This window comes from Mobula hypostoma, chromosome 1, assembly GCF_963921235.1.
Source record: "Mobula hypostoma chromosome 1, sMobHyp1.1, whole genome shotgun sequence".
Taxonomy (NCBI): Eukaryota; Metazoa; Chordata; class Chondrichthyes; order Myliobatiformes; family Myliobatidae; genus Mobula; species Mobula hypostoma.
In genome coordinates this window covers 210,400,906-210,459,434 of record NC_086097.1, presented here as the reverse complement: position 1 = coordinate 210,459,434, position 58,529 = coordinate 210,400,906, and the positions used below count along the sequence as shown (strand labels likewise).

General features: G+C 40.0%; 1 protein-coding gene across 2 annotated transcripts; it reads left to right on the top strand.

The window, feature by feature from the left end:
* The first annotated feature begins 18,331 nt into the window (after window positions 1-18,331).
* Window positions 18,332-50,180, top strand: sdr16c5b (short chain dehydrogenase/reductase family 16C, member 5b). 2 transcript variants are annotated; one of them, XM_063063835.1, is made up of 6 exons: window positions 18,332-18,951; window positions 33,248-33,379; window positions 41,896-41,995; window positions 45,886-46,030; window positions 47,814-47,939; window positions 49,526-50,180. In XM_063063835.1, the coding sequence occupies exons 1-6, from the start codon at window positions 18,541-18,543 to the stop codon at window positions 49,617-49,619; spliced, it is 1,008 nt and encodes a 335-aa protein (XP_062919905.1). In that variant the 5' UTR covers window positions 18,332-18,540; the 3' UTR covers window positions 49,620-50,180. The 2 variants fall into 2 exon arrangements, with proteins under 2 accessions (XP_062919905.1, XP_062919913.1); XM_063063843.1 differs by having other exon boundaries at window positions 18,337-18,861.
* Window positions 50,181-58,529: the final 8,349 nt, after the last annotated feature.

Here is a 58,529-nt window from a genome sequence, read left to right as displayed (position 1 = left end):
AAAACTTTCATCCCAGCACTGGTAAAAATGGGGGAACTGGGATATCTGCTGCACATTCCAACCATGTAGACCTGAGACAGGGTGGGGTATTTTGTGGTTTCACTTTGGATCATCTCCACCATAACAGAGAGACTTTCAATTTGCATTAGGGAGAATACATCAAGAGGAATTACCTCTTTTGTAAGTTTTTCAGGTATTTCCTTTTCCACGGAAAAAGAAAACAGGCCAATACATCAGCCTTTCCATAATTATTTGTCCTCTTGAATTCAATCTTGTAATTGTGTCCTCCAAGAAGCATAGCACATCTCTGTATTTGTGCTGCTAATGGAACACTCCTCTGCAGATGGAAAATGGGCATTAGTGGTTGATAATTAGTAATAAGAGTAAACTCTCACCCAAGTACTGACTGAAATATCTTACACCCCAAACCAGACTCAAGATCTGTCAGTCTGTAAGTCAGGGAAAACAATGCAAAAGGTTTGGGGTGTTCACTTCCATCACTCATCTCATGTGATATGACTGCTTCCAAGTCATAAGGCAAGGCTTCACAGGGAAGTTTCACTGGAAGATGTGGATCATAACGTGTGAGTATAGTGTCTGATGTCATCATTTTCTTTGTCTTTTGGAAAGCCACCTCATATTGCTTTGTCCATTGCCATTTTTTCCTAATCTGTAGTGATGAGTTCAAGAGGTGGAGCACAGTAGCTGAGCTTGGTAGGAATCTGATATAGTAATTGACAAATCCTAAAAAAGACTGCAACTGTAACATATTCTTTCATCTTGGGACATCTACCACTGGTTAAATTTTCTCAGCACATTTGTGTAATCCTTGTGCATCAATGGTGTGACCACAGTAAATGATCCCTGGTTTAAAGAATTCACACTTGTTGCATTATGCTCTCAGCCATAATCTTCTAATTTTTTTAAACAATGTCTTGAGATTTTGGAGATTTTCCTTGTAATCCACACTGGTAATAGTGATGTCATCCAGGTAACACTGAATGCCCAGGTAGCCTTGTAGCACCTGGTACACAGCTTTCAGCCAGAATGCGGGTGCAGATGCTACTCCAAAAATGAGCCTATAATAGTAACACAGCTCTTTGTGAATGTTTATAGTGGGAGAGACTTTGGACTCTTCTTCCTTTTCCATTTGTAGGAAGTGTTTTCCTCCTGAAAGATTTTCAAAATATCCTCTATTCTGGGCAGAGGGTATTAATCTACTTTCAACACTGAGTTGATGGTGACTTAAAATCACCACAGATCCTGACAGACCCTTCCTTCTTGACTACTGGGACCACTGGTATTGCACATGGGCTTCACTCAATCTTGGAAAGAATTCCTTCAGCCTCCATGCGATTCAGCTCACTAGATACTTTATCATGGATAGTATAAGGAAATGGACAGGTTTCGTAAAACTTCGCTGTGTCATTTTCATTTAACACAATTTTACCCTTGGTATGTTTGAACATTACTGTGGTATCATCCACTACATTTCTTACTTCACTTTCAGTTGATCCTATAGCAGGGAAGTGGCATGCAAATGGTAGATGAATCTTCATTCAGGTTGTAGTTGTCTCAGGCAATCATGACCCCACATGCTAGCCCTCCTGTTTTTACCACGTACCAGCCCAATGTAACTTGCTGGCTGTTGTATTTCATTGTTATGAAAATGTCTGTGGGAATAACTATCTCTTCTCCAGTATAAGTTCTTAGTTGGATATCTGCAGGCTTCAGTGCCGTTGAAGTACCTTCCAAACTCGTTTTGTGGAATAACAGAAACAGCTGAGCCAGTGTCCAATTCCATTTTAATTAATTTGCCATTCACTTCTGGTGTAAGACATATTGCTTGTCTCCTGTTAGTTTTCACATTGTATATCTCAAGGCTACGCGGTCCTTTATCACTCTCCTCATTATCAGATTTTTCATCAACAGCATGCACATTAGTGCTCTTCTTGAAACTACAACTTGACTTTTTATCTTTATCTCTTCCATGTGCAGTCCATTTATTTTTGTGTTGGGCCAGGCAGCTTTCTGTTTCAACATTGCAATTTTGTTCATGTTCAATTTCATTCCAGACTGCAACTCAGTTGTATCTCTGGCTGCTATTTCCATGGTAATTCCAACTGCTATTCTAAATGTGAGTTGTGCCTCAGTTTGGAGCCATTTTTAAATACTTGTAAGAATCCACAAACTAAATGATATCTCAGTACATCATTCATCCCATTACCGAACTGACAACGAACCAGGCCAGCTCCCTGAGCACTTTCCATCCGTGCTGGGTTGAGCATTGAGCTAACAACTCACCCTCATAAAAAAACAGACAAAAATGCTACAGAAACAGCAAAGTTGCCACCCAATGCACCACAAGATGCGGAAAGGAACAATGCATGAACTGACAATGTTCAGACAATTTCTTCAGTTCAGCCATATAAGCTGAAATGGACTCCCCTTTGGATTCCGCTTAAACTCAAGCTGTAATCAATAATGTTTTGTTTCTAAATGTTCCTGTATTACATTCAAGATATCAGCAAAGCTCACTTTGGCTAGTTGGTTGGAGCAGTTAAGCTTCTAAGCAAACTGTATGCATTTCCACCTATTGCACACAGCAACACTTGCACTCATTTCTCATTAGCCATTTCATTTGCTTCAAACTACTGCTCAATTCATTCAGCATACATCATCCAGTTATCTATTGTGCAATTAATTTTACTATCTTTCCAATGTAGCCAGATATTTCTTTGTTTTAATTTATTATTATTATCGCTCGGTACTCACTGCTTATCTTCCCATGAATTTCGTCTGTTTTCTACCTTTTCTTTAGCTTGAATGTCATTCTCCCCTTCCGAAGAAACACATTTGAGTTAAAAAAAACATAGCATGTCTCTCTTTCTCCTCTTCTGAAGAAAAAAATATGCTGCGCTTCAACAGGTAGGTAATTGCCTTGGGTTCATTTTAAAACTATTGTTTTGTAACTCCAGAAAATAATCAAAATAAAAACACAAGTGCTGGGAATGTATGCATAATTATTTTTTATTTTAGTGAGGCATGCACATATAACGTGGTGGCATAATAACATATACCATTCACCTACTTCCTATATATAACCCGCAGTGAATTATGTAAGCAACCAAAGAGTGCTTAATCAAACAATATATTGACAATATTATATAAGGCTACCGTTAGTCTTGCAAGACCATGGACCTGCGCCTGGAAAGTCGTCATTCTCTGGGGCGCAGGCCTGGGCAAGGTTGTATGGAAGACCGGCAGTTGCCCATGCTGCAAGTCTCCCCTCTCCACGACACCGATGTTGTCCAAGGGAAGGACAAGGGCCAATACAGCTTGGCACCAGTGTCATCGCAGAGCACCTTGCTCAAGGACACAACACGCCGCCTCGGCTGGGGCTCGAACTCACGACCTTCAGGTCGCTAGTTGAATGCCTTAACCATTTGGCCACGTGCCCACATATTTACAATATTAGTCAACTATTAAATACACTACAGCTAGGCATTAAACATCTGACCAAACTATACAATAATTACAACACAGAGACTATTCAACCCAATATCTACATCATCTCCTGGTAAAGCAGTACCATCAGTACCACTGCCCTACCAATTATACTGTTTAAGCACTAATTCAACTCCTTTATGTAGGCCCTCTTGATTTTCTCTACCATCCTTAATGATATTGAATTTCAGATCATGACAGCTCTGTTCAGAAATGATTTTTGTCACAACCTGCTTGTACCATTTTTCCCAAATAAAATCATGTCTCCTGGTCCTAGATGCATTCACTGACAGAATAGCTCACCTCTGCTTACTTAAACCAATCATGATCATGTACACCTCTCCATCTTCTTTGTTCCATGGAGAACTATGTCAGTTTTTTAATGTAATGTGATGGCTAAAATCCTGGGAACTCATGTAGAAAAACTTTTCTCATGTCCATTTTGGGAACTTTCACATCCTTCCTAAATCTAGGTAACCAGAAGTGGATGCAGTACTCCTGTATGGCTGTAGCAGTGATTTATGCATTTCTTCAGCAGTAACCAGCATTGGTTCAGTGTTGCGAAGAACTGCTTCACACTAGCCAGATGCCTCCAGGGAATGGGGAATGATAATTTGAAAGACTTTCACCATCTCGATAATCTCAAACAGGGCCCTTTCACACATATTCACATTCTTCCATCAGACCACTGTAAAATGATAATTGTTTTGGAGAACAGTGGCAGAATAGTTAAGACACTGGACCAGGACACAGAACCCTGAACAGTGTTCTGCTGTCATAATTCTGAATTGTCATAAAATCCTATCGGCTCCATTAGTTTTCTTCAGGGACTAAAATCTGCCATTTTAGCCTTGTCCACTCCATATGTGATACCAGTTCTAAGGCTATGAAATTTACTTTTAAATGTTACCTGAATATCCTTGCAAGTTCAGAGACCATTAAGAATGCACAGTAAGTGTTAACCTGGATACATTCTATTGATTTTCAACCTCTCACTGCTACGGTCGAAAGTTCCCACTTGCTTCAAAAATGCAACAATTATACCAGTGACTAAGAAGAATAACATGAGCTGCATTGATGACTATCACCCGGTAGCACTCACATCTACAGTGATGAAATGCTTTGAGAGGTTGGTCATCACTAGACTAAACTCCTGCCTCGGCAAGGACCTGGAGCCATTGTAATTTGCCTATTGTCACAATAGGTCAATGGCAGACGCAATCTCAATGGCTCTCCAAGTGGCTTTAGACCACTTGGACAACACAAACACCTATGCCAGGATGCTGTTCATTGACTATAGCTCAGCATTTAGTACCATCATTCCCACAATCCTGATTGAGAAGCTGCAGAGCCTGGGCCTCTGTACCTCCCTCTGCAACTGAATCCTCGACTTTCTAACCAGAAGACCACAATCTGATAACGTCTCCTCCTCGTTGCCGATCAACACTGGTGCACCTCAGGGGTGTGTGCTTAGCCCACTGCTCTACTCTCTGTATACACATGACTGTGTGGCTAGGCATAGCTCAAATACCATCTATAAATTTGCTGACGATACAACCATTGTTGGTGAAATCTCAGGTGGTGACGAGAGGGCGTACAGGAGCAAGATATGCCAACAAGTGGAGTGGTGCAGCAGTAACAACCTTACACTCAACGTCAGTAAGACGAAAGAGCTGATTGTGGATTTCCGGAAGGGTAAGACAAAGGAACACATACCAATTCTCATAGAGGGATCAGAAGTGGAGAGAGTGAGTAGTTTCAAGTTCCTGGGTGTCAAGATCTCTGAGGATCTAACCTGGTTCCAATATATTGATGCAGTTATAAAGAAGGCAAGACAGTGGCGATACTTTATTAGGAGTTTGAAGAGATTTGACATCTCAACAAATACACTCAAAAACTTCTATAGTTGTACCGTGGAGAGCATTCTGACAGGCTGCATCGCTGTCTGGTATGGAGGGGCTACTACACAGGACCGAAAGAAGCTGCAGAAGGTTGTAAATCTAGTCACTTCCATCTTGAGTACTAACTTACAAAGTACCCAGGACTTCTTCAGGGAGTGGTGTCTCAGAAAGACACATCCTCCAGCACCCAGGGCATGCCCTTTTCTCACTGTTACCACCAAGTAGGAGATACAAAAGCCTGAAGGCACACACTCAGAGATTCAGGAACAGCTTCTTCCCCTCTGCCATCCAATTCCTAAATGGACATTGAACCCTTGGACACTACCTCACTTTTTTTTAACATATTGTATTTCAGTTTTTGCATGATTTTTAATCTATTCAATATACATGTACTGTATAAAGTATACCGAATATGATTTATTTATTTATTTATTTATTTATTATTTGTTATGGTCCGGTCCTTGAAGTTCGCATTCCGGTTCACGGTCCGGTCCGTGGACTCAGGTCTCCAGGTCTTCCAGCTGTCCCTTGTTTGAGTTAATCATAAGCACCTGATTCCCATCTTGGGGCTTGTAATATAAGTAGCCTTGGGGATGAGTGTGGGTGGCTGGTTTGTCTTGTCAGTTCCCCTTGGAGCAACCTGCTGATGGAAGGCTAGTGAAACCATTTGTGACCTCTAGGCCTGGTTGGAGGACCAACACTTTATGGAGCCTTGTTGCCACTCGTTGGAGTAGTCTTTGTGGTATGGATTTGGCTGTTTCCCAGGCCAGCTGAGTGGCTGTTAGCCACTCTGAGCTAAGTAGGGATCTGGCTGTTTCTGTAGCCAGTGAAGGTTGCTGGCTGTAACTGTGACTTGGAGCAACCCCGAAGCAGAAATGGAACTGTCTGTTGTTCTTTGGTGTTTGTCTCTTCTTGTCCTCACCTCTGTGGGGTAAGCCAGGCCGTTTTGCTGTTGCCCTGCAGAGGGTCCTGTCTTGTCTTGTCCTTGCCTCTGTGGGGTGAGTCAGGCTGTTTTGCTGTTGCCCTGCAGGGGGACCTGTCTTGTTTTGTCCTTGCCTCTGTTGGGTAAGTATGGCTGTTCTGCTGTTACCTGATGGAGAGATCCGTCCCACCTTGGTGTGGAGATGAAGATGAGTCCTGGCTTGTTGAAGGATAAGTCCTGGCTGTATATTGATGTTCGGTTCCCAGTCTGTCTCTGAGCTCCAGGAACCCAAGCCTTGAGAACCCTGCGGCCAAGCTCCAGGAACCCAAGCCTTGAGAACCCTGCGGCCAAGCTCCAGGAACCCAAGCGTTGAGGACCCCGTGGCCAAGCTCCAGGAACCCAAGCCTCGAGGATCCCACAGCCTGCAGCCAAGCCCTAGACCCAAGACCCCAGTCTGCACCCAAGCCATGTCCTTGCCTAGTTTTGGGGTCCGAGCCCGAGGCAAGACCCAGGTTCTGGGTCATTGTCCAGTCTCGGGCTCGGAGTCGAAGCCTTGTCTCCTAGTCCATGGTTTCTAGTCCTGGTCTGCTTTCCTTAGCCCAAGTCTGCATTCTTGTCCCTGCTCCTGGTCTGAATCCTGTCACGTCCCTACTCTAGTCAGGTCCCATCCCTTGTACTTCAGTGTCTGTATCTTGCATTTGGGTCTGTTCCCAGCACCCCATTGTGACATTATTTTTTTTCTTCTATATTATGTATTTCATTGAACTACTGCTACTAAGTTAATAGAACATAGAAAAGTACAGCACAGTACAGGCCCTTCGGCCCACAATGTTGTGCTGACCCTCCAACCCTGCCTCCTATATAAGCACCCACCTTAAATTCCTCCATATACCTGTCCAGTAGTCTCTTAAACTTCACTAGTGTATCTGCCTCCACCACTGACTCAGGCAGTGCATTCCACGCACCAACCACTGAGTTTATAAAAAAAAACCTTCCTCTAATATCCCGCTTCAACTTCCCACCCCTTACTTTAAAGCCATGTCCTCTTGTTGTCATGGTCCAGATCGGGGTCCCTTTAAATTTACCTTGTTTATGTTATGATCCGGACCGTTGATTCTCTGTTTTCCCGTGTCCCTCAACTTTGGTGATTAGAGGCAATTAACACTCAGCTGAACCAGTAGCTTATAGTCTCCGGCTTTCAGCTGTTTGGCGCGGGAGCATCTGCAAAGTCATCTAAGGTACGGTGTGCCGATGTCATCTGGCCAGACCAAGCCCAGTCTCTGCCGAAGCGAGTGCCGGTAATTCGCCCTTCATCACCGGAGCAACCCTGTCCAGTTACCTCACCAAAGCGAGCCTGCAAAGTTTCCTCACTGAGGTGGGTCCATCAGTTAACCCGCTGGAGGGAATCAAGAACCGCTGTCTACTGTTCCTGGGCCGAGTCGAGAGCTCGCCACTACCCAGAGGCTCCAAGTCAAGTCCTGGCCCTAGTGGCATTCAAGCACCAAGTCAAGTCCTAGCCCTGGCAGCTTCCCAGTTCTGAGTCAAGTCCTGGCCCTGGCGGTCTGTGATTCCTGTCCTACCCCCTTGTCTGAATCCCTTCTCTGCCTCTCTTGCCTCTAGCCCTCATCTGCAGCCCCCGCCTGCACTTCAGTCTAGTTCCATCACCGGAGATAGATAGGTACTGTCTGGTGTTCATTCATGTTGGTCTTGTCTTGTCCTTGCCTCCGTGGGGTAAGTCAGGCCGTCTTGCCGTTGCCCTGCAGAGGGTCGTGAATCCCGGCCCTATGTCCTGTACCCAAGGAGGGGTCCCGGCTCTCTGTTCTATGTGCGAGTTCCGGCCCTATGTCCTGTACCCAAGGAGGGGTCCCGGCTCTCTGTTCGGTGTGTGAGTCCAGGTCCTATGTCCTGTACTCAAGGAGGGGTCCCGATTCTGTGTATGTGTCCATGGTTCCATGTACCTGCTCCCCGAGACTGAGGCTCTGTGTTCCCATGTTCTGCCTCTGCCTAACCCATGTCATGTCCTTGCCTGGTTCTGGGGTCCAAGCCTGAGGCAAGACCCAGGTACTGGGTCCTTGCCCAGTCTCTGGCTCAGAGTCCATACCCTAGCGTCTTCATGCCTCCTCTACTTTTGGGAGCCGATTCAGAGTCCAAGCCCAGACCCTTGGTCCCTGCCTAGTCATAGTCCTGAGTCCTTATTCAGTTCGCTATTTCCTGCTCGTGCCTTGCTCTCCTGGTATCGAACAATAAAAAAAAATCTAAGTAACCTCACGAGATGTGTCTTGCATTTGGGTCCACCTTTGCTCCCAATGCCCAGCCATTGTGACACTTGTATTGAGCAGTGGTGCCCTGGGGAAGAGGCGCTGGCTATCCACTCTATCTATTCCTCTTATTATCTTGTACACCTCTATCATGTCTCCTCTCATTCTCCTTCTCTCCAAAGAGTAAAGCCCTAGCTCCCTTAATCTCTGATCATAATGCATACTCTCTAAACCAGGCAGCATCCTGGTAAATCTCCTCTGTACCCTTTCCAATGCTTCCACATCCTTCCTATAGTGAGGTGACCAGAACTGGACACAGTACTCCAAGTGTGGCCTAACCAGAGTTTTATAGAGTTGCATCATTACATTGCAACTCTTAAACTCTATCCCTTGACTTATGAAAGCTAACACCCCATAAGCTTTCTTAACTACCCTATCCACCTGTGAGGCAACTTTCAGGGATCTGTGGACATGTACCCTGAGATCCCTCTGCTCCTCCACACTACCAAGTATCCTGCCATTTACTTTGTACTCTGCCTTGGAGTTTGTCCTTCCAAAGTGTACCACCTCACACTTCTCTGGGCTGAACTCCATCTGCTACTTCTCAGCCCACTTCTGCATCCTATCAATGTCTCTCTGCAGTCTTTGACAATCCTCTACACTATCTACACCACCACCAACCTTTGTGGCGTCTGCAAACTTGCCAACCCACCCTTCTACCCCCACATCTAGGTCATTAATAAAAATCACGAAAAGTAGAGGTCTCAGAACTGATCCTTGTGGGACACCACTAGTCACAATCCTCCAATCTGAATGTACTCCCTCTACCACGACCCTCTGCCTTCTGCAGGCAAGCCAATTCTGAATCCACCTGGCCAAACTTCCCTGGATCCCATGCCTTCTGACTTTCTGAATAAGCCTACCATGTGGAACCTTGTCAAATGCCTTACTAAAATCCATATAGATCACATCCACTGCCCTACCCTCATCTATATGCCTGGTCACCTCAAAGAACTCTATCAGGCTTGTTAGACACGATCTGCCCTTCACAAAGCCATGCTGACTGTCCCTGATCAGACCATGATTCTCTAAATGCCCATAGATCCTATCTCTAAGAATCTTTTCCAACAGCTTTCCCACCACAGACGTAAGGCTCACTGGTCTATAATTACCTGGACTATCCCTACTACCTTTTTTGAACAAGGGGACAACATTCGCCTCCCTCCAATCCTCCGGTACCATCCCCGTGGACAATGAGGTCATAAAGATCCTAGCCAGAGGCTCAGCAATCTCTTCCCTCGCCTCGTGGAGCAGCCTGGGGAATATTCCATCAGGCCCCGGGGACTTATCCGTCCTAATGTATTTTAACAACTCCAACACCTCCTCTCCCTTAATATCAACATGCTCCAGAACATCAACCTCACTCATATTGTCCTCATAATCAAGTTCCCTCTCATTGGTGAATACCGAAGAGAAGTATTCATTGAGGACTTCGCTCACTTCCAAAGCCTCCAGGCACATCTTCCCACCTTTATCTCTAATCGGTCCTACCTTCACTGCTGTCATCCTTTTTTTCTTCACATAATTGAAGAATGCCTTGGGATTTTCCTTTACCCTACTCGCCAAGGCCTTCTCATGCCACCTTCTTGCTCTTCTCAGCCCCTTCTTTAGTTCCTTTCTTGCTTCCCTATATTCCTCAATAGACCCATCTGATCCTTGCTTCCTAAACCTCATGTATGCTGCCTTCTTCCACCTGAATAAATTTTCCACCTCACTTGTCACCCACGGTTCCTTCACCCTACCATTCTTTATCTTCCTCACCAGGACAAATTTATCCCTAACGTCCTGTTAAGACATTTCACGTCACATGCTGGTGATAATAAACCTGATTCTGATTTTGATTAATATTTTTAAAGGAAAGTTCAATGTTAATTTATTACTGAAGTACATATATATTACCTGATGGACCTACCAGGATTGTGAACCAAATAGATAATGCCATATCGTGGCCTAGTCTCACTCAGAATAAACAAAATTACAGGTCTATGTTGTTATCTTCCCCTTGAACAAAAAAAAATGTGAAAAAGACTGTCAAGGATGAACTACTAAAACATCACTGCAGATCAATGCAATGCTGTAAAATAAATGTTATCTCCTAAATTATAAGATTTTTCACTTACTGTGACATCTAATTTGGGCTTGAATAAGAGAATTTAGCATGAAGGTCAGCATGCTGAGTAACAGCTTGTCCTGAGTTCCCATCGGTTAATATCAATGTCTGTAACAGCAAGAGCAGGTTTAAAGTTGGCACACTGCCTCTTGCATCAGATTTTCTAATCTAAACTTTCAGTAAGACTGTTTCTATTTCAGAGAAGATGAATAACAATAATGCTACTGATGCCTCTTGGGAGTGGTAGTGAGAAAAAGGAAGTAGGTAAGTAGGGAAATCGTGCTCTGAGTTGTAAGCTAAGAGACCATCCTCAGACTCATCAGCTGCAAAAGCTGTTATAGAGTCACACAGCACGTAAACACACCCTGCAGCCCAACTGACCCATGCGGTCTAATCAAGCCCTAGTTACCAGTGTTTGGCTCAAACATTTCTAATTCATGTACCTGTCCAATAGACTTTTAAAAATTATTATAGTACCTGCTTCAATCACTTTAGCTGATTCCACATAGATACCACTTTTGTGTGGAAAAAAAATATCATCCCTCAAGTTTCTCTTAAATGTTTTTCTTCTTACCTTAAACCTGTGCTCTCTAATTCTTGATTTTCCAACTCCAGGAAAGATTCTGAATGCATTCACTCTATCTATGCCCCAAATGGCTTTATACACATCTATAAGGTCACTTCTTAGTGTCCTGCACTCAAATAGGACATAGAACACAGAACAGAACCGCACAAGAACAGGACCTCTTCCCCCTTTCTACCTATACTATTGGTGTCAATGTGCAACAGAACCCGTCGCTGCTCACCCTCCCCCCTTGACAATATTCAACAGTCGCTCTGAGACATCCTGCACCTGAGCACCTGGCTTCACTTCCCCAGCCAGAGAATTTTCTGTCTGTTCTCCTAACTATTAAGTTCTCCTCACTATCACTCTGCCTGTTGTTAACCTCCCTTGATGAGCCTCAGATCTGGCCACAGTGCCAATGGCCTGGCCACTGCTGCTGCACCCCCCCACCACCCCGCCTGCAGTATCCAAAGGATAATGACCACAGGGGAAGCTTGCACTGACTGCTTATTCCCCTTACTCTTCCTATTGATCACTCAACTACTATCTAAAGCCCCAAAGTCTTTGGTGATTTAAAGTCCCAGACTCCACATTCAAAGTAAATTTATTACCAAATTACCTATATGTCACCAAATGCCCACCTGAGATTCATCTTCTTTCAGGAATATGCAGTAAAACAAAGAAATACAATGGAATCAACGAAAAACTACATATAAAGACGACAAAGTAGCCAATATGCAAAAGAAGACAAACTGCAAATACAAAATAATAAATAATGCCAAGAACATGAGTTTGCAGAGTCCTTGAAAGTGAATCCATAGGTTGACTTCAGAGATTAGTTCTATGTTGTGGTGCATGAAGTTGTCAACCCTGGTTCAGGAGTCTGATTATTGAAGGGTAATAGCTGCATTATTGGGACCTAAGGCTCCTGTACCTTCCTGATGATAGCAGCGAAAATGGAGCATGGCCTGGATGGTGGGATCTTTGATGATGGATGTTGCTTTCTTGTGATAGTACTCTTTATAGATGTGCTCAACAGTAGGGAGAGCTTTTCTTGTGATGAACTGGGCTGTATCCATCACTTTTTGTAGGCTTTTCTTGGCCAATAGTATTTCCATACCAGCCATGACACAACCAGCCAGGATACTCTCCTCTATACAACTATAGAAGTTTGTCAGAGTTTTAGGTGATATGCCAATCTGTGCAAGCTTCTTAGAAAGTAGAGGTGTCGGCGTGCCTTCTTTGAAATGGACTTATGTGCTGATCCCAGGACAGATTCTTCTGATATGATAACACCCAGGAATTTAAAGTTGAAGTTAACCCTCTCCACTTCCAATCCCCAAATCAACACTGACTCATGGACTTCAAAATTCTTCCTCCTGTAATGAACAATCAGCTCTTTGGTTGATGTTGAGTGAGAGGTCATTGTTGTGGCACCACTCAACCAGGTTTCCTGTCCAATTTCCTCCTATAATTCAGTTCCTCAAGTCTGGTGGCAACATCCTTGTAAATCTTTTCTGCACTCTTTTCAGTTTACTAACGTCTTTCCTATAGAGAGGTGAACAAAGCTGAACACAGCACTCCAAGTGTGGCCTCACCAGCATCCTGTATAACCACACCATGACCTCTCAACTATTAAACTCAATGTCCTGACTTAGGAAGGCCAGCATGCCGATAGCCCTCTACACTATCCTGTCTACCTGGGACTCCAGTTTTTCTGAACCATGTGCTTCTACTCCAAGGTCTATCTCTTCTACAATACAGCCCAGTGCTCTGCCCTTTACTAACATAGTCCTACCTGGATTTGACCTTCCAAAATGCAACACCTCATGCTTATCTGAATTAAACATCATTTCCCTCATCCCACCTACCCAGCTGATCAAAGTTCAAAATAAATTTATTATCAAAGTACATAAATGTCACCATATACAACCCTGAGATTTGTTTATTTGTGGGCATACACAGTAAATCCAAGAAACAGAATAAAATCAATGAAAGACTGCACCCAACAGGACAGATAGACAACTCATGTGCAAAGGACAATGAACTATGCAAATACAAAAGAGAGAAAAAAAGCAATAAATATCAAGAACATAAAATGAAATGCCCTTGAAAATGATCCATAGGTAGTGAAAACAGTTCAGCAATGGGGTGAGTGAAGTTATCCCCTCTGCTTTAAGAGCCTGATGGTTGAGGTATAATTGTTCCTGAAACTAGTCAAGAACAAGATTGTAATATTTGATAATATCCTTCATTGTTCATGATACTACAGTTTTAGAGTCATCTACTAAACTTACTAACCATGCCTTGTATTTCTTAAATAGATTATTGATACAGATGAGAAACAACAGTTTGATCCAGCGATCACCTGTGATGCTACCGGTTGTGGTTCTCCAGTCCAAGAAACAACAATCTTCCACCGCCCCCTTTGGTTTTTATCATGTTGTTTACACTGAATGTCAGTCATTGACTTTGGTACCCATGTACAAAAATTATTGGCAACAAAAAAAATTAAAGTTATTTAGAAGTTTTTTTAATATTAGAACACTAAAACATCTACACATGCTTAAAAACAATGACATTATTTAAATTATTCAAATTAAACTAAATTTTAAAAAAAATGTTTATTTTACCATTTACTCCACAGCCGTTCTATCTCTTCAATGTCAATAGGCCTACAAGACTTACAACGTAATCAATCTGGTAAATGTTCAGCAACAAAGGTAGGGAACCTTTGAGGATCATTGCCTTTCCTCACTGGTCACTAGGGCAGCACAGGTGCTCTAACATCAGCATTGGGCTGTAAGGAATGTTGGACTTACACTTGCACTCAGGAATCTTGAGCCTCTGCCATCTAAGACCACAAGACATAGGAGCAGATTTAGGCCATTCGACCCATCGAGCCTGCTCCACCATTCCATTATGGTTAACTAACCCTCTCAACCCATTTTCCAGCCTTCTCTCATTATCTTTGACACCCTGACTAATCAAAAACCTGTCACAGTTGACCTCCACAACTGTCTGTGGCAATGAATTCCAGATTCAATACCCTTTGGCTAAAGAAATTCTTCCTCATCCCTGTTCTAAATGTATATCATTTTATTCTGCAGTTGTGCCCTCTGGTCCTAGAGACCACCACTATAGGAAAAATCTTCTCCACATCCACTTTATCTAGGCCTTTCAATATTTGATAGGTGAATTCAGTAAGTGGGTCATAGTTGTCAGAACTGAATGGTCTTTAAATAGAGGTTGATAAAAATGAGAACTGTTTATGTCAAAAGAATATTCTAAAACATGGAATATTATTTCTTAAAATTGAATAAATGCCTTTAGGCATTTTCAGCACTTTCTATAAAGCAGCAGTAACGAATACGGTATTGTAGTAAGATGCAGATAACAGAAAGATCTTTAGAATCAGTTTAGAATAGAGATACTATACATTCTACATAGTCTATCAAAAATTTGTGACACATGCAGCGACATTGTTAAAAAACTTTGGTCTAGTAATGGTTAATGTTGTGAACAGCATGTGACAGGAAGTTGTTTAATCATGTGTATAAAATATTTTAATGGAGAGAACTTCTCTGGGGCAGAGTTGGATGTGGTGCTAAGAACTATAAAAACAGAGAATACACACCTATATTTGCGGTTACCAGAGAGTTGAAACAGGAGTTAGGATGTGAAAGCATTGTTTCATTCTTCTTTGAGAACAGTTTCCTGGACTGATTGGACAGACTTTGCCTTCAAACTGTAGTTGTAACTCAGTAGTGTCAAGGGCTACTGGTGACTCTTATATCAGCTGTTGCCAAGAATAGCAGAAAGGTTGTAAAATCAGTTTTGTTGGATGGTATTAACTACAATAAAACAATTTCCTTGTATAATGACTGGAATCATACAGTATTAAACCAGTGTTATGCCACGAATATATAGGATTCAAATCACAAACAGGAGATATATATACACAAACAAGTATAAAAGATCGCTTTATTCTTGCAGAACAACTTCTGATGTATACTTGGGTTTCTGTGCAGAAGAGATATTGAGAATCAGGTAACATTGCTGCCCAGAAGCTGGAGATTTTTTATGTGCTCTGGAATTTAGAACATAGGACCTTTGGCCCATGACATCATGCTGACTTTTTAATCCACTCTAAAATCCATTTAACCCTTCCCACCTACATAGCCTTCCATTTTTCTATTATCCCTGTGCCTTCTAAGAGTTTCTTAAATGTTCCTAATGCATTTGCCTCTACCACCACCCCTGGCAGGGCATTCCACCACCCTGTGTAAAAAAAACTTATCCTTAATATGCACCCTAATACTTTCCTCCAATCATCTTAAAATTATGCCCCTTTGTATTAGCCATTTCTGCCTTGGAAAAATCCACTCGATACATGCCTTTTATCATCTTTTGCACCTCCTTGGTATATCACTAAACTAGTTTTTTTCTCTCTTGGATATATTTTTCCAACTCAAATAAATTATAAAATTGTAACACACTGTAAGGTTTCACTGCTAATGTAATGGTTTCTCTGTAGCAGCAATATTTGGGTTATGACTAGAGATAACGGGGCTTTGGAATGTCTATCCAATGAGAGGGATGTTGTTCTTTCTTGTGGGTCTGGGAGCAGGGATTTTGCAGTCTTTTGCCAGGGAGAGATGAAGAGAGAAGATGTGAATAGAGAGAGTTGGTAGACCGCTGGATAGAGTGGACTTGCAGCCAGGGTCAGCTACGCTCAGAGGAGCTCAACGGGGAACTAGTGGACTGAACTGTGAGCTCCAACGTTGCGCATCAGACTGTTTCATAAGAATGGGCCCTTTTCTTTTTTTTGTTCCTTTACTAACCATATAGTCAAATTAAGAATTATAAAGCTCAATCGTTTAATCGCATATTGTGTACTGTTTGTTATTTCGTGGTACTGGTTTGTTACAGGGGACACATCGCGCAGCATCCACCCAAACAAGGTTTTTTAAGTTTGGCTGGGCCGAGGGCTGTCTTTCCCTAGATTAAGCCGCTAGCCCAACCGAGAGTTACAAAAGCAATGAGCTGAAGCATAACTTTCCTGATCTTATATTCAGTCCTCTGATTAATGAAGGCCACTATCCTATTTGTCTCCTTAATAACCTTATCTATCAGCTGCCACATTCATGGATCTTTGGACTTATTCTCTCCAGCCTCTGAACTGAATTTTCTGCACTTTTAAGCAAGCTTATTTCATCAGTTCTCCAGCTCTGACAATGGATCACTCATCTAAGATGTTAACTCTTTTTCATCTGGCTGCTGTCTGCCCTGAGTAATCCCAACAATTACCTTTTTATCTCAGTTTTCAAGCATCTGCGGCTTATTGCTCTTCAAACAGAATCATAACGTTTCTCATATTTTCTTAAGACTTAGAAAATGGTCATTCAGCATGTTCAGACTACAATGACTCTTAGTGCCATGCCTCCACTTGTTCTCTGTAACCTATTATGTGTGCCCATCAATTCCCTGCTGATTACCTGTCACCCACCTACACCAAAACAATTACAATAATCAAATAATCTACTAACACGTCTTTATGGTGTCACAGGAAGCATCTACAAGCTCAATACAGATTCTAAACACAGGATCAACTTAGGCTATAAGGTAAAAGCACAACCAGTTGCAATACTATTCTAGCCAATTAAATTATCAAAGGAATGGACTTGTGGCAACTTTGAAATCTGAAATAAAAACAGGAAAGGTTGCCAATCCTGCTTGTTTGGGTTTGTTGAGTTTTGTATTGAGTATGGGACACATAAGTGTCTCATTTGGAAGAAGTGGTTCATAAATGTTTAATTTTGCCAGAATCTCTGATTATACAACACTTTTACTAAGAGGTAATTAAAGAGGTAATGCAGCAGTTCTAGTGGATGTCTTGAAATACTGAGAAATTCAAGATTCACCAGGATTGCTCACAATTAAAAATAAGAGCAAATCTGCAGGGCTGGAGACAAAGTTACACATACAAAATGCTGGAAGAACTCAGCGGGCCTGGCAGCATCTATAGAAACAAGTAAACAGTCGACATTTTGGGCCGAGGCCTTTCATCGGGGCTGGAATGAAGCCAAAATAAAAAGGTAGGAGGAAGGCAAGGAGTATAAACTAGCATTGGATAGATGAAACCAGATGAAATGGAAGATGGGTGGCTGGGGAAGAGGGGATGAAGCGAGAAGCTAGGAGGTGATGGGTGGAAGAGGTAAAAGACTAAAGAAGAAGGAATCCGATTATTTATTTAGAGATACAACATGGAGTAGGCCCTTGAAGCCTCACTGCCCCAGCAACCCTACAACTCCAATAAACCCTGACCTAATCAAGAGACAATTTACAATGACCAATTAACCTACCTGGTAGGTCCCTGGGCTGTGGGAGGAAACCAGAGCACCCACGGGAAACCCACACACTCCATGAGACTCCCTACAGAACAGTTCTGCAATGAACTCCAAATTATGGAACGCTAAGCCACTGTGGCACCCTGATAAGAGAGTGGACCATGGGAGAAAGGGAAGGGGCGGGCTAGAAGGAGATGGCGAGCAGAGAAGTAGTAACAGGAGAGCCACTATGGGGAGTGGAGTAGAGGAGGGGGAGAAACTTCCAGATGTTAAAGAACTCGATATCATGCCCTCAGGTTGGAGGCTACCCAGATATAACGTAGGTGTTGCTTCTCCAACCTGCCAATGGGCAGACACATAAGTAGACGTTCAGCTGCGATTTTTGTGTAGGTCCTTTGAATTCTGTGTCCTGCTTTACAACTCATACCAAAGAAAAGGCATTTTGATTTGAGTCCATGTTAAAAAAAAATTGGCAAAGTCACTTTATCGCTTATAAAGTAAAGAAATGATCATGCAACTAGCTCCACAGATGCAATTTTGAAAGCTAACGTAAGAGTTCTCTTTTCACGACAGCAGCATGAAGCAGCAAACTGCATCTCCGAAACCTGTAGATGGCATTACAGTACTTGATTACTGAGAGGGGAAATATATACAGTATACAAGCAAGAACTGTAATCGCAGGTTCCAGAAACAGAAGCGCAACAAGCAGTGGCTTGCAAAACCGGAAATGCATTTGAAGCGCATATAATTGCTAAGTGCTTACCTGTTTTGGTCAAAGGTCGCTTGTTTTCTAACAACAAGCCCGGTCAGGGTATTCGGTGTGGAGAAGTCAGGACTGAATTAATTGTGTGTCTACGACTGAGCAGAATGAACATCTTCTTGGAGACCCTCTGTACGCTAGTGCTCTGGCTGTATTTCAGTCTAGAAGCTCTGGTGAAGCTTGTCTTGCCGGCACGGAAGAAGAATGTGAGCGGGGAGATTGTGCTGATCACGGGCGCGGGCAGCGGTATCGGACGCCTTGTGGCCCTCCAGTTCGCCCGGCTGCAAACTGTGCTCGTCCTCTGGGACATCGACGCGGAGGGCAACCAGGAAACGGCGCGGTTGGCCCGAGAGCAAGGCGCCTCCAGGGTCCATACCTATCTGTGTGACTGCAGCAAGAGGACATCCGTGTACGATGTAGCTGCCAAGGTCGGGAAAATGCATCCCCTCCGAGAACCAAGAATGAACAGTTGTCTTGTTTCCCGGAGTGTGTTTTTTTTTTGTGCATTGGTAGAGAAGGTAATGTAAGTTAGGCCTTTCACACAATGAATCTCTGAAGAAAATTGACACTGGGTAGGTGGGGTGGTAATATGAATAAATGTTTACTGAACAACAAAGAAAATGTTGGAAACAATTAGCATGTCGGTTAGAGTATGTAATTAGAGAAAACGGTGTTTAATGTTTCAACTCTGTATGAAAATCCGACTGGACAGTCCTGGGCCTGGAAGATTATTGCTTCTCTTTCTGCAAAATTTTCAGTCAGTGTTGTCACGTTTGACATGAAGAAGGGACAGCTTCTGTCTATTGCGAAGATGGTGAAGCTAATGCCTTGTTTCTTTTTTCTTTTTAAAAAATGCCATGCATAACAATAGTTTATTTTAGAGAGTATTTGAAAAATGGATAAGTTATGGTAGGCTTGTAATGAACCCTTGCTAGGCTTTTGTGGTTTGTGTTTTATAAACCGGAGAGGTACTGGACAAGATACAGTACACAAGAAACATAAAATAAATACAAAATACTGGAAATATTCAACAAGTCAGTCAATGTGTGTGGAAAGAGACATAGTTAATGTTCCAGGTCGAACATCCTTAATGCGAACTGGAAAAGTGAGAAAACAAATTCATTTTCTGTTGTGGATGGGTGGGGGTGTGACAAATAGAATTAGAAAAATTTCTCTGAGAGAGTGATGCCAGGGTTGCTGTGGATTAGATTATGAGGACACGCAGTCCTCTTTTATTGTCGTTTAGTAATGCATGCATTAAGAAATGATACAATGTTTCTCCAGTATGATATCACAGAAACACAAGACAGACCAAGACTGAGAAACTGATAAAAACCACATAATTATAACACATAGTTACCACAGTGCAAAGCAATACCGTAATTTGATAAAGGACAGACCATGGGCACAGTAAAAAAAAAAGTCTCAAAGTCTCTCGAAAGTCCCATCATCTCACGCAGACGGTAGAAGGAAGAAAATTCTACCTGCCATGAACCTCCAGCGCCGCAAACTTGCCAATGCAGCACCCGACCACAGTCCGGTCTGAGTCTGTCCGAAAACTTCGAGCCTTCGACCAGCCCTCCGACACCGAGCACCATCTCTGCCGAGCACTTTGACCCCAGCCCCAGCTGCCAAGCAATAGGCAAAGCCAAGAACAATAATAACTTATTTATAGAGCACTTTACATACAAACAATGGAGTTCAAAGTGTTTTACAAGAGGATAAAGTAGAAACATTAAAAAGTGACAAAACGATGTTAGTTAAAAGCAAGGTTAAGTAAATAGGTTTTGAGCTGGTGTTTGTAAGTGTCAACTGAGTCTGCATCCCTTGTTTATTAAGTTCCACAGTTTAGGAGTGTAGTTTTTTTTAGAAACAAAGCTGACCTGCCAGTCTTCAATTAAGGAAGATTGTTTAAATTTAAGATACAGGTGGAAGAAGACCTGAGAGCTTGAGTAGAATCATAAAACAAAAGCGATTCTGTTATATATTCTGGACCCAGACTATACAGAGCTTTAAAAACAAGTAAAAGTCAATTCTGAAGGATACAGGAAGCCATTGCAGAGTAGCTGTGATGTGAGTGATATGCTCCCTCATCCTGGATTTTGTTAAAAATCTAACCATGGCATTCTGAATAAGTTGTCAATAGATTGCTTTGGAAGGCCAGTTACAGAGTGCATTGCAGTAATCTAGTCTATTTGATATAAAGACATGAATTAGTTTTTCAGCATCATTATGTGACAGAAATAGATATACCTTTGCAATATTTCTTAAGTGTAGAAATGCTGCTGTGATCACTTTATGTGGAATTTACAATTCAAATCTGAATCAAATTTCACACCCAGGCTTGTACTATGATTTTCGCAAGGGCAGCCAAGTTCTCAAGTTTTATCAAGAATTTGGTCTTTTGGCTTGGGGTCCAAGTAAAAGTATTTCAGTTTTATTTTAATTTAATTTTACAAAATTATTGCTCATCCATTTGTTTATTACAGCAATACCAGAAGTTGGAGGAGATAGGACGGTATCATCGTTAGGCTCAACCAAGACGTATAGTTATGTGTCATAACTGGAAATCAAGTTGATGCTCTCTAATGATGTCTCCTAAGGGTAGCATGTACATAGAATGGTACAGCACAGTACAGGCCCTTCAGCCCACAATGTTGTGCCAACCGTTAAACCTTGCCTCCCATATACATAGAACATGTGTAAGGAGAAGAGTAGGAGACCAAGACAGCTTTCTTGAGCAACGCAAAAGGTACATCATATCTCTAAGAAAAAATTATCTCCATGACAGACAAAAAAAAAATTTCTTTCTGAGATATGAGCGAAATCAACTAAGGACACTACTACAGAGACCAACCCAGTTCTCATGGCGATCTAGGAGAATATGTGTCAATTGTGTTAAAGGAAGAATTTTGATCTTGGAAAGTTAGAGCTGAGGCCCTATTGGCATCCGTGCTGAGCCTGGGGTCACTGACAATTTTGGTAAGGGCTGTCTCCATGCTGTCTGTAGTTTGCTCTAAAACCTGACTGCAAATTTTCAAGAATATTGTTCTCTTTCAGAAAGTTGTTGAGTTGCTACATTCAATAGAGAAATCAAGCAAAAAGAGATATGTTAATTTAGTGAAATGTATTACCAATTAAAATGGAAGACAGAGAGGAGTTGATCTAATATAGGATTTCAAAATTTTGGAAGAGTAAACACGGGTCACTTGTGAGTATGGGCAACTCAACATTGAATGATATCGAGAGCAATGTTTTCGCCTGTCGAATTCATGGGTACCTGAGAAATGGTCAGGATTTCAGCTCAGTCAGTTTAATTCAATACTATTGGTTTTTTTTTCGGTTTTCTAGATTTTAAGTTACTCTGCACAATGAATATGCTTTTCCAGAACAATCCTACATTAGATTTATAGAGTTGTAAATAAGTCTTCAAACCCATCACATCCATGCTGACCACTGCACTAATCCCATTTGCCCGCTAGGACCATGTCCTTCCATGAAGTGAAGTGCTTGTTTAATTTTTTTTAAATATACTGTATATACAGATTGATTCTGCCACCTCTTCTGTCAGTGAGTTCCAGATAATAACCACTCTACATGTAAAAACAGGAAAAAAAACATATACACATAACATTTATTATAATATATACAGGTGTCCCCCGCTTTTCAAACGTTCGCTTTATGAAACCTCACTGTTACGAAAGACCTACATTAGTTCCCTGTTTTTGCTAACAGAAGGTGTTTTCACTGTTACGAAAAAAATCAGCGCGCGATAAAAGGCAGCGCGGACCCCAAGCAGCCGCTCTCCCCTGGATTCGGGACGGCATTCTCGCCAGCATTGCTTAAACACGTGCCTGTGAGCAGCCGTTAGCAAGATGAGTTCTACGGTATCGGAAAAGCCTAAAAGAGCTCGTAAGGGTGTTACACTTAGCGTAAAACTAGACATAATTAAGCGTTTCGATCGTGGTGAACGAAGTAAGGACAAAGTGAGTTTGGCTTGTGGAAGTTGACGAAGATGATGTTGAAGAGGTTTTGGCATCCCATGACCAAGAACTGATAGATGAAGAGCTGATGCAATTGCAAGAGGAAAGGATAACAATCAAAACCAAATGCAGTAGTGAAAGTGAAGTCGACCAGGAACTGAACATGAAGCAACTACATGAGATTTTCGCTGCAGTGATAAAGTACAACTTTAATTCTAATGCATTTTTACGTTAGGAGCTTGAGGATAACCAAGGAAAGAGTAGAGTCCATAAGAGATTAAAGAGCAATCTCTTTGTACAACCAAGGGGTTTAGGTGAGGTTCTAAACAAGTAATTTTCATCTCTAAGAAGAAGGATATTGTAAATGGGGAATTTGGGAATGGGGATGTTACCTGTAAAAGGAAGGAAACAGTAAATGCCTTGATGGATTTAGAGTGGGTACATCTCCAGACACGTGTAAGAGAGTAGGAAGGTAAGAAATAAAAGCAGGAGTCAGCTTTCTGGCCCATTGAGCCTGCTATTCCATTCAAAAAGCTCCACCTATCTGCCTTTTCCCTATAACTATTAATTCTCCTACTATACAAACATTTATCTAACTGTGTTTTAAACATATTTGAGGTAGACTGTACTGCTTCCTTGAGCAGAGAATTCCACAGACACACTAGTTTCTGGGAAAAGCAGTTACATCTCATCTCTGTCTTAAATCTAGGGGCTATGACCTAGTTCTACTCACTTACCCGTGGAACTAGCTCTCCTGCCTCTATCTTACTTATTCCTTTCATAATTTTCTAAGTTTCTATCAGATCCCCTCTTATCCTTCTGAATTACAGTGAGTATAGACCTAATTGACTAAGATGCATAAAAATGGAGGGCATAAGTTTAGGAAAGGGATAAGAGACTTGGAAAGATCTGATGAAAAATTTTCTTGCCTACAGGGTGATTGGAATTTGGAACACATTGCCCGAGAAGGCAGGCACTTTGACAACATTTCAATTTTCTTTAGGCGAGCCCTTGAGTTTCAAGGCATATAAAGCTATTACCAAGTGCTAGAAAATAAGATTATTACTCTGGTCAGTGTGAACTTGTTGGCCATTTTCTATGCTGTATGATTCAATGACCATGACTCAATTGGAAAATATCAGCTTAAAAATAAAGTATCATTGAAATCTGAACTTTCAAAAATCTAGCTAAGAGCTTGATAATCCATACACAATTGATGTTTGGTAACTAGGGAGGTGTAAAGCAATAAATGTGGATTAGTAACCCACTGAAAATTCATTGCAGGTCAAAGGCTCTTCAGGGCTCCCAAATAGCAAGAATCGTAAATGCATTGGGAAAGTGTTGATCTCTGAAGATTATATAGCCATAGTCATACTTTATTTATCCCGGGGGGAATTGGTTTTCATTACAGTTGCACCATAAATAATTAAATAGTAATAAAACCATAAATAGTTAAACAGTAATATGTAAATTATGCCAGGAAATAAGTCCAGGACCAGCCGATTGGCTCAGGGTGTCTGACCCTCCAAGGGAGGAGTTGTAAAGTTTGATGGCCACAGGCAGGAATGACTTCCTATGACGCTCCGTGTTGCATCTCGATGTAATGAGTCTCTGGCTGAATGTACTCCTGTATCCAAACAGTTCATTATGTAGTGGATGGGAGATATTGTCCAAGATGGCATGCAACTTGGACAGCATCCTCTTTTCAGACACCACCGTCAGAGAGTCCAGTTCCATCCCCACAACATCACTGGCCTTACGAATGAGTTTGTTGATCCTGTTGGTGTCTGCTACCCCTGCATACAACAGCAAACATGATCGCACTGGCCACCACAGACTCGTAGAACATCCTCAGCGTCGTCCGACAGATGTTAAAGGACCTCAGTCTCCTGAGGAAATAGAGATGGCTCTGACCCTTCTTGTAGACAGCCTCAGTGTTCTTTGACCAGTCCAGTTTATTGTCAATTCGTATCCCCAGGTATTTGTAATCCTCCACCATGTCCACACTGACCCCCTGGATGGAAACGGGGGTCACCGGTGCCTTAGCTCTCCTCAGGTCTACCACCAGCTCCTTAGTCTTTTTCACATTAAGCTGCAGATAATTCTGCTCACACCATGTGACAAAGTTTCCTACCTGGAGTAGGTTGCAAAATGCTACTTTTCTTGGAGCAAGAGGGGTCTTCGACAGCAATTTCCAGGTTTTCATAGGAGCAGTACAGTGCAAAACAATAAGATTATAAAATAAATAATGCAAAAAAAAAAGGCGTAATGGGGTAGCATTCATGGACCTTCCAGAAATCTGATGATGAAGGCCAAGAGGTTATTCCTGAATTGTTGAATGTAGGTCTTCTCTTTCCTATACCTCCTCTCTGAAAGTAGTAACAAGAAGAGGGTTTGTCCAGAATGGTGAGACTCCATAATGATGCATGCCGTTGTCTTGAGACACCATCTGTCTTTGATGGTGGGAAAGATGGTGCCTGAGATAGAGCTAGCTGAGTCTACAACCCTTTGCAGCCTTTTGTAATCCTGTGTATTGGAGTTTCCATACCAGTCAGAATGCTCTGCATCATACATCTGTAGAAATTAACAAATTACCAAATCTCCTTAAACTCCTAGCAATGTAGGGCTGCCCATGTACCATCAATATGTTGAGCTCAGGAGAGATCCTTGATGACGTTACCCAGCAGGAACTTAAAGCTGCTCACGGTCTCCACCCTGACCTCTCAATGAGGACTAGTGCTTGTTCTCCTGACTTTCCCTTTCCTGAAGTCCACAATCAAATCTTTAGTGTTGCTGACATTGCAAGGTTTTTGTGTCTCATTCATGTATACTGTCTCGTTGCCATCTGAGATTTTGAGATTCTTGGCAGTTGCATTCAATCAAAAAGTACTATTTTTGCTACATTCATACTGGAAAATCTCATTTCACAAATACTGTCAATTCTAAATGTTGTGACACTTTGCCTCATGTTTGCTTCCCTACTTGCCATTTTTAATCAGATTGGACTAGAAGATGCCATACTCGTTACAAGTAGTGAGTGAGAGAGCAACATCTTGCAGGGTGGGAGCCATTTGTAAACTCAAGTCTCATAAAATAATTCAGTTGTATGTTGGAGTGACCAGGCTTAGGCATAGGCGAAAGGTGCTGAGTCTTTTGGAGTCACTTAGTTGATTGTAGAACTTGAGCTTAAGAAGTTAAAGTGAAAGGTATAACAAATGTAGGCAGGATGGTAGCTAAGGCAATGGAATGCTTCTCTAAGATATAGGATTGTAGGGTACCTAACAATCTCCCTGATGATGATATCTGCAGGAAGTGCACAAACTTCAGCTCCTGACTGACAATGCCAAGGAACTGGAGCTGGATGTACTCAGGACCATCCGAGAAACTGAAAACTTCATAGATGAGAATTATACTGAGGTGGTCACATGCAGAGTGCAGGCTTCAAGTAATAGATGGGTGACCACCAGGAGAGGTAAGTGAAGTAAGCAGTTAGTGCAGAGTTCTTAGGCCATTCTCCTCAGCATCAAGTTTACCCCTTTGGGTACTGCTGGGGCTGGTGCATGGAAGTGTAAAGTCAGGTGCTGTGGTAATGATCATCATCATCATCAGGTGCCATGCCCAGGTTGAGCTTTGACTGCCATGGCCCACACACTCTTGTTTCGGGTCAAGTGGATCAATTCATTGGTATTCATTTCCAGTTCTCTAGCTGCTGCCTCCATCATCATTTGTCTTTGCCTTCCTCTTGCTTTCTTCCCTTCAATCTTTCCCATAATTACCGTGCAGTCTAGCAACTCTTTGCTAATCACATGTCCAATGAAGTTACATTGCCTTTTTATGATCTCATACATTATTTCTCTTTTTGTGCTTGCTGTGTTCATGACATCCTCGTTAGATATTTGTTTCGTCCATAATATTCTTTGCATCCTCCTCAAAAACCTCATCTCTGCTGCTTCAATTCGTTTCCTCATGTTACTAGATATTGTCCAACATTCTGAGCCATATAACATAACTGGATAAACGTAACATTTCAGTACTCTGAGGCGGATTGTCATGCTCAGTTTAGTATTGGTCAGTATACTCTTCATTCTCATAAAGGTGTGTTTTGCCATCCCTATTCTTCTTTTGATGTCCATGTCGCACCTGCCATCTGATGTCACCCAGCTTCCTAAGTAGCAAAAGTTCTGTACTTGTTTTATGTCATCCCCATTTGTTCTCAGCCTGCAGATAGGACTCTCCTTCTTTTTGGATATCACCATACATTCTGTCTTTTTGCATTTGATATAGAACCATTTTTGCACTTTCTTCAACGATTATATAAATTAAGTTTTGTAGTTCTTCCTCCATACTTGCAATTAACACAGTGTCATCTGCATATCTGAAATTCTTGATGTTTTCACTGCCAACTTTGACTCCCAAGGTGTCTCTTATATTTTATAATATTGTTTCACTGTACATATTAAATAAATCGGGAGAAAACACACCCTTGTCTAACGCCTCTCTTGATTTTCGTAAACTGACTCACTTCTCCATCTATCCTTACAGCGGCGGTTTGTTCCCAGTACAGATTTCTGATTAGGCGGAGGTCTTCCGAAACTAGATCTAGAGTTTTCTGTAATATTTCAAAATAACTTACTGTGCTTCACTTTATCAAATGCTTTTGTGTTGTTGATAAAACAAACAAATCTTTTTGCACTTTAATAGCTCCTTCTGATAGTATCCTTAACATCAATATTGCGTTTCTTTAACCTTTGTCTTTCACAAAACCACATTGTTCGTTACCTATTTCAGCTTGTATCTTACTTTTAGTTCTTGTCATAAAAATTCTTAGAAGTATCTTGGTGATATGACTTATTAAACTTATGGTCCTATGTAATTCACATTCTATTGCTCCAGGTTTCTTAGGAAGAGTGATAAATACTGATTTTTTTTTCATCTCTTCTGGTATTATTCCAGTCTCATAAATGTCATTGATAATGATAGGAGATTCAATAGTTAAGGAAACAGACAACAGATTCTGTGGCCACAGAAAAGACACCAGGGTGTTGCTTCTCAGGTGCTAGAGTAAAGGATGTCTCAGAGTGGCTGCAAGATATTCTCGAGAGGGTGAGCAGCCAGAGGTAATGGTGCACATCGGTACCAATGGCAGGACTAGAGATGGGGAACAGCTCCTGCGCAGTGAGTTTAGGAAGTTGGGGAAGAGGCTGACGAGCAAGACCTCCACATTTCTGGATCACTGGGGTCGGTATGACCTGTACAAAACGGATGGGTTACACCTGAACCTAAAGGAACCAATCTTCTTGCAGGCAGGTGTGCTAGAGCTGTTCGGATTTGGAAAGGATTTAAAATAATTCGTTGGGGGGATGGGAACTAGAGTGATAGGGCTGAAGATGGGCACTTTGTGTACATGTGCAGTGAGACTGAGGAAGGATAGGAAGGTGATGAGGCAAAATTGCAGTCAGTGGGATGAGGCAAAAGTGAAAAGGGTTATGAATATAGGACTAAAGGTTTTGTATTTGAATGCAGGCAGTATGTGGAATAAGATAGATGATCTTGTAGCGCAGTTAGAGATTTGCAGGTATTACATTGTGGGCATCACTGAGTCATGTCTGAGACACTCACAGGAATGATGGCAGAGCAGCAGTGGCTGGAGTTTCTGGGGCCGATTCAGAAGCTACAGGATGGATACACCCCAAAGTTGAAGAAATATTCTACAGGGAGGATGAGGCAACCGTGGCTGACAAATTAAGTCAAAGATGGCATAAAAGGAAAAAAGAGGGCAGAAATGTAGAAAAGATTAATGGAAAGTTAGAGTTGGGAAGCTTTTAAAAATCAACAGAAGGCAACTTAAAATAAAAAAGCAAAAAGCAGAGAAAAGATTGAAACATGAAATTAAGTTAGACAATAACATAAAAAAGATACCAAATATTTCTTCAGGTGCATAAGAAGTAAAAGAGGGATGAAAGTGGATATCAGACTGCTGGCAAATGACGCTGAAGAGGTAGTTATGGGGAACAAAGAAATAGTGGACAAATTAATAAGCATTTTGTGACAGTTTTCACTGAGGAAGACTAACATTATGCTAGAAATTTGAGAAAGTCAGGGAGCAGAAGTGAGTGCCAATGCTATTACTAAGGAGAAGGTGCTTGGGAAGCTGAAAGGTCTGAAGGTTGATAAGTTACCTGGACCAGGTGGACTATAGCTGAAGAGATTGTGGAGGCATTAGGGATGATCTTTCAAGAATCAGTAGAACATTACAAATGTCACTCCATTCTTTAAGAAGGGAGGGAAGCAGAAAAAAAGTAAGCTATAGCCAGTTAGCCAGACCTCAGTGGTTAGAATGATTTTATTATTAGGGTTGAGGTTTCAGGGTAATTGGAGGCACATGATAAAATAGGTTAAAGTCACCATGGCTAAGGGAGAATTTTACCTGACACATCTGTTTGGAATTCTTTGAGGAAATAGCAGGCAAGGTAGACAAATGATAGTGGATGTTGTTTACTTGGATTTTCGCAAGGCCTTTGACAAAGTGCCACATTTGAGGCTGTTTAACAAGTTAAATGACAGGAAAGATACTGGCATGGATGACAATTGGGTGACTGGCATGTGGCAAAGAGTGAGAATAAAGTGAGTTTTTGCTTGTTGGCTGCCGGTGACTAGTGCTGTTCCGCAGGGGTCGGTATTGGGACCACTTCTTTTCAAACTGTATGACAATCATACTGTATGGGTGATGAAATTAATGGTTTTGTGGACAACAGGTGCTGGGGCACTTACTCCTTCTGCAGGCTCCCTGCTGCCGCAACACTAAGATAGATTGGGAGAGTATGTGAAGAAATGTATTGCCATACATGTTGATAGAAAGAATAAAGGCATAGATTATTTTCTATATGGGGAGAAAATTCAAAAATCTGAGGTGCAAAGGGCCTTTGGAACCCTTGTGCAGGATTCCTTACGAGTTAACTTGCAGATTGAGTCAGTGGTAAGAAAGGCAAGTGTTCATTTTGAGAGTACTAGAATATAAGAGCAAGATGTAATGGTGAGGGTTTATAAGGCATTGCTCAGACTGCACTTGGATTATTGTGAGCAGTTTTGTGCTCCTTATCTAGAAACCATAGAAACTACAGCACAGAAACAGGCCTTTTGGCCCTTCTTAGCTGTGCCGAACCATTTTCTGCCTAGTCCCACAGACCTGCACACGGACCATATCTCTCCATACACCTCCCATCCATGTATCTGTCCAATTTATTCTTAAATGTTACAAAAGAACCCGCATTTACCACCTCGTCTGGCAGCTCATTCCATACTCCCACCACTCTCTGTGTGAAGAAGCCCCCACTAATGTTCCCTTTAAACTTTTTCCCCCTCACCCTTAACCCATGTCCTCTGTTTTTTTTTCTCCCCTTGCCTCAGTGGAAAAAGCCTGCTCGCACTCACTCTATCTATACCCATCATAATTTTATATACCTCTATCAAATCTCCCCTCATTCTTCTACGCTTCAGGGAATAAAGTCCTAACCTATTCAACCTTTCTCTGTAACTGAGTTTCTCAAGTCTCAGCAACATCCTTGTAAACCTTCTCTGCACTCTTTCAACCTTACTTATATCCTTCCTGTAATTTGGTGACCAAAACTGAACACAATACTCCAGATTCGGCCTCACCAATGCCTTATACAACCTCATCATAACATTCCAGCTCTTATACTCAATACTTGGATTAATAAAGGCCAATGTACCAAAAGCTCTCTTTACGACCCTATCTACCTGTGACGACACTCTTAGGGAATTTTGTATCTGTATTCCCAGATCCCTCTGTTCCACTGCACTCCTCAGTGCCTTACCATTAACCCTGTATGTTCTACGTTGGTTTGTCCTTCCAACATGCAATACCTCACACTTGTAAGTATTAAACTCCATCTGCCATTTTTCAGCCCATTTTTCCAGCTGGTCCAAGTCCCTCTGCAGGCTCTGAAAACCTTCCTCACTGTCTACTACACTTCCAATCTTTGTATCATCAGCAAACTTACTGATCCAATTTACCACATTATCATCCAGATCATTGATATAGATGACAAATAACAATGAACCCAGCACTGATCCCTGTGGCACACCACTAGTCACAGGCCTCCATTCAGAGAAGCAATTCTCTACCACCACTCTCTGGCTTCTTCCATCGAGCCAATGTCCAATCCAATTTACCACCTCTCCATGTATACCTAGCGACTGAATTTTCCTAACTAACCTCCCATGCGGGACCTTGTCAAAGGCCTTACTGAAGTCCATGTAGACAATATCCACTGCCTTCCCTTCATCCACTTTCCTGGTAACCTCCTCGAAAAACTCCAACAGATTGGTCAAACGTGACCTACCACGCACAAAGCCATGTCGACTCTCCCTAGTAAGCCCCTGTCTATCCAAATTGTAGATTCTGTCTCTTAGTACTCCCTCCAATAACTTACCTACTACTGACGTTAAACTCACCGGCCTATAATTTCCCGGATTACTTTTCGATCCTTTTTTAAACAACGGAACAACATTGAGCCACTCTCCAATCCTCCGGCACTTCACCTGTAGACAGCGACATTTTAAATATTTCTGCCAGGGCCCCCGCAATTTCAACACTAGTCTCCTTCAAGGTCCGAGGGAACACTCTGTCAGGTCCTGGGGATTTATCCACTTTAATTTTCCTCAAGACAGAAAGCACCTCCTCCTTTTTAATCTGTACAGTTTCCATGGTCTCACTACTTGATTCCCTCAATTCCATAGATTTCATGCCAGCTTCCTTAGTAAATACAGACGCAAAAAACCTATTTAAGATCTCCCCCATTTCCTTTGGTTCCGCACAAAGCCGACCACTCTGATCTTCAAGAGGACCAATTTTATCCCTTACAATCCTTTTGCTCTTAATATACTTGTAAAAGCTCTTTGGATTATCCTTCACTTTGACTGCCAAAGCAACCTCATGTCTTCTTTTAGCCCTCCTGATTTCTTTCTTAAGTATTTTCTTGCACTTCTTATACTCCTCAAGCACCTGATTTACCCCCTGTTTCCTATACATTTCATACAACTCCCTCTTCTTCTTTATCAGAGTTGCAATATCCCTTGAGAACCAAGGTTCCTTATTCCTATTCACTTTGCCTTTAATCCTGACAGGAACATACAAATTCTGCACTCTCAAAATTTCCCCTTTGAAGGCTTCCCACCTACGAATCACATCTTTGCCAGAGAACAACCTGTCCCAATCCATGCTTTTTAGATCCTTTCTCATTTCTTCAAATTTGGCCTTCTTCCAGTTCAGAAACTCAACCCTAGGACCAGATCTATCCTTGTCCATGATCAAATTGAAACTAATGGTGTTATGATCACTGGAACCAAAGTGCTCCCCTACACAGACTTCCGTCACTTGTCCTAACTCGTTACCTAACAGGAGATCCAATATTGCATCCCCTCTAGTTGGTCCCTCTATATATTGATTTAGAAAACTTTCCTGAACACATTTTACAAACTCTAAACCCTCTAGAACCCTAACAGTATGGGAGTCCCAATCAATGTATGGAAAATTAAAATCCCCTACCACCACAACTTTATGTTTCCTGCAGTTGCCTGCTATCTCTCTGCAGATTTGCTCTTCCAAGTCTCGTTGACTATTGGGTGGTCTGTAATACAATCCCACTAAAATCTAAGAAGAGATTTTTATTTTATTTAGAGATGCAGAATAGGTCCTTCTGGCCCTTCGAGCGTCACGGCCCTGCTACCGTCGACTAATCCAATTTAACCGTAATCTTATCACGGGACAATTTACAAGAATCATTTAGCCTACTTTGTACGTCTTGGACTGTGGGAGGAAACTGGAGGACTCTGAGAAAAGCTTCAGGGGATTCCGCAGGGAGGATGTACAGAGAGGCTCCTTACAGAGGACACCGGGATTGAACTCCAAACTCCTACACTCCGTAGCTGTAATAGCATCACAAAAACTGCTGAACTATCAGACAAAAGATCTGCTGCCATTGGAAAGTAGTCCAGAGGATGGTCACGAGAATGATTTCAGGAATGAAAGGGTTAATATATGAGGAGTGTTTGATGGCTTTGGGCCCGTACTCACAGGAGTTTAGAAGAATGACGGGGGATCTCATTGAAACCTATCAAATATTTGAAGGTCTAGATAGTGAGTTTGAAGAGGATGTTTCCTATACTGGTGAATCTAGGACCATAGGGCAGAGCCTCAGTATAGAGGGGTGTTCATTTAGAACAGAGGTGAGGAATTCTTTTAGCCAAAGGGTGGTGGATCGGTGGAATTCATTGCCACGGATGGCTGTGGAGGCCAAGTCATTGAATACATTTAAAGCAAAAGTTGGTAAGTTCTTGATGGATCAGGGTGTCCAAGGTTACAGAAAGAAGGTAGGAGAATGGGGTTGAAAGGGAAAGTAAATCAGCCATGATTGAATGGCAGAGCAGACTCAATGGGCTGAAAGGCCTAATTCTGCTCCTTTGTCTCAAGGTCTTAAGTAATCAATGCTCTCATTTTACAGATTTCAAATGTGTATCTGTTGCTTTTTCTAATGATTCGTTTAGTATCTTGCACATAACATAATGATCTGGAGAAAAAATGTTAGTTTGCTTTGGTTTTCATATTTTAGCTTACTGATTTCAAATAAGGTAGATAATGATTAGCTGAAAAATATATTTCATGTATTAACCACTTCAGAAATCACAAATGAGTTAAGCCTACCAAGTTAATTTTCAAAGCACAGAAGAACAACTTGGACTTTTGTGCGAACATTGAAATCTTCAAACCTCCAAGTTAGTACTTTTGCTAATATTTATTTATTTTCCACAGGTGAAGCGGGAAGTTGGGGATGTTAGTATTCTGATAAACAATGCAGGCATTGTTACTGGAAGGAAATTCCTTGATTCACCAGATGACTTATTGGAAAAAACCGTGGCAGTGAATACACTTGCACACTTTTGGGTAAGCAATATTTAATGGAAATACAAACGTTGACTGACCTACAGTAAAAGTTGTCCAAGAATAATGAGTTAGTCAAAAGGTTAAATTAAAATTAATTTAATTTTAATTTTAATTTTAACCTTTTGGCTAGCTCAATTCTAGGATAACTTTATTTATTTAATATTAATGAGGAAGGATATGACCTCCACATTTCATTATGGGTAAGCCAAAGGAGCCTCTTGCATTAAACCTTTTCATGCATGTGGACTAGAGGGGAAAATCCTGCATTTGCAGTATACCTATGGGATAGATCTCTGTACCTGGTTAACTAAGGTTCTAATTACACTGTATAAGCATTCTGAGTTAAATTGCTATCATGCAAATGTCATCATGCAAATTACATTGCTATCAGCTGTCTTTAAAAATCATAGTACCATGCTGAACCATTGCTAATCTTTCTGTAGACCAGTTTCAAGATTCCAAAACCTTTTACATTCTTTAAAATGTTCCGTCTCTAATTTCCCTTAAATCTTCCAAATTTAAATGGGTAACCTCTTCCATTAAAAATCATACACTAATCAAAAATCATATTTCATGCAATCATATTTTTTAAGTCAATGCATTATGTAAACAACAAAGAATTCCTAATCAAACAATATGGTTACAATATTGCTCAAATAATACTGAAATACTAAGTGCACAACACTTCTCCCTTCTTGGCTATAAACTCCAACTCAATATAGAATGCATCTCAACCTATATACAGTATATAATACAACTACTATATAGACATCCACAGCATAGTCAATTTTAAATTGTCCCATTCAGGCCTAAAGTTTTAATCATTGTGACGGCTTTCTTGTGGGATAACATCTTTCTTGACAAGGGTGTCACTCTGCCTGGCAGGTGATATTTGTGGCTGTGAAACCAATCTCTGGTTTTAGGCCCTTCTCAAGGTGGTTGTAGGAGTTGGCTGTGAGACCGCATGAAGTGGTTCTGACAGCTCTTCTCCTTTTCTTGGTTTTTCTCTCTAGGCGTACTTTGTTCCTTGCTTCTCTCACAATCCCTATTACGGTTCTGATCCTGCTCATTCTCTCGTTTTACTTTCTTTCTCATGTTCCTTCTCTCTTTCATGCCTTTGACTTTCTTTTTCTTTCTAGGATGTACATCTTGATCCTGGGAAGATGCATTTAAGTTCACTTAAGTATTCTCTCAATTAATCTTTCTATTGCTACCTTTACAATCTGATCTCTCCTCTTGTTTCCTCATCTAAAATATCATCTGACAAATCCTCTGTTTTCGTATCTCCATTGACTCCTTTCTTCTTGGCCTTCCATTCATCCAGCTTGGTTTTGGTCTTTGCATCTACTTTTACAGGCAGCTTTTTGTTTCCCACTTGAAGTTCATGTAATAACCCTAATGCACACAGAGATATTCTGGATCTTTATACAAAAGCTGAATACTTGCAACTTTCCTGAAGATCTTTGAGCTCTTTTCCAGCTTAAAAACAAGCTACATTTTGCAAGTAACAGCCTGATTAACATATTAGAAGCTCTCTCAGTGCATCATTAAACTCATCATTGAACTGGCAATGCACAGTTAATCTCTTCAATTCAGCTATATACATTGAAATGGACTCTCCTTCCTTTTGATTCATAGTACAGCACAGGAACATGTCATTTGGCTCACACTGTTGTGCCAGACCAACTAAAAAGCAAATGAAAAACACCCAGACACTAAACCCTGCTACCTACACCACAATGGGAGATAAGGAAATAACAGATAAACTGAATAAGTATCTTCTATCAGTCTTCACTTTGGAAGACATGAGCAGTATGATGGAAGTTCCAAAGCATCAGGGGACAGAAGTGTGCAAAGTTGCCAAGTACTTCTTCCAGGAGAAGTACTTGGGAAACTGAAAAGTCTGAAGGTAGATAAGTCACCTGGACCAGATGGTGTACGCCCCAGTGTTCTGAAAGAGTTGGCTGAAGAGATTATGGATAATCTATTATTAATGATCTTTCAGGAATCACTTGCTTCCAGAAAACTTAAAATTGCAAATGTGAAATGTCATTTCACTCTCCAAAAAGGGAGAGAGGCAGAAGAAAGGAAATTATAGTCCAGTTAGCCTGACCTCAGTAGTTGGGAAGATCTTGGAGTCGATTGTTAAGGATGTGGTTTCGGGGTACTTGAGGGCACATGATAAAATAGACCAAAGTCAGCATGGTTTCTTCATGGAAAATCTTGCCTGCCAGATCTGTTGGAGCTCTTTGAAGAAATAATAAGCAGGATAGACAAAGGAGAATTGGTTGATGTTATGTAATTGGATTTTCAGAAGGCCTTTGACAAGATACCACACATGAGACTACTTAATAAGTTAACAGCCTACAGTATTACAGGGAAGATCCTAGCATAGCTGAAGCAGTGGCTGATTGGCAGGAGGCAAAGAATAGGAATAAAGGGAACCATTTTTGATTGGCTGCTGATGACTAGTGAAGATCCACAGGAGTCTGTGTTGGGACAGCTTTTTACATTAAATGTCAATGATTTGGATGATGGAATTGATGGCTTTGTTGCAAAGTTTGCAGACGATACAAAGATAGGTGGAGGGCCAGGTAGTTTTAAGGAAGTAGAGAAGCCTTGGGTTAGCAGAAAGGACAAAGAAGTACCAGATGGAATATAGTGTCAAGAAGTGTGTGGTCATGCACTTTGGTAAAAGAAATGAAAGGAGTGACTGTTTTCTAAATGGAGAGAAATTCAGAAACCTGAGGCACAAAGATACTTGGGAGTCCTTATACAAGATTCACTAAAGGTTAATTTGCAGGTTGAGTCTGTGGTGAGGAAGGCAAATGCGATGTTAGCATTCATCTTAAGAGGACTAGAATATAAAAGCAAGAATATAATGTTGAAACTTTATAAAGCACTGGTGAGGCCTCACATGGAGTATTGTGAGCAAGTTTGTGTCCCTTAACTTAGAAACAAAATGCTGACACTGGTAGGGTTCAAAGGAGGTTCACGAAAATTATTCCTGGATTGAACAGCTTGTCATATGAAGAGCGTTTAATGACTCTGGGCCTGTATTCAGAAGACTGCGGGGTGTCCTAATTGAAACCTATCGAATTATGGAAGGCCTTGATAGAGTGGATGTAGGAAGGATGTATCCTACAATGGAAGAGTCTGCCTCAGAATAGCGGGGTGTCTTTTTAGAACTGAAATGAGGAGGAATTTCCTTAGCCAGGGAATGGTGTGCCTGTGGAATTCATTGTCACAGAAAGCCATGGAGGCCAAGTCTTTATGTACTATATATTTAAGGCAGAGGTTAATATATTTTTGATTGCTCAGGGCATGAAAGGATACAGGGAGAGGCAGGAGATTGGAGCTGAGAGGAAAAAATGAATCCGCTATGATGAAATAGCAGGGCAGACTCGATGGGCCAAATGGTCTAATTCTGCTCCTATATTTTATGCCTTATGTCCCTATACCTCCATCCTTACTACATGCATGTGCCTATCGTAATGTCTCTTAAAAACCTCTAATGATTCTGCTTTTGAAACCCAAAGCATTTTGCAATCAATAATGGTTTCAGTTCTAAATGTTTCTGCATGACTTTCATGATATCAGCAAAGCTCACTTTGGCTGGTTTGGTTGGACCAGTTAAATTTCTAAGCAAACTGTATGCCTTTAAACCCAATGCACTCAGCAAAACTGGCACTCATTTCTCATTGCCTATTTCATTTTCTTCAAAATATTCAATTAGCTCAGTATAAATGAGCCAGTTATCCATTACGTAATTAAGTGCATCTATTTTTCGAATGTAGTCAGCCATTTCCACTTTCTTTTATTTATGATTATTATGACCTGATACTCATGTTTAGGAACCCATGAATTCTTCCACTTTTTTTTTTAATCAACAGTTCTGTCCATTCCTGAAGAAGCTCATGCTGTGCTGTTTTTTTTTAACTCAACCACTGCTCACTTTTTTTAAAAATTTGACCATCTCACTACTTTTTTTTTAAACTCTGACCTCTCTCTGTGCTTCAACAGGTAGGCAGTCGTCTTGGGTTCACTTAAAATCTCCTTGTTGCCACTGTGATGTTTTGTAACTCCAAAGTATAAATTAATTGAAAGTGAAACAAGGAGCCTGAAGATAAATGTGTACTTCATTTTTACTTTTAGTGAAGCATGCAGTTATCATGTGATGGCATACTAGCATATGTCATTTACATACTTTTACAGATAACCTGCAATGCATTATGTAAACAACAGTGTTTAATCAATATATTTATAATATTACTCATATTACTGAAATAAAAATATGTAACAGTTCAAATATGGCTTTACCTCAAATATATTATAAATAAAACTATTAAAAACTGTAGACTTCCTCATTCACATCCAAGATTAATTTGCTTGGAGTGCTTAATTGAAAATAATTGTCATAAGAACATAAAAAATAGGAGCAGGGGTAGCCCCTCTGGCCTGTCGAGCCCACTCCGCCATTCAATAAGATCATAGAACATAGAATAGTACAGCACAGTACAGGCCCTTCGGCCCACAATGTGGTGCCGACCCTCAAACCCTGCCTCCCATATAACCCCCACCTTAAATTCCTCCATATACCTGTCTAGTAGTCTCTTAAACTTCACTAGTGTATCTGCCTCCACCACTGACTCAGGCAGTACATTCCACACACCAACCACTCTCTGAGTAAAAAACCTTCCTCTAATATCCCCCTTGAACTTCCCACCCCTTACCTTAAAGCCATGTCCTCTTGTATTGAGCAGTGGTGCCCTGGGGAAGAGGCGCTGGCTATCCACTCTATCTATTCCTCTTATTATCTTGTACACCTCTATCATGTCTCCTGTCATCGTCCTTTTCTCCAAAGAGTGAAACCCTATCTCCCTTAATGTCTGATCATAATGCATATTCTCTAAACTAGGCAGCATCCTGGTAAATCTCCTCTGTACCCTTTCCAATGCTTCCACATCCTTCCTATAGTGAAGGATTCCTATGTTCTATGTTCTATTTACCAATCTGTGGGGAAAAGCAGTTCCTCCCTATCTCCATTCTAAATCTTCTCCCCTGAATCTTGAGGCTACGTACCCTAGTTCTAGTCTCACCTACCAGTGGAAACAACTTTCCTGCCTCTATCCTGTCTATCCCTTTCATAATTTTATATGTTTCTATAAGATGTCTCATTCTTCTGAATTCCGGTGAGTACGGTCCCAGGGGAATCAATCTCTCCTCAGTCTAAACCCCTCATCTCTGGAATCAACCTGGTGAACCTCCTTTACACCACCTCCAAAGCCAGTATATCCTTCCTCAAGTAAGGAGACCCGAACTGCATGCAGTACTGTAGGTGGGGTTTCACCAGTATCCTGTACTGTTGCAGCATAACCTCACTGCTCTTAAATTCAATCCCTCTGGGAATGAAGGCCAACATCCCATTTGCCTTCAAGCTTTTGTGATTCATGCATGAATGAAAGATATATTGTGTTAATTTGTTAACTTGTTATAATGTATTAATATTCTGAAATTTTAAAGGGCCTGGTACTGAAATTAATACTGGTTTCATTCGTGGAATTATTTAGTATAACTTCTCTAAATATTATTTTTCCTGTTTCTTTCTTGGGAATATTCAAGGGTCTAGCATTGTTATTTTAAAGATATTCTCTTAGTGACTTGGTTATTTTTGTTGAGGGATGTTTAGATAAGGAGAGATAGAGAGACATTGTTAAAAAAAAGGTTGCCTCTCTGACTGGAGTCCTTTGAGTACTGGTGTACTGCAGGGATTGGTGCTAGGTCCATTGTTCTTTCTCATTTATATTAACAATCTGGATGATAATGTGGTGAACTGGATCAGCAAATTTGCTGATGACACCAAGATTGGGGGTGTAGTGGACAGTGAGGAAGACTTTCGAAGCTTGCAATGAAGTCTAGACCGGCTGGAAAAATGGGCTGAAAAATGACGGCTGTAGTTTTAATGAAGACAAGTGTGATGTGTTGCACTTGGGGAGCCCAACTGGCATAGGTCTTACATGATGAGTGGTGGGGCACTGAGGAGTTTGGTAGAACGGAGAGATCTGAAAATATTGATCCATAATTCCTTGAAAACGGAGTCTCATTTAGATAGGGTCATAAAGAGAGCTTTTGGTACATTGGCCTTCATAAATCTAAGTATTGAGTACAGGAGTTGGAATGTTATGTTGAAATTATGTAAGATGTTCATGGAGCCTAATTTGGAGAATTGTGCACAATTTTGGTCAGCTGCCTACAGGAAGATTTAAATAAGAGTGCAGAGAAAATTTACTAGGATGTTGCCAGGACTTTAGGACCTGAGTTAGAGGGAAAGGTTAATCTGGTTAGAGCTTTATTCCTTAGAATGTAGAAGATTGATGGGAGATTCGATAGAGGTATGCAAAGTTTTAAGGGCATAGATCGGGTAAATGCAAGAAACTTTTTCCACTGAGATTGGGTGAGGCTCAACTAGTTATCATGGGTTAGGGATGAAACGAGAAATGTTTAAGGGGAATATGAAGACAAAGTTCTTTACGCGGAGAGTGATGAGAGTATGGAGTGAACTGCCAGTGTAAGTGGTGAATGCGGGATTGATTTCAACATTTAAGAGAAATTTAGATAGGTGCATGGATGAGATGGGAATGCTTCATGTGCAGGTCGATGGGATTAGGCAGATTAATGGTTCAGCATAGACTAGATGGGCCAACAGACCTGTTTCTGTACTGTGGTGTTCTCTGCCTTCTAAACAAATGTAGGAGTGAGGATTCTGTTTCCACCAAATTTATCAAAATTGACATCCTTAAGTTTGAAGAAGCTTTCAGTTACGTTGCCTGTCCAAATTATCCTCTGTCATAAGTGCAGTCACTATGAATTTATTTGTCAATGTTCCTTCAGGAAACTTGTTCTTCCACCACTATGCTAAGAATTTGTTCCACGTACTGAAATTCTATGCACAGCAGAAAAGAACACTTGGATTCAATTAGAACAAATATTTTAGAGTTTTATGAGGTAGAAATTAATAGCTGTTCAATTCTGTAACTTCCTTTTGGAAAATGTTTCAGGCAGAAATTAATCATACAAGGTAACACAGACTGAGCTGTCTATCATTTTTAGCCTATGTTTCCAACTAAAAACTACTGGCTTCTTTGAATCAGTCATTAGAGGTTTCCTAATGTGTATGGGAAATTTCTTTGAATATTTGAGTCTTGCCTCTCCAACATGTTCCCATCCCCCTCCCCCAGCCCAATAGTGATACTGATGCTAATGTGGAAAGTGCAGGTAGTGTGGTTCGGGGGGTTTTATAATTGTAGGGGATATTGGCTATCCTGTGCCTCACTAAAGTAAGGCACTTGGGGTCTTTATTTCTATGGTTTCTTTCAAATTGTTTTCCCGATTTCTCAAAAAACAAATCTTGCAACTTTGTTTTTCTGTGCTTTTGAATAACTTTATTCTTAAAAGCTGCAGCCTTGAGTCTGGCATTGTTGATGTTTTCTAGTCAAAGTTTTCGTGACTGGGTTGAATTGCAAACTGAGCAGATATACTGATTGACAAATGCTTAAGTAGTATTTTATTAATAGAAATAGAAAGTTACTAACAACTAAATTAATTTAACTGATCACCATTGTTCAGAATTATTAATATTCTATAAATTTTTTTAAAATTAGGATTTAAGAGCTGTGTCCAGGCACCAAGAAGATATCCTGAATTTGGTTCAGTGTAGGCCTGCAGAGAAACATTGTGGAGGTTGTGTTTCTCACGATTTGATCCATGGAAGTAATAGAATTATGATCAACCATTGTGGTCCATTAAGTCTGCTTCATCTTTTAAAATGATGTTTTCTTTCAAATACATTTGTCTCCCATGTAGTTCTTTGCACAAGGATCTTTATAAATGCAATGATTCAAAACCATCTGAATGATGTCCTCTTCTCAGTCCCAAATACTTAACTCCCAATCCCTGGCTTTGGACCCCGAAATTGCAGATTATTGAACTGAATTTGGGAGATACAGATCTGCCTTTACGTCCCTATGCACCCTAACCTGTTTCGTATTACTTGAAAAACATGATTCATTAAAAGAAAAACTGGCTTAGGAATTAATGTTGGTTTTGTTGCCTGTTTTAGCTGCAAGTGTACCTTTGGATAAATAAATGTACATAACAAATAGTATTTGTTAAAAGCTTAGACAAAAAGAATAACAATGATAGAGTTAGGTCTGAAGAATGAGATGTTTAATATGTTCAATATCTGCATCTCTCAAATGCAAATAATGTAGATTTATATTTCCTCTTGGTCTGTATATTTTAATTACTGGATTCCTATAATGCACTAACCCATTCTGTATTTGACAGTTTACACTTCAATTTCCCTCATTTAATGGTAATTAATGTCAATATTCAGATAAGTGATTGTCCACACAATTTTCAAATGTGCTAATCTTCTCATTATCCTCTTAATAATTTTTATAAATTTCACAGTCAGTTATAGTTCCTTTTGTAATTCTGAGGTTATATATTTTTAGACCTACAAAGCATTCCTGCCTGCAATGATTGCCAGTAACCATGGCCATCTGGTTAGCATTGCCAGTTCAGCAGGCTACTTTCCAGTAAATGGATTGGCAGGTAAGAATCACTTCAGTTACTGATGATGTTCCTTTATCATTATGTTTAGAGAAATATGTGAACTCTGAGGCAGAGTAAGTTTGTTGTTGGGTTCTATGCTGTGGTCTGTTCATACATTTCCCAAAGTGAAATTCCTGCTGCTTTTCCTAAACGGAAGTGCGATGCTGCTCTTTTTTTTTTATAATCATGAACATTATTCTATATGTAAAAACAATCACTTTATTGCAGTGACCCCAATCTGGTTTATTGCATAACCAGTTAGCAAGTACAGCAAGGTTACGCCAAAGATTCTGTATTAATACTTTATCCATTAATGGTACTGCAGTGGGACAGTCTATGTAGCAGCAGGGTTTCTCTAATACAAACATGTAGATTTCCATGTTGAACTGCCCGAGCACACTCCAGAAATTGATGTCAGATATGCATCATTAGAATGATGAGTAACATTAACCTCGACATAAACTTTAGACTTTGGAAAATTACTTTACTATGAAGCTGGACAACAAATTTAAACCCATTTAATTGCCATTTAAAGGCTGGACTATTCTAGATATATAATTGCAAGCTTTTTAAGTACTTGATATAATTAAAGTATGATTGAAACCCATAAATAATATATGTACTTTGCTTCAATGGTGGGTAATCCCCTCAGAGTTAAAAAATAGCACCGCTTCAAGCTTCCTTTTTGCACGCTTTCCTCAAGTAATGTATGCTAAGGTGGACCTACATAGTCCTTCTAACTCTACTAATGTAAGTACAACTTTAAGTGAGAGCAGCTCCAATGCCAACAAATGGCTTTTGTTTTACACTATCACAGGAAGTGGGTTGAAATGATCTGTGTTCTAGACAATTGAAGCCTGAGACAAAGGGAATTTGTTTCCAGATGGGCAAAGTTACCAAACCCAACTATAAAAATAATTAATTTATAAATATTATATCTGGATCTTTTTTCTCGTTCTAAAACCATTGTAAGAGGAGTGGGTTTAATTTGCAGTAGTTGAAATTATGCCTGGCACCAAAATAAGTAACTGGGGTTCTTTGTTCGCTGCAATTGTTTGCATGATTTTTTTTTCTTTCTCTTGCGCGTCGAATGTTTGTCTTTTGCTTTAATTTTTGTTCTTTCTTTTTCTTTAACTGGATTCTTTTGTGTTCCATGCTTTGTGGCTGCCTGTGAGCAAGCAAATCTTATTGTCGTATAATTTATACTTTCTTTGATAATATAAAAGAATCTTGAACGCCAATCAACTCAACCTAGGATTGCGGAGAGTAATCTCTCAGCACTGCATCCTATGGTGCGCTTCCCACTACTATGAGCTACATTTCCATACGCAGTTCCTCAGGAATAAGGCAGTTTGTGCCTGCATGCAGCACGGTGTAAATAACATACAGGTTTGGGTTGGAAGTAACTTTTACACCATGCAGAAGCTGGTGAGCTCCTCCAATAGAAGAGAATCTCAACTATATATAGTGATATTACCATTGTCATTATTTTTTCAGAAACTAAACTGGTCTCAGTACCTAAATCTACAAAGCAGTTGATGCACCATCACTGTTTTAAATATCAAGTCCTTCAATTTCTGGTGGACATTTAGTGGAGTCTGAATCGTCTATAGAATCCACTGCAGCAACATGCCAAGACTTTAGTAGCATATTCCATAGTTGTGAGAATGCCACCAAAAAGCAGAAATAGTATGTGCATGAAAACATCATATACAAGTCCCCCTGAAAAAAAAACCCTCTAAGTCATAAAACCTACTGACATGGGACTGATGTTCTTTCCTTGTGCTTGTTGAAAATAATGGAATTTCTTATTTGCATTTTTGGAAGTATCTTCTCTACACGAGCTGCAGCGTTTTAATAGTGCAGTTCATCACAGCTTCCTAGCTAGGTTTGACAAGTAAATGACAGTCTTGCTGGTGAGCACCCTTACATGAGAACATTTTTTCCCTTAAATGTCAATCCCACTGTCCCGCTGACCGGTAGTTCTGAATGTTGATGTAGATGGTGAATAGAAGTAGTCTCAGAACAGAATATCATGGGCACCTCCATCCATCTCCATCTGCTCTTGCTGATTTTAGTGGAAAAGGAAGCATGATATTTAAGCAGGGAATACCTTTTTATTTTCAAACCAGATTGTATTTGTACTCCAAATTAAAGGAGCGACGGCACTTGTATTTCATCCTGCTCGTAAGCAATCATTAAAGAATACTTACTCGCAATGCCACAGCTTTTAGTGGCTAAATCTCACTTCGTATGTTTGTATGCTACAACAAATCCAAATATTGCATAAGCTTATCACACAAATGCAGCAGAGCATTGAGGTGAAGACCCTTTTGGCTATTGGACAATAGTTCAATGTAATATCAGAGATTGTACACAATATACTACGTGCTCCTTGCAGACATCTGTGAAAACAGAAGAGTTCCTCAAAGAATGAGTGACTTTAGAACATTAGAACCCCAAAGCCCCCTTCCCACACACAAGCATCAGCAAAGCATCAACCCGCCCCGTCCCCCTTCCCCACATCAGTAACTATGACCCACTATGCAAGCGATAGAAAAGCCTCCACAAGAGAGACAATGCAGCATTCATCCCAGATTTCAGTTTACAATTTTTCACCTGCATGTTTGATCTTTTTGCTAATGATTTAATTTCCTAGAAATTTCAACACAAAATGATCCATAACATCATTAAAAAATGGCTGTTCATGAGGTACACCACCTGGATACAAAATGTGCAGTTGAGTGTATATATAAACTCTTACTAAAAATATATGCTGCAAAATACCTATTGCAACATGTATATATGTTCAAAGTAAATTTATTGTCAAATTACATGTATGTCATCATATACTACCTTGAGATTTATTTTCTTGTGGGCATTTGCAGTAAATACAAAGAAATAAATAGAATCAATAAAAAGCACAACAAAGATGGACAAACAACCAGTGTGCAAAAGCCAATAAATTGCACAAATACAAAAAAGGAATAAAAAATAAATATCAAGAACATGAAATGAAGAGTCCTTGCAGGTGAGTCCATAGGTTGTGGGTACAGTGGAGTGATGGGACGAGTGAAGTTATCCTCTCCGGTGCAAGAGCCTGATGGTTGGGTAGTAATAACTGTGCCTCAACCTGATGGTGTGGGACCTGAGGCTCCTCCAGTGCCTTCCTGAAGGCAGCAGCGAGAAGAGAGCATGCAAGGATGGTGCTTCTTTCCTGTGACAGTGTTCCTTATAAGTGTGCTCAATGGTGAGGAGGACTTTACCTGAGATGGACTGGGTAGTATCCACCATTTTTTGTGGCTTTTTCATTCAAGGATATTGATGTTTCCAAATGATGCAACCAGTCAATTTACTCATCAGGATGTAATGATGGAGGTTTCTCAAAGTTTTACGAGGCGTGATTGATTGGTTTGTGGCCTAAGGTAGAAGGAGTCAATTTTAGAAAATCTAGCACATTTATTTTTCAACATAGTCCCCTCCTACATTTACACACACAGTCCAGCGGTCGTGGAGCATATGGATCTTAGACTTCCTGAAAGTGTTCACAGATGGGTGATTGGTAAGTTCGTGGCCTAGGGTACAAGGAGATGAGCTAGTCAGCTCTCATTACATGCACGTGCAGGTCAACTCTTTGAGTGATTATGAAGAAAGTTTGAAGTTAATAATTAATCTCCTTCTACCTTAGGTCACGAACTTATCAATCACCGCTGCTGTTGTAAACTCTTGTACTTTTTTTTATCTTGAAGGTATAAAATAAACTTTGAAGAATTCCTAAATACATCTCCTCAATATGAAGTTACTAGAATCGTAATACTGACTTCAAAGTTATTAAACATTGGAAAGTATTCAGAAGTGTTGGTAAACAGTGTTCCTTTCTTCTCTTGCAGATTATTGTTCAAGCAAGATGGCAGCAATTGGTTTTGCTGAATCTATTGCACTAGAATTGCTTGCTTCAGAAAAAAATGGAATCAAAACGACCATTGTTTGTCCATACTTCGTAAACACTGGCATGTTTGATGGATGTAAAACCAAGTAGGTTTATTTAAGTAACTATGTTTATTCATTAAATATGGGGCCAAGCTAAGTATGTAGAGTGTCTCTAAATTATGGAATGAGTTATTCAAATTATACAGTCCTGAAACATTGAAAATTAACTTTGTAATTTCTAATAAATATTTCACACATACTAAATTTGAATTATCTCAAATAAAAGTGCTGAGACACAAAATTCAAAGGATAATTTTACATGTTAGAGTTTTAAACTGATAGATGCAAACAGAGTTTTCCGTTAGGTAGAAGAAAAGGCAGGAATGCAAAGCAAAGATAAAGTAGTATCAATGAGTGATTTTTTTTTAAATGATTGGATTGTTGGCAATTGCTGGTTTAGTTAAGGATGAGAATAAACTATGGATGATAGGAGAATGAGAGTTGGATTTCAGTGATAAAATTTGACAATTCACTATGTCAATTTGTTTTCTATGGGGGGAAAAAGAAACTCAAAAGGAATTGTTAAAATTTGTTTTTTTTTTAAATGGGTTTATGGTCTCTTTCAAGACAACCAAAGTATTACAGGTGTCCTTGATGACATTTTTATTTGTGTTTTTAAACTAACTAAATAAATAAATAAACCTGAGGACAGTCTTTATCATGCACTGTTGGGATACTCAAGCAACATGCTAGATCAGGCTACTGTTTATGAAGCATCCTAAAGAAAATATACACAGTACATACTCCCTCTACTTACGCAGAGAAATTGTCACATTTTGAGCATTCAGGACTCAGGGAAAGGTTGAATAGGTTAGAACTTCATTCCCTAGCACATAGGAGAACGGGGGGGGGGGGTGAGATTTGATAGAGGTATATATAATTGAAGGTCATATACAAGCTGAATTTCCACCCTGAGGTTGGATGAGACTAAATGAGGTCATAGGGTTCAGGATGAAAGATGGAATATTTAAAGGGGAACCTGAGAGGGAATTTCACTCTCAGGGTGGTGCAAGTGTGGAAGGAGCTGCTGGATCTGGGTTCGATTGCAGTTGGAGGAGATGGGTGTGGAGGGCTCTGTCCAAGGTTGAAGGTATATGGAACTAGATTAATAGGTTGGCAGAGAGTAGGTGGACTGAACCTCCTGTTGCTATGTTGTAGTGCTCTATGATTCTGTGACAAAGCTTGGAGCTGGAAAGGTGACTAGACTGTTAACATATAAAAATATTAAATGTCTTGTTCTTGGGGCAGGAAAAGCACAGCTGGGTATCAATCCTGCTGATGATGGTGAGAACATCATTCTTAGTCTGTACCTCCCGTCCTTCTTGACTATGTAATACCTGAAGAGGCAGAAAAATTGAAAACCAGGAAATCCCAATAAGGAGAATTTTTTCTGAATAATAATCATGTCAAATTTAGGATATCATCTAGCTTTATGCCTAGATTTAAGTGATTACTTATCTCAGCCAATAAGAAATGTTGTCTGTTGATGACTTTCTGAGAGGCTTTACATTTTTTGCGGTGATGACACTTTAATATTGCCCATTTGTTCATCTGTTTATTCGAACCAAATCCTCAAGTCCTTTTTGCACACCTTCCATTAATATCACAGATATATTACTATACTCACATAGATATACCACAGGCAGGAAAATAATTACTGTTTTCTGCAAGTAGATCTTAGACAAAAATGCATTTTAATACATGCTTGAAGAATTTATAATGAATTATTTTGATTGGTTACTTGAGAATTTTTTATTACAGTTAATTTTGAACAATTAAGTAGTGCCTTTGCATTCTAATTTACATTTACATCCCTCTTTCTGTAAAGGTGGCCAAATTTTATTCCTATTTTGAATCAACACTATGTTGCCAAGAGGATTACAGATGCTATTTTACAGGAACAAGTATACCTTGTGATGCCACGGAGCCTGGTTTTCATGCTTGCTATTAAGAAGTAAATATAATTTTATCTCAGCACTTTTTTAATGCAAATAGTCTTAACTCTTGAATGTGAATATTTTTATGTACTGAATTCTTTTCATTTTGGATAAAGATTTCAAGTAATATCTGTTGCATAGTAGTATATGAATACAGCATTCAGTCAATGTGTAACAAATTCCAAAATTTTGAGTAGCTGATGTAATCCCTGTATATGGAGTTTGTGCATAATTAAATAGTTAAACTATGTAATTACATCATTTGCTGTGAAGCTAAATGCATCTGTACAGTTGGAAAAAGTTAGTTAATTGGCTTATTACTATAATGCAAACTATAGCACCATATAATGTTGCCCCGTAATTGTTAAACCTTGTTGGCACAGATGAAAAAACATTTGTTTAATATGCCTGACATGCAAAGTCAGCAAATTACAAAATTAATGCTATCAGATTAATTACAAGATTTAAAGCAGAATCAAAGAAAGAATTTTGCTGTAATTAAACTTATTCTTTTGCAGAAGCTATTTTAACATTTAAGATCTTGAGCAAATGACGCTTAACAACCATGAACAACGCATACAAGCTCACCAAGAATGCCCAATTTCCATTTAGAAAGAAAATAAGTAAAATTTGCATTGAATTTAGTATATTTGTCAAACACTACAAATAAATATACATTCTATAAAATACAAATTGACCTGAGGTTCAGCATCCACTTAAAGTAGATCAGTAGTTTATGTGAGGATAGCATTCTAAATATCCCTTCATTTCTGACTGGGGTTTTACCCTGTAAGTTTGTGTCTCAAAATGAGTTTTAATGTGTATTTGATTGCAAAGTGAATGAAGTTACATTTATTTCAACTGGCACATCAAGACAATTTCACTGACAATAAAACTAAGAAAATCAAGACAATCATAGCCATTAGGAAGTCCTAAACTTCAAAGTTGTTAACCAGAAGATTTTCAAGTGTGCTCTATCATTGAACCGACCCTTAATGACAGAGTGTTAACTTCCTCTGATTTGCTATATTGGGACATATGAGTCTGCAATTTGTTAGAATGGAAAGGAACAGCTACAAGAGAGAGAAGTAATTTCAGGTCATGTTTTGAGTTAATCAAGTTTACAAAATGTGTTTTCTAAAGTTCAGTATTGCTGTTACAAGTTTTAAAAAACATTTTATAGGACATTTTAATTGATTTTGAATGTTGGAGACATTTGTAAACATTCAACTGTTCCTCTCTTGAAATTCCAGATTTCATTCATTGCCTACTTGCACCACCCCTGAAAGTACCTTCTGTTATTTAAGGTCTTTAACACAGCCAGTTGCAATATCATTTTTGTCAGTTCTTTTCTTCCTTGCCTCCATACTATCACAGATTTTCCATTTTCTTCTCTCCTCTACATTTTGGCTTAAAACTTGTGTCATCTCGAACTGTTCCAAACTCTGAGAAGTCTTCAGCTTGAAAATCAACTCTTCTCTCTACTCAGATGTTTTCTGGCCTGTGATGTATTTCCAGCATATAGTTTTTATTTCAAGTTCATGACTGCTTTAACGTTGTGAGAAGAAAAGTTAACTTTTTTCTTTGCTTTTTTTCTAAATAGCCTTCTTCCAATGAAAGTTGGAACTCTTTTTGGACGGTACTTTGGCATTTTTGAAATGGTGGATGATTTTAAGGGACGCGTTAAGAAAGATTGATGTGATCGTCAGCAGTAAGCTAAAAGTAACTGCTTTATGTTTGGAAGGAAATTGTGCAGTAAAATATCATTGCAATATATTGATGTTATTTTACCATGCTATAATTGCACCAACTTAAAATATTAATTGCAATTCAAAATCAATGTTTACAGATAATTTCAAGTTTGTGGGAAAACAATAATCTTATTACAGAATATTAGGCAATGAAGTCTCATTTTATAAGTAAATCTTAATAAAGTAACACATTGAGAAAATCTGTAACTTGGCTGTATTTTTGTAGCCTTTTGTGCTTTGTTAAGCTGAGGAAATAGTTTCATTTTAACAATGATAACAGTTTAAAATCAGAAAACTGGAATATAAGCACAAAATAATAAAATGTTAAATGAATGAGAAATTCAGATGGAGTTACTTGTTAATTACTATGCAGAGGAAGGGAATTTGAGATTGAACTCCCTTTCCTTCAAAAGGCATGACGTTCTATTGTATAAAACTATTTTGCCCCAGTAGTTAAAATGGCTGGCCAAAAAAACATGTATTTTGAATAAAAATTTGTGAATGTAATGTCTGATTGTTGATGTCAGCACAGCATATAAGGCAATCCATGAATACCAAGGCTGCAGTCATGATAGAAAAACTCATTGTCAAATTTGCTGTGCTCACTGGAATTTTAATCAGAGCAGTAAATTTATGTTTAGGAGCATTTTATATGTAAACTCTTGTACCGCACAAAGATTGTGGAAACATTTCTCTTGAGAGATGTAAATTAATTGAAGTTGAATGCTTGTTCAAGTGCTTACATTGAAACAAATGTATGATTGGCTTTAGGATGCACCAATTCTCTATAATTCTCAGATCCGAACACTAGTGCAGTGATACTCCTTTTAATAGATGCAAGAATGATGTGATCAAGTAAACAGAATTCTGACTTGGACAAGGGATTGAAGGAAAAAAGGACAAGCAGTTATTGAATGGGCCATTATTGGAATGTATCCAATAGAGATAGAAACTGGAGGAATGGCATAGAGTTTTGCAGAATGCAGGTGAGCATATGCGTAATATTGAAGACAGGTACTTTCCAGAAGTGATAATGAAAAAATCTGGAAATGAATGTTTTGACAGTGAAGTGTTTTCAGTACACAATTTCTTCTTTGATTCCCAGTCTCTCTCCTTCATCTCTTGTACATCGATGACTATGTTAATCATGTTACCTACCCTACAGGAAAATTTCATCAATTTTTCTTCTTATTGTCACTGTTCTGTTGCTTTCTGTGGTCCATCTCTGCATTTTGAATATCACACCATCCTGACCCTTCCCAGTTCACTTATCGCTCAAATCAATTCACTAATGATGCAATAGCCTCTGCCCTCCACTCTATCGTGTCCCTCCTGGAAAATGGGGTCTCATATGCCAGACTGCTGTTTATAGACTTCAGTTAGTTCAACACCATCGTACCCCACAAACTAGTGGGGAAACTGTCCTCGCTGGGTCTCAACACCTCCCTCTGCAATTGGATACTGGACTTCTTAAGAGTAAGGCCACAGTCAGTCTGTGAGCAGTAACTTCTCTTGTCCCTGGAGAAGGCAAAGGAAATCATTGTGGCTTTCAGGAAGGTGCAAACCGTCCCCTCTGCGAATACATGGCTGCTCTGACTAGAGAGTTAAGTGCACCAAGTTCCTAGGAGTTCACATCACGGATGACCTCACCTGGTCACTTAATATTATCTCCCTGAACAAGGAAGGCACAGCAGCGCCTCCACTTCCTAAGAGAATTGAGGCAAGCAAGGCTCCCAACCCCCATTTTGGGAGTCTTGGGACAAGCACAAGTCAAATGTATCAGTATCGCATTGGAATAAAGGGAATTACAGAGAAATGAGACTGGAGGGGATGACAGCAGAGCAGAGATGGCTGAAGTTTCTGGGAATAGTTCACAAGGCACAGGATAGATGTGCCATAGAGGAAGAAGTTCTCAAATCACAGGGATAGGCAACCATGGCTGACAAGGGAAGTTAAGGGCTACATAAAAGCCAAGGAAAGGGCATATAAGGTAGCAAAAGTGAGTGGGAAGTTGGATGATTGGGAAACTTTTAAAATCCAACAAAAGGCAACTAAAAAAGCTATAAGGGAAAATATGAAGTATGAGCCAATAATATAAAGCAGGATACTGAAGGTTTTTTCAGTTATATAAAAAGGGAGGTGAGAGTTGATATTGGACCACCGAAAAATGATGCTGGTGAGGTAGTAATGGGGGACAAAGAAATGGCAGATGAACTTAATAGGTACTTTGCATCAGTCTACTAGCAGTGTGCCAGAGCTCCATGAGTGTCAGGAAGCAGGAGTGAGTGCCATTGCTATTACAAAGGAAAAGGTGCTAAGCAAACTGAAAGGATTTAAGGTGGATAAGTCACCTGGACCAGATGGACTGCATCCCAGCGTCATGAGAGAGATTGCTTAGGAGATAATGGATATATTGGTCATGATCTTTCAAGAATCACTTGATTCTGGCTTGGTCCCAAAGGACTGGAAGATTGCAAATGTCACTCCACTCCTTAAGAAGTGAGGAAGGCAAAAGAAAGGAAATTGTAGGCTGGTTATTCTAACCTCAGTGGTTAGGAAAGTGTCAGAGTATTGCTAAAGATGAAGTTGGGGGGTATTTGGAGATTAATGATAAAATAAGTCAAAGTCAGCATGGTTTCTGTAAAGGGAAATCTTGCCTGGGAAATCTGTTGGAATTCTTTGAGGAAGTAACAAGCAGGGTGGACAGAGGAGAGGCAGTGGATTCATTTACTTGAATTTTCAGATAAGGTGCCACACATGAGGCTGCTAAACAAGATAAAATCCTATGGCGTTACAGGAAAGATACTGGCATGGATAAGGGAATGGCTGACCATTAGAAGAATGTGTGAAGTTCGCATTGAAACCTACTGAAAGTTGAAAGGACTAGATAGGGTGGATGTGGAGAGGATGTTTCCTATGATGGAGTTATCCAGAACTAGAGGGCACAACCTCAAAACTGAGAGGCGATCTTTTAGAATGGAGGTAAGGAGGGATTTTTTTTAGCCAGAGACTAGTGAATCAGTGGAATGCGGTGGAGGCCAAGTCCGTGGCTATATCTAAGCCGGAAGTTGATTGTTTCCTGATCGCTGGGGGCATCAAAGGATATGGTGAGAAGGCAGGCGTATGGGGTTGAGTGGGATCCGGGATCAGCCATGATGAACAGACTTGATGGGCTGAATAGCTTAATTCTGCTCCTATATCTTTTGGTCTTAACTGCGTTTTACAGGAGCACCATTAAGAGCATCTGATAAGTTGCCTCTCCATCTGATATGGGAGCAGTCAAACATTGGACTGGAGTCCCTACAGAGGACTGTGAGAGCAGCTGAGAAGATCATAGGGGTCTCCCTACATCCAATGGGGACATTTATCAGGAGAACTGCATATGCTGGGCCCTTAGTATTATTAAGGATCCCACCCACATATCCATCAACCTCTGAGTTTCTACCGTCAGGCAGGAGACTACGATGCATAAAAGCAAGAATGGTCAGGATGAGAAACAGTTTCTTTTCCCCATGCCATTATGTTTCTAAACTCCTGGCTGCATCGTATTGAAAATGTCACTGGTTAATCTGTTCTGTACCTTACAATATTTAATATTAATGCACTTTAGTTTATTATTTATGTATGATTCATCTGTAGATTTTATCCTTACCTCCTTAAGTTATTGTGTGTTAGTGTTAGTATTTTACACCCTGGTTCAAAGAACCGTCTCATTTCTATATACATTATATATGCTATATACATGTATGTAGTTAAATGACAATAAATGTCACTTGACTTGATAATGCTAGTGTGAATCCTATTCCTTGATCCCTTCCCTTTTACAACATTTGAAAGAGGCAATTTGCTCCTCAGCACCCTGGAATTGTAATATTTTTTCCACTGTAATTTGCATAGGAGTTCCAACACCCATACCTTTTCCTCACTCACCCACCTAAGGGCCCAATGTCTCCTTGCAACTGAAATAATTTTCCACTATTTGCAGTTGATTTTACTGTATGTGTGATTCACAATGTGACCTTGCAGATCTTGCAGAACACCCTGATTCATCTTCCAAAGAACATGAAAAAAATATTTTGTTGATGCCATTGACTCCTAAACTTGTCTTTCAAACCCAAAAGCTATCATTTAAAAAAAAACATAATTTGCACACTGTGTTTATATTTTACAGTTCTTCCACAATTCCTTTGGAAGGGTGATCATTACTTGTAATGGCTCTGTACAAGTTGAAATGCAATGAATGAATATTTTTCAGTAATAATGGGAAGAAGATGAGATCATTTGTGATTTTGCTATGCAATTCCATAGCTCCCTGAAAGTGACTGTACAAGTTGATGTGGGGTTAGGGAAGGTGTATGACATGCTGTGTTAGTCAAGGCACTGAGTCCAAGAATCAGACAATTATGTTGCAACTTATAAAACAGCAGCTTCAGTAATGTGTCCCCTCGCCCTCCTTCACCATTTCCCTGTCACCTTATCTCCTCGCGTGCCTATCATCTCCTCCCTCTGGTGCTCCTCCTGCTTTTCTTTCTTCCGTGCTCTTCTGTCCTCTCATATCAGATTTCCCCTTCTCCAGCCCTGTATCCCTTTCACCAATCAACTTCCCAGAGAATGTGGAGGTTCTGGCGAGGGTTCAGAAGAGGTTTACCAGGATGCTGTCTGGAATAGAGAGCATTTGATATAAAAAGAGTTTAGATTAACAAAGAGTTGTTTTCTCTGGACTGGTTGGAGCTGAAGGGAGCCTTGATAGAAGTTTATAAAGTTATGAGAGACATAGACTAGATAGCCTCTGTATGTGTGTGTGAGGTTTTTTTCACTTGGGTTGAAGTATCTAATGCTAGAGGGCATGTATTTAAGGTGAGGTGGAAAGTTCAAAGGAACTGTGGGGGCAAATTTTCTGCACAGTGATGGGTCCCTGAAGTGTGTTGCCAGGGTTAGTGATGGTGAAAGCAGCTATAACAAAGGATCTTAGATAGGCAGATGAATATGCAACGAATGGAGGGATATAGACCAAATGCAGGGAGAAAGGATTTGATGTCATTGGCTTAATTCATTAGGCACAATATTGTGGGCAAAGGACTTGTTCCTCTGTTATACTGTACATCTTAAGTTCAATGTTCTATTAACTTTAATTTATACTTTAATGCCCAGAGGAACGTGTCTCAGGTTCAGTTCCCTGCCATGGTTCCATATCTTTTAAAGTATTAAGAGGAAAGGGAATATCAAACTCAGTCCAATATGAACAACAAGCTAACTCATTGGGATGACATTGGGTCTCAGCCCGCAACGTCTACTGTACCTCTTCCTATAGATGCTGCCTGGCCTGCTGCGTTCACCAGCACTTTTTGTGTGTGTTCATTGGGATGGTCACTGTTTCCGATGCGGCTCATACTGCTGTATTCCACCAGCAGCGTTATTTTGCTCCATCTTCTAGCATTTCCATTCTCTTATGCCTAGAGTCTAACATGAGTTTAATTGGTTTTATGTTTCAAACCATTAATTGATCTAACTTTACTGACGTACGTTATAAAAAAAAATTTCTATGCTAGTCCAACATATTTTGCTGCCTGTCCAGATTAAGTTTCTCTCCCAAGCAGTCTGATGTGGATTGCAAGTTCACTTTTCTTTTTTGTGTGGGAGGAGGGATTTGGGGGCTGTTGTGCCTCTTTCATTTTTGGTTGTGTTTTTTTTACGGGGAGGAGGATTTGGGGGGTGATGATCGTGCTGCTTTTCTTTTCTTTCCTGGTTTCATGGCTACCCAGAGAATTGAAGAATTTCTGAGTTGTAGACAGTAATTTGATAATAAAATGAACCTTTCAACCTTATCACAATTCCCATTGCACCACAAAAGTGTTTCTCTCTACTTTGTCATACTCTTTCAATTCTGAAAAATGTCAAAAAAACCCTCTAATGTTCATATTCACTATCAAATGTCATCTGATTATTACAATTTTTATTTATGCAGCACTCTTGATATAGTACATCATCCCAAGGCACATTACAAAAACATTTTCAAAATAAATTCTGACATCAAGCCATTTGTGTGAAGATATTAGACCAGACAACCAAAAGCTTGATCAGAGGTACTTTTTTGTGAGAATTTTTGCAAAGTGTCAGGCAAGAAATAAAATGAACAGGCTGTGGGGCATATTCCAGAGCTCGGTGCCTTGAAAACACAATGATGTAGTCGCTGAATTGAAAAGAAATTGAAACACTAGAAATGTAAGATACCTAAGAAGGTTATTGACTGGGAAAAAGTACGGAAATAGAGAGGGGCAAAATAATGGTGTAGTCTGAGGGTAACGCTAGGGATTTTAAAACAGAGTTTGCCAATATAAGTCACTGAAGGGTAACGGGGTGAATACTGAGACACAGACAAAAGATCTTGATACGATCTCAAGTTTACAGAAGGTGGAATAAGGGAGGCAAGCAGGGATTTGTCTAGAAAAATAAACGTATGGGCACAAGTTTCAACAACATTTGAGCTAGGTTGATATAGGAATAAAAAAAGAAGTATTCTTAATGATGACACTTGCTTATAATCAAAAGCTGTTGTCAAAAATCAGATATAATACTAATCTTTCATCCGTCAGTCCTTTTCACACAGATGCCAGGAGAGGGATATACTCACAGGTTAGAGAACAGAGGTGATGAATAACACCGATTTCACTTCTGAAAAAGTATTAATTAGAGGACAATTTCTGCTTTGCTAATAATCTATGTTGGACAAATAGACTGATAATTTAGAAACAAGAATGTGTTAAATAGACCACAATGCTGATGGATTGTTGGAATACACATGCTAATATTATTGACAATTTCTTGGATTCCTATAGCTGATATTGTAAAGTAGTACTCTCCCCATCAGAAATACAACCATTACTCTGATGTCATTATAAATTATCATACCATCCTCAACTTCCCTTTTCTTTTTGATAGTGTTAAGTAAGTTAGCACTGTCCAGATCTGTGTAACCTTTTCCACAATTCCATTCTTGAAACCCTTCAGTTAGGTTTCCACTGAGGTCTTCCATGTATCTGTTCTGGGCGTTCTTATTCAGCTCTTTACATTATGGTTTAAAAGAGTGGGAGGCCAAGTAATTCATTTACATTTGTGGGTTCTTCAGTGTTGTCCTGGCTTTTTATAGCCCAAACATCCGGAATCCTTGTCTATCAGCCAAGAACACAGGAGAACTTATCAAGGATAGAAAAGGAGTCAATAATCATTGGAAAGGATGACTTCAAAGACCTTATTGGTAATTCTGTCTCTGATGTGAGCTCCCTGGCCTCTGTCCTCTTGCTGTCACACCGCACTGAAGTTGATGAAGCAATATCTTAACTGAAAATAAAAGGCTTCGGAAGCAGAAAGCATCCCAGCCAAAGTTAAAATTCAGACTGAAGAGTGTTGTGACTGATCAAAGTCACAGGAGAGACATGGTGTCTCATGATATAGATGTCTTTATTCATCACAACTGGCAGACATTCTCGAGGAGACACGCTCGGTAGAGGTTCACAAACTCCAAAATGCATCACATTTTTATATTCTTAAGATCAAAGGTGAATCAATACAATTTGAATTGTTACAATGATTCAAAGTACATTCATTATCAAAGTATGTATGCAGTATACAGATCCTTCAATGTGTGCAGCAGGATGCTGGAGATCTTTTATCAGTCTACAGTAGCAAGCGCAGCCTTCTTTGCTGCTTTATGTTGGGGCAGCAGCATCAGTGTTGGTGATGCAAAAAGACTACATAAGCTCATCAAAAAGGCTCGATCCGCCCTTGGCTACAACCTGGGTTCTTTTGAGTTCGTGGTGGAGAGGTCACTAAGCAAACTGTTATCCATTTTGGACAACCTGGCACATCCTCTCCATGATCTACTGAATAAGCAGTGGATCACCCTTTCCAACCCATTGAGCTCCATTGTCATAAGGATCGTTACAGAAAATCTTTCCTACCAAACGCAATAAGCATATGCAACAGTTCATCTCTATGCGACTGGAGAAAACACGTCGTAGTACAATAGTTTCTGTTTTATTATTTTGTACATTATTGCACAGTATTGTACATTATTGCTGATTTATAAATTATTATTGTGTACATTATTCTGTACTTTGAATATTATTAGCAGTAGCATATGTGTTATTATTTATTATTGCTAAGTGTGTTTTTAAATGTTGCTGCTGTAATTAAATAATTTACCATTCAGGATTAATAAAGTTATTATTATTATTATTATTACTAACCCTGAGATTCATCGTGGAACCCATTCAAAGAAAACATTAAACACCCAACATGCAAAAAAATGAACAAATTGTGTAAACAACAAAAGCTGAGCAATAACACGCAGAATATTAAACATCAAATCACAGACTCCTTGACACAGTCTAGGAATGTGCTGTTTAATTCAGTTCAGTTAAATTTAGCACTTTGTCACTTGTAGATCACAGAGGCAATCCGCTCCGATCAAAATCACTCAAAATAGCAATTAAAAAAACAAGTAACCAGAAAACCAGAGCCACATATGATATGGATTGCAGAGTCCTGTAAAAATGAGTCCAATCCTCAAACCTTGCCCAAGTCCCAAGACTCATGCACCTTCCCTCCGATAGCAGCAAAGCAAGCGAGAGGGAGAGGGAGACCGGTCAAACACAGGCAGACGGTGCTGAACATCTGCTCGCCTTCCGCTCAAGAACTGGATCTGATTATGGGTTCATGCTCCACCATTCGGTACACTCCATTGGCAACCTCACTCTCAGCCACGCTGACTTCCCTCGGACACAGCAAAAGCCCTCAGCTGGCCCCAAAGCACATTATCAGGATATAAATTACAGGACTGAATTGCACACGGATTAA

Excerpts from the sequence above, each read along its gene's own strand:
- sdr16c5b (XM_063063835.1), top strand. The coding sequence starts at position 18,541 with ATGAACATCTTCTTGGAGACCCTCTGTACGCTAGTGCTCTGGCTGTAT. Across the intron at positions 18,952-33,247 it reads TTTGTGCATTGGTAGAGAAG|GTGAAGCGGGAAGTTGGGGA; the intron begins GTAATGTAAGTT and ends TATTTTCCACAG. Across the intron at positions 46,031-47,813 it reads TTTGATGGATGTAAAACCAA|GTGGCCAAATTTTATTCCTA; the intron begins GTAGGTTTATTT and ends CTTTCTGTAAAG.